Below are 60,948 nucleotides of genomic sequence, written 5' to 3' on the forward strand. Positions count from 1 at the left end.
TTTCCCTTTACAGAAACCATGTTGACTATTGCTCAAGAGTTTATGTTTTTCTATGTGTCTGACAATTTTATTCTTTACTATTGTTTCAACTAATTTGCCCGGTACCGACGTTAGACTTACCGGTCTGTAATTGCCGGGATCACCCCTAGAGCCCTTTTTAAATATTGGCGTTACATTAGCTAACTTCCAGTCATTGGGTACCGAAGCAGAGTTAAAGGACAGGTTACAAACCTTAGTTAATAGTTCCGCAACTTCACATTTGAGTTCTTTCAGAACTCTTGGGTGAATGCCATCTGGTCCCGGTGACTTGTTAATGTTGAGTTTATCAATTAATTCCAAAACCTCCTCTAGTGATACTTCAATCTGTGACAGTTCCTCAGATATGTCACCTACAAAAGCCAGCTCAGGTTTGGGAATCTCCCTAACATCCTCAGCCGTGAAGACTGAAGCAAAGAATCCATTTAGTTTCTCCGCAATGACTTTATCATCTTTAAGCGCTCCTTTTGAATTTTCATCGTCAAGGGGCCCTACTGGTTGTTTAACAGGCTTCCTGCTTCTGATGTACTTAAAAACATTTTGTTATTACCTTTGGAGTTTTTGGCTAGCCGTTCTTCAAACTCCTCTTTGGCTTTTCTTATTACACTCTTGCACTTAAGTTGGCAGTGTTTGTGCTCCTTTCTATTTGCCTCACTAGGATTTGACTTCCACTTTTTAAAGGAAGTCTTTTTATCTCTCACTGCTTCTTTTACATGGTTGTTAAGCCACGGTGGCTCTTTTTTAATTCTTTTACTGTTTTTCTTAATTTGGGGTATACATTGAAGTTGGGCCTCTATTATGGTGTCTTTAAAAAGGGCCCATGCAGCTTGCAGGGATTTCACTTTAGTCACTGTACCTTTTAACTTTTGTCTAACTAACCCCCTCATTTTTGTATAGTTCCCCCTTTTGAAATTAAATGCCACAGTGTTGGGCAGTTGAGATGTTCTTCCCACCACAGGGATGTTGAATGCTATTGTATTATGGTCACTATTTCCAAGCGGTCCTGCTATAGTTGCCTCTTGGACCAGCTCCTGCACTCCGCTCAGGATTAAATCTAGAGTCGCCTCTCCCCTTGTGGGTTCCCGTACCAGCTGCTCCATGAAGCAGTCATTTAAAGTATCGAGAAATTTTATCTCTGCATTTCGTCCTGAAGTGAAATGTTCCCAGTCAATATGGGGATAATTGAAATCCCCCACTATTATTGGGTTCTTAATTTTGATAGCCTCTCTAATTTCCCTTAGCATTTCATCATCACTATTACTGTCCTGGTCTGGTGGTCGATAATAGATCCCTACTGTTATATTTTTACTAGAGCATGAAATTTCTATCCATAGAGACTCTATGGAACCTGTGGATTCGCTTAAGATTTTTACTTCATTTGAATCTACACTTTCTTTAACATATAGTGCCACCCCTCCCCCTGCACGGCCTGTTCTGTCCTTCCGATATATTTTGTACCCCGGAATGATTGTGTCCCATTGATTGCTCTCAGTCCACCAGGTTTCTGTGATGCCTATTATATCTATATCCTCCTTTATCACAAGGCACTCTAGTTCACCCATCTTATTATTTAGACTTCTGGCATTTGTGTACAAGCACTTTAAAAACTTGTCCCTGTTTATTAGCCTGCCTTTTTCTGATGTGCCAGATTCTTTTTTATGTGACTGTTTATCATCTGATCCGGCCCTTACATTATACTTCTCATTCCTCTGCTCCTGACTATAACCTGGAGATTCTCTATCATCAGACTCTCCCCTAAGAGAAGTCTGTGTCCGATCCACACGCTCCTCTGCAGCAGTCGGCTTTCTCCCATCTCCTAGTTTAAAAACTGCTCTACAACCTTTTTAATGTTTAGTGCCATCAGTCTGGTTCCACTTTGGTTTAGGTGGAGCCCATCTCTCCTGTATAGGCTCCTCCCATCCCAGAAGTTTCCCCAGTTCCTAATGAAAGTGAACCCCTCCTCTCTACACCATCGTCTCATCCACGCATTGAGACTCTGAAGCTCTGCCTGCCTACCTGGCCCTGCGCGTGGAACTGGGAGCATTTCTGAAAATGCCACCATAGAGGTCCTGGATTTCAGTCTCTTCCCTAGCAGCCTAAATTTGGCTTCCAGGACATCTCTCCTACCCTTCCCTATGTCATTGGTACCTACATGTACCACGACCACCGGCTCCTCGCCAGCACTACACATAAGTCTATCTAGATGCCTCGAGAGATCCGCAACCTTCGCACCAGGCAGGCAAGTCACCATACGGTTCTCCCGGTCATCACAGACCGGTTGTTGGATCAACCTTTAATACAGCTTGGGCTCAAAAAGCCCTTTAGTTTCTGGAACCCCATTAACCGAACTCTCAGAAGCTGCTAAGGCTGGGGAAGGAGCTGGTATCACAAAGGAACCAGCTTGGGTCATCAGCAGGAATTAAACCCAGGACCTGTCTGCTGAAAACACACATCTTGGCTGCTGCAGCTAAGGGGGTAACTCCATTAGCTAGTCATTGTAGCAGGCTGTTATCAACTTATGGGAACCAGCCACTAGACCAGGACAAACTTGCTCTCTCCTTGTTCTGAGTCACAACATCATCATCAAGAGGTCGGCACATACAGGCCCCCTCACAGGCATGGCGTAGGCCCGTTGCCTTCCAAGAGGTTTAACAATGGAGCAAAAGTTGAGTTTTCTGCTAAAGGAACAAGGGTTTTGTTCCAGCCCTGATGCACTCCTGGGCGTGAGCCAGGGGACACAAAGCTCCTCTCAATGAGGGGGAGCAGAGGGTAAAATCTGCATGGTGAGGCAGGGGAGACACATTCTTGCTCTCCTATTGAGGAAGGAAGCTGAAAGAGACAGGTCTAGTGGGTCGGGTGTGAGACTGGGACTCTAGTCCCAGCTCTGTTACTGCTGGGTCTCCTTGGGCAATTCCCTGCCTCAGTTTTCTCTCGTCCGTTTAGACTGGAAGCTCTTTATGGCCGTGTGGGTGCAGCGCTCTGGGTGCTGCCTTTATGCAAATAATGACGGAGGGGAAGGGGCGTAGCGGGAAATAGCAAAACGCTGTCACGGGAAAGAGAGAGAAGGGGAGCCTGAGAAAGAGCTGCTGGAACTCGGCCCAAGGGAAGGATCCGTGAGCGCTCTGGACTCTCCCCGCTGACTGACTTGTTTGCTGATGTCCAGGGAAGATTTTAGCCACAAGGATTTCTGTGAAATGCAGAAGCGTTATGAATAAATATTGGGGAGAGCTTAGCTTTCTTCTATAGAGCTGCCCCTATTTTGTCAAGAAAGGTTGCCACCCATCTGTCCTAAGGGGTGGTGACTGATAGGCCACTGCCAGGGCTGGCTCTAGACAGCCGCAAAGCAAGCATGTGCTTGGGGCAGCACATTTGCAGGGGCGGCAGGGATCCAGCCTGGGAGCTGAGAACCAATCGGAGGCCCTGGGAGCTCTAGTTCTTTAGTTAGTACCCTGCCTATAGAGCCAGCCCTGGAGCAGGGAAAGAACTACATTTCCCAGGTTTCCCTTGGCCGCTATCAAGAGGAAAGGGAGGGGGAGGGAGTGAGGTAGCTGAGACCTTCTGCTGCAGCTTGCTGTGAATGGAGAGGTCACTGCTAGAGCGGGGTGGCACTGTGAACAGTAGGGATACCATATTTTAACATTGAAAAAAGAGATGGGGGTAGCCCTGCCCCTTATCCACTCCCTCCCACTGCATTGGGAGGGAAATCCCGGACCTTTTGAGAGTTTTACAAATTCCTCCCAGACGGCTATTTAAAACCCCAAAAACCGGACATGTCCGTGAAAATACCCCTAGAATGGGGAACAAGTATGCCCAAGGAGTAGAAGGCTTTGGCCCAGAGCCGGGGCGGCAAGGGGTGCAGGTGAGGCGGAGGAGAGCCCAGGGCTGAGGCCACAAGGGGGTGCGGGTGGGAGCCCAGGGCTGGGGGTGGGGGCAGCCAAAAATTTTGTTGCTTGGAGCGGCAAAAAACCTAGAGCCGGCCCTGCCCTAGGCAGGAGTGAGTTGATATGAAAATCTGATATGAAAGCTCTAACGTCTGCTCCTCTCTTCCCAGAGCTCCAAGTCACCAGCATTAACTCCAGCGCTGAGTTCAAGGGAATCAACGAGATGTGCAGAAATTTCTCTCTGCAGGTATGTTTGACCCCATCATTCATTTGTTGGGGATTTTGCTCTGTTTTTTTTTACCACCAATATGGAAATTCCCAGACCCAAACCTTTGCTTTTGGAATTACGGTGACCCCTGTAAACCCCATCCAAGATCAGGGCAATTCTGTGTTTGTTCCTTTCATCCCTGGGACTCGATCCTCCTCATCCTTCTCGGCTGGTCCCATCTACATGCGATCAGCTATTCAAGTCCTTCTCCATTCCAGTTTGTCTTGAAGCAGTTCCTCAGAAACTCCATAGCTCATCACATCCTTTTGCATGACAGTCACCCATCTAGTCTGGAGTCTCCCAATCCTCTTATCTTCTGCAGCTAAGTTTAGCACCTTGTTTCCTGTTTGTTTTCTGACCTTTTCACACACCCACACCATCTGAGCCTGGTTCCCTCAGCTTTTCTATCATTCATCCTACTTTCACTCTTCCCCAGTTCGCTCATTTCGAACATGGTCCGTCCTTGTAACTCCAAGCATCCATCTTAACATTTTCACTTCCTCTGTCTTCAAGAATAGCTCCTGGCTCTTCCTCAGTCCCGGCTTTCAGAGTCATACAAAAGTGCAGGCCTGACCAATGTCCTCTAGATCTTACTTTTCTGCTTGACAGGCGTTCGCCTATCGCAGAACACTCCTTCCAGGGGCGGCTCCAGGCCCCAGCATGCCAAGCGCGTGCTTGGGGCAGCAGGCCACTGGGGGCGCTCTGCCGGTCGCCGCGAGGGCGGCAGGCAGGCTGCCTTCGGTGGCGTGCCTGCGGAGGGTCCGCTGGTCTCGTGGCTTCAGCAGACCGAAGCCGCGGGACCAGCGGACCTTCCGCAGGCAAGCCGCTGAAGGCAGCCTGCCTGCCGTGCTTGGGGCGGCAAAATGCCTAGAGCCGCCCCTGACTCCCTCCCTTCTCTCCCTTTACTCCAGGCCTTTCCCAGTCTGCTTATAAGTTTTTTTGTTGAGTTCATCTTTTTCTTGTACTATCATAGAATTGTAGGAACGGAAGGTACCTCGAGAGGCCACCTCGTCCAGTCCCCTGCACTCATGGCAGGGCTAAGTATTATCTAGACCAAAGGTGGGCAAACTACGGTGACCGACCTGCCCAGCCCTTGAGCTCCTGGCTGGGGAGGCTCACCCCCAGCCCCTCCCCTGCTGTGCCCCCTTCCCTGCAGTGGCGCTGCCGCGCGGGTAGCACAGTTTGCGCCCGCTCACCTCTCAGGCTTTCCAATAAACCTGTCCTGCCGCTCTGAGTGGCATGGTAAGGGGGTATGGTGATGGGGGGATGGATAAGGTGCAGGGGGGGCAGTCAGGGGATGGGGGCAGTTGGATGGGGCAGAGGTTTGGGGAGATCCTGGGAGGGACGACAGGGAGAAGGGGGAGTGGGATAGGGGGTGGGGTCCTGGAGGGGCAGTTAGGGATGGGGGTCCCAGGAGGGGGCAGTCAGGGGACAAGGAGTGGGGGGGTTGGATAGGGGGTGGGGTCCCGGGGGTGGTGATCAAGGAGCAGGGGGGGTTGGATGAGTCAGGGGTTCTGAGGAGGGCAGTCAGGGGGCAGGAAGTGGGAGGGGGCAGGGACCAGGCTGTTTGGGGAGGCACAGCCTTCCCTACCTGGCCCTCCATACTGTTTTGCAACCTCGAAGTGGCCCTCGGGCCAAAAACTTTGCCTACCCCTGATCTAGACCATCCCTGACAGGTGTTTGTCCAACCTGCTCTTAAAAATCTCCAATGATGGAGATTCCACAACCTCCCTAGGCAATTTATTCCAGTTCTTCACTATCCTGACAGGAAGCTTTTCCTAATGTCCAATTTAAACTGCCCTTGCTGCATCTTAAGCCCATTGCTTCTTGTCCTATCGTCAGAGGTTAAGGAGAACAATTCTTCTCCCTCCTCCTTGTAACAACCCTTTATCTATTTGAAAACTGTATCATGCCCCTTCTCAATTTTCTGTTTTCCAGACTAAACAAACCCAATTTTTTTCAATCTTCCCTCACAGGTCATGTTTTCTTGACCGTTAATCATTGTTTTCACTCTTCTCTGGACTTTCTCCAACTTGTCCACATCCTTCCTGAAATGTGGCGCTAGAACTGGACACAGTACTCCAGTTGAGGCCTAATCAGAGCGTAGTAGAGCGGAAGAATTACTTCCTGTGTCTTGCTTACAACATTCCTGCTAATACATCCCAGAATAAGATTCGCTTTTTTTGCAACAGCTTTACACTGTTGACTCATATTTAGCTTGTGGTCCACTATGACCCATAGATCCCTTTCCACAGTGCTCCTTCCTAGGCAGTCAGTTCCCATTTGGTATGTGGGCAACTGATTGTTCTTTCCTAAATGGAGAACTTGGCGTTTGTCCTTGTTGAATTTCATATTATTTACTTCAGACCATTTCTCTAGTTTGTCCAGATCATTTTGAACTTTAATCCTATTCTCCAAAGCACTTGCAACCCCTCCCGGCTTGGTATCATCCACAAACTTATAAGTGTTCTCTGTATGCCATGATCTAAATCATTGATGAAGATATTGAACAGAACCAGACCCCACTCGATATTCCTTTCCAGCTTGACTGTGAACCACTGATAACTACTCGCTTGGAACGGTTTTCCAACTAGTTATGCACCTACCTTAGAGTGGCTCCATATAGGTTGTATTTCCTTAGTTTGTTTATGAGGTCACGTGAGACAGTGTCAAAAGCCTCACTAAAGTCAAGATATACCACATCTACTGCTTCCCCCCATCCCAGGCTTGTTACTCTGCCAAAGAAAGCTGTCAGGTTGATTTGACAGGATTTGTTCTTGACAATCCATGCTGACTGTTACTTATCACTTTATCATCTTCTAGGTGTTTGCAAATCGATATCAAACCTTCTAAAACTTCTGTAGCTTTGCTAGTGGCTGGTCCCCAGACTTACACCCCCATTGTCTTCCTGCAGGAGAGCATTGAATCTACAGATCATGTACTGTGATTTCTTCTGCTGATTTTCATGCCATTTCTTCCTATATGCACCTTCATGTCTCTCTGCATCTTCCTTCACTTCCTCTTTCCTCTCCCCCATGAGCACGACATCATCTGCAAAAGGCAGGTGCCAGGGGGCCACTCTCTGGCCGCTTTCTGTCAATGCACCCAGCACCCATGTGAACAAAAAGGGGCTTAGTCCCAAGCCTTGATATATTCCAGCTATTACTAGAAACTGTTCCCTTTCTTCACATGAACCTCTCGCTGTGGCAACAGCACCATTGTATATGTCCTGATATAAAAGGTTTATTCACTCAATGAGGGGTGTCGGGATCAGGCCCCTGCATAAGGCAAATACCAATGTTGGTCGCCCTTCAGCGCCTGCAGAACTCACCCTCTGCCCTGGGTCTCTCTGCAGGGAAAGCGGAGCAGCAGAAGCAGCAGTTTTTGCTCTTTCTTTAATTCAACCTTAGAAATTTTGATGTCCACGTTTGGAGATGGGAGTACGGCGTTATCACTGGAGGTGAGAGGCTCCGTCCCTGGAATGTGCCCTGCAGGCTAGTGCCCCTGTGTGTGCCCCAGAGCCCTGCGTGCTGCTGTGCCAGGTTAGGAGTCTCACTGGGTTGCGGGGGAGGGAGACATGTAGATACTCTTCAGAAAAGATCTGTGCCCTCCACTGCTGTGGGGAGGGGCGGGGGGGGGGCAGTGCACTCTCTAGTGGTGTTTGTCTGTGTCTGCGGGCACATGCGCTCTAGTGGTGTGAGGGCACGTTTGTGTTTGTCCACCCACGTGCGCCCTCTAGTGTTCAGAACTGTTGTTGTTCATCAGAGGTGCTATACTGCTAACAGTTAATGGGGATTCTCCCTCAGCTCATCAGTCAGTGACCTGAGTTTTTCAGGCAGCAGGATCTGGGCTCTATCCCTGCCCTGCCAGACATTTACAAGCAGCTGCCGGATGCAGCATAGAGACAGCCTAGGAAGCCGTGAGCTTGTGACAATGTTGTTCCCTGGCATCTGTAATGGAGGGATGGGGGAGCAGGAGTGAAGAAGGAAGGACAAAGGGTTCTAGCCCCAGTTGGCTTCAGGTCCCAGTGGGGTCCCGAGCCAGCCTCAGTGGACCCCCTTTGTAAAGGGCTCCCCCTCTGAGAGCACTGCAGCCCCCTGAACTGGGAGAGGCTGGGATGCCCAATGCCCCCTGGGAAGTACACATGGGACGTGGCACCTGAACCCCCGGACTCCTCTCTCCCAGGGCTTTTCCTTTCCTGTCCCCAGAACGTGACTCTCCGTTTCAACGCCCTCCTGAACAGCACCTCCCTCTGGGACAGTGGAGACAAGTGGGAGGTGGGGTCGGCCGTGACGGTCCTGCTGCAGAGCGTGGAACTGGCCGCGCTGGCCACTGCGCTCCGGTCTCCGGAGAGGACAACACAGAACGTGACGACAGAGTCTCTGGGTGAGGGGGGACGTGTGGCTCTCAGCGCCACCTGCTGGCTGCCGTGAGATACGGGGTTACACACTGTGCCCCAAATCCACTGGAAGTTAGAGCCTATATACCATTGTGATGTGAGCCTGTGTTCAGTACAGACACAGAACAGCACGGCCCCTGCACCAGGAAATATAACCCAGCCCCGCCAGTGCCCCCAGGAGCAACAGCAAAGCCTGAGAGGGGTTTAAATGTAATATTTGGCATTTCACCACTAGGGGCTGCCACGCTGAGCCAGGCGCCTCCCCCCACCCCCACTACTCCCCAGAGAGCAGCATTCCCAGGAAGACGGAGCCGGAATGGGGGGAGGAGATACGGGGGGTGTTCAGTGTTACTTGGGGGGGCTCCAAACTTGCCCCTCCCACAGTGTGGAAGAGCCAAGTGGAGTGGGAGGGGGGTGGATCTGGCCCAGAATGGACAGATTCCCAGGGAAGTGGTTTCACAGCGAGGGGCTCTGTCAATCCTCAGCCCCACCCCCCACAGCTATCCAGACGCAGCTCATCACAGGGAACTGCAGCCAGCACAGCGAGGTCTTCACGCTGAGAGCTCACGAGGAGACGATGGACGTGCACTGTGCTACAGTCACCGGGGCAGCCACACAAGGTACCATCCTGGGGATGGAGACACCCAGGGCCCAAACCACGGCACAGAGCTGTTCCCGGGCACCGAACCCCAGTCTGGGCTCCCCCGTTCCTCCCTCCCTCCCCATGGATCCCCAGGCCGGGCCCTGGCCTCTGTCTCTAGCCTGGAGTGCTCCTTGGTGGCTGAGCCAGTGGTTCTTAGGCTGTGGCCATGGAGCTGACACCTTCGTTCCTGCCTGTCATAGAATCATAGAATCATTGAATCATAGAATTCAAGATCAGAAGGGACCATTATGATCATCTAGTCTGACCTCCTGCAAGATGCAGGCCACATAAGCCGATCCACCCACTCCTTAAGCAAGCGACCCCTGCCCCATGCTTCGGAGGAAGGCGAAAAACCTCCAGGGCCACTGCCAATATACCCTGGAGGAAAATTCCTTCCCGACCCCAAATATGGCGATCAGCTGAACCCCGAGCATGCGGGCAAGACTCTCCAGCCATACCCTCTGGAAAAAGGCTAACAATATCCTATCATTGACCCATTGTACTAATTACCAGTGTATCACTTAATTGACCTATTGACTAAGCCCGTTATCCCACAGCTTGAGCTCCCAGCAGTGAGGAGTTGGGGGCACAGGGGGGAGACGGCTCATGAGAGGGTCTCTGGTATGAAGTGGGCCCAGGGAATGGAAAGGGCAGGGATGCCCTAGTCTAGCTAGACCCCCAAATGGAGATGTGGGGGACCAGGGTATCATGTACCCTCAGCTGCCATATTCAGGGCCCTGAATCCTCCAGCACCAGGGGAACCTCATCCCTGGCCAGCTCCTCTCCTGGTCCCACTGAGAAAAACTGAATCTTCATCTCTGCATCCTGCAGCTGGACGTTTCCTGCTGGACACGTTCCTGACAGCTCCAAGGGAGGAGATAGCACAGTCCAGTTCCATTCCTAGGATCCTGGCTTCCATTCCCAGATCTGCCACAGACTCACTGTGACCCCTGGGCACCCGGCCGGCTCATTCTTTGCCATTGTGTCCCCAGCTCCCTAACGAGGGATTTTCTCCTCTCCCAGCAGGTTTGGGGGCTGCTGCTTTCATTTCCTACTCCACCCTGAACTCCATCATCAGTGCGAGACGTCTCAGCGAGGGAAATCTACCGGCTGGTGGGAAGCTGGAGAAGAGTCACCTCAACTCGGAGACGGAAGCCCCGTTCACCTCTCCAGACCCGCAAACTTCACCCTGCGCCACAGACAGGTGCGTGGAGGGAGATCCCCTCGCTTTGCTCCATATCTGGGGCTCCAGAAGGGTATATAGAAGGCACCATCCCCTGCCGGGCATTTGGACCATGCTGCCTTTCTGGCTCCCGATGGTCCTGAGAAGAGGAGGCCAGTGGTTTCCCCAGGAATTGAAATTGGGGGGGGGGGTGTTCAAATTTACAGGGGGGTGTCAGGACCAATGAGATATATAAAAGAGATATGAATAAAGTAAATGTTTTGTTAGGATTATGCAAATTTAACATAAGAATAATGCAAGTTATACCAAAACACATAACAGATCTAGATTTCTAAAAAAAATACATTTAAAAAAAAAGTATTTAATTTAAATTGACTTTTGAAAAGTAAGCCATCATGGGGTAAGAGGAAAGTCCCCTCATGGATCAGTAACTGGTTAAAAGATGGGAAACAAAGGGTAGGAATAAATTATCAGTTTTCAGAATGGAGAGAGATAAATAGTGGTATCCTTGAGGGGTCAGTACTGGGACCAGTCCTATTCAACATATTCATCTGGAAAAATGGGTAAACAGTGAGGTGGCAAAATTTGCAGATGATACAAAACTATTCAAGATAGTTGAATCCCAGGCAGACTGCGAAGAGCTACAAAGGGATCTCACAAAACTGGGTGACTGGGCAACAAAATGGCAAATTAAATTCAATGTTGATAAATGCAAAGTAATGCACATTGGAAAACAATCTCAACTGTATATACAAAATGATGGCATCTGAATTAGCTGTTAACACTCAAGGAAGAGATCTTGGAGTCATTGTGGATAGATCTCTGAAAACATCCACTCCATGTGCAGCAACAGTCACAAAAGCAAACAATGTTGGGAATCATTAAGAAAGGGATAGATAATAAGACAGAAAATATCATATTGCCTCTATATAAATCCATGGTACGTGTACACCTTGAATAGTGTGTGTAGATCTGGTCACCCATCCTAAAAATATATATATTGGAATTGGAAAAGGTACAGAGATGGGCAACTAAAATGATGAGGGGTATGAAACAGGAGGAGAGATTAAAGTGACTGGGAATTTTCAGCTTCGAAAAGAGATGATTAATGGGGATATGATAGAGGTCTACAAAATCTTGACTGGTGCGAAGAAAGTGAATAAGGAAATTTTATTTAATCCTTCACATAACACAAGAACTAGCAGTCACCCAATGAAATTAATAGGCAGCAGATTTAAAAAAAACAAAAGGAAGTGTTTCTTCACACAATATAAAGTCAACCCAGGGAACTCTTTGCCAGGGGATGCTGTAAAGACCAAAACTATAACAGGATTTTAAAAAGAACCAGATAAATTCCTGGAGACCAGGTCCATCTGTGGCTATTAGCCAGGATGAGAGGGATGCAACGCCATGCTCTGAGTGTCCCTAGCCTGTTTGCCAGAGGCTGGGAATGGGCAACAGGGGATGGATCACTTGATGATTCCCTGTTCTGTTCATTTCCTCTGAAGCACCTGGCCTTAACCACTGTTGTAAGACAGGGTACTGGGCTATATGGACCATGGTTCTGACCCAGTATGACCATTCTTATGTAAAAATTAATTATAATAAAAATGTTTAGTACAGAAACTCCCCAACATAATGACCTCCCAAAATAGCAACAATATGAGATAACAACCTTGGCAAATACTGCATTTTAAAAATCTTGGCCTACTGGGAAACATATTTATATAAGTTTCCATTCCCAGTCACACATCTAGCATTCTGGAGCCAAGTCACTAAAATATAGTCCAACAAACAAATGTTTATTTAACATGCCCCTCACTTTTCCCTCCACCGCACCCCACTCACCGGTGTTGTCCTTGATCAGTGGAGACTCAGAATTCAGAGGTGCTTTCACGTGAGTTCACCTCCCAGGTGGGGGACAAAAAGGCACAGTTTGCTCTGGCCATGGCTGTTTGTTGTGCCACCGTTCACTCCACTGCTCTGTTGCCAATGGCCCTGCACAGTCACCTTCTGCTGTCACCTACCACTGTGACCTCTGCAAGTTGGTCTCTTGAGGTTCCACCAGCTCTCAGTGATTTCAGCTGAGCTCTCAGTGCGGGAACCTTGCTGCTAGTGCAGTCTGGGCCGTCTCTTACACAAAAACACTGTCCCCACAGGAACACTGTCCCCACAACAGGACTAAGCACTTAGACCTGATTGTCAGTGATTTCGGCTGCAGTGGTCACTTAACAGAACAAAAGACTATCTATGGAGCCTAATCAGCTCTGTCTTTAAACAGTGGAGAGGGACAGGTCCCCACCCTCTCTCTTGATGCCTTCAAATCATCACAGGCTAAGTACAGTTCTACTGCCCTTTACTCATACAATAAGAACAACATTTCATCCCCCCTTCCCCCCACATTCAAGTGGTTTGTAACCCAACCCCAGCCAAAATCTATCACTTGGACAACACAGCTCTGTTTGCTGGATACCTAGGTAGATTAGGTGTGAATGTAAATATAATCTGGCCCTGAAGCCTTAGCCCCCAGCTCATCACTAGCTGTCAGGGAGAACTCATTTAGACTTCGCTTACAAATCATCATTTGAAATTATTAGGTTGGCCAACATCACCGAAATGAATGCACTGACATCATAAAAAACAGCTGTATAAGGAAGCTAGTCTATGTTCATACTTTTCAAATCTATTATACTTTTTCAGATACACATATTTATCATACACTGTATAAGCTTTTAAAGTGTGTATTAATGTTTCAGTTTAAATTCAGATTTCCAAACAATCACTAAATTGGTATGTAACTAGCTCACAAAACTGGGGGGTGGGTGGGAAAATTCAGGGGGGGTGTAGGGAAATCACTGGAGGAGGCCTCCTTATTCCTGACACCTTGGGGCTGTGTTACTGGAGGAGGTTACTGGGGGTCGCACCACGACACAGGGCTGTGCAAAGTGCTCTAGGGTAACAGCTCCGCCTAGCTCATCCCTGAGCTGGGATAACTGGAAAGCCGCTTTCTATAGATAGTGGGGTTCAGGGAATCAGCATGAAACTCTTTGTTACGGTAATGAAGTGGTTAGGGTGCCTATGTGTATGTGTGCACACAGCACTGCCCTCTGCTGGATGCTGTCAGAACTGCTCAGCCCTGTGCCACATTCCTTATTGTGCTAACGGCTAGGAAGGATTTATTATCCTTTCACTCCAATAGCAGGGCCTGGGCTTTTGCAGCAGCAGGATCTGTGTTCTCTCTCCGCTGTCACCAGGATGGCCCCAGTGGGCACTGGGGGTTGCGTGGGGAGAGCCGTGGAGCTGTAGCTCACCTCGGGTTTGCTATAGACATGTGATAGCAGAACCGACATTCTGTGGTCCCGTGAGGATGAGGATGATTCTGTTGTGTTTCCAGGCCAAAAAAGAGGAGGAAGAGGCTCTCTGCGTCTACTGGAAAGTGGTGGCCGAGAGCGGCAGCTGGTCTCCGGACGGCTGCACCGCCGTGCACACGAACAGCACTCACACCACCTGCAGCTGTGACCATCTCTCCAGCTTCGCCGTCCTAATGGCTCCCACCGCAGTGACGGTATCTCACCGTGAGACTCGGATCGCAGGGCAGGACCCTGAGCTCTGCCCTCAGCCGTGGGCAAAGCTCTCCCTGGAGCGACTGGAGGCTTTGCTGGGGAAAAGGCTGAGTCGGAGCCGAGGGGGCTGGGCTGGGGTCCCTGGTGATTCTCCCTTTGCTGTGTTACAGGAGAGTTCCCCACTGACCATCATCACCTACGTGGGACTGACCCTCTCCCTGCTGTGCCTCTTCCTGGCCATCCTCACCTTCCTCCTGTGCCGCTCCATCCACAACGTCAGCACCTCCCTCCACCTGCAGCTCTGCCTCTGCCTCTTCCTGGCTGACCTGCTCTTCCTCACCACGGTGACCCGCCCCGGCAGTCAGGTACGGCCTGATTCTCCTCTGCCCTGTTCCTCCACGCGTAGGGCTGGGGTGTGTGGCTTTGAACCCCTTGTGCTCCCTGGATTCTGGGCTGTGCAGGACACAGGAGGGATTCCTGGGGGGATGTTTCCATCCCATTAAGCCCCTTCACACTGGGCACAGTGCTCTGAGTGTCCCCAACCCCTGGAGTTCAGCCAGTTCTATCCCTATGTCACAGTCTCCCTGTGCCTCAATTCCTCTCCTACGTGACTTGCCCATGGTCACCCAGGGACTCTGTGGCAGGGCTGGGAACAGAACCTGGATCCCCTGAGCCCTGCTCCCCTGCTCTAACCACTAATCTCTACTCCCTTCCTGCATCAGCAATGTGCACCCGCAGGACCCTCCATAGACCGAGGAACCTGCCGTCTCTGGGTCACGGAGCGCTGTACCTGGAGAGCTGTGCTAGCAGGAATCCCGGTGTGACCCCCCGGCAGGTCTCCCCATACTCAGCATTTCCCTTCCCCACCGCAGTGTCCCTGGGCTCTCTGTCTCCCCCAGGTGGCGTGTGCTGTCATTGCTGGCCTCCTACACTACCTCTTCCTGGCCTGCTTCAGCTGGATGTTCCTGGAGGGGCTGCACCTCTTCCTCACCGTCAGGAACCTGCAGGTCGTGAATTACACCAGCGCCAGCCGGTTCAAGGAGAGATTCATGTACCCGTTCGGCTTCGGATTCCCAGCCCTGGTGGTGGCTATTTCTGCAGCGGTGAATCCTGACAGCTACGGAACTTCCACACAGTACGTGCAGCGCCCATCCCTAAGTAGGGTGACCAGACATCCCGATATTTGGGTGGTTGTCCCCCATTTCAACTGATCTTTGATCAGGATGCAATTTGTCCTGATATTTTGCTCCGCCGGCAGCACTCGGCTTTTTTTTTTGGTCCACCGGTGGACCCTCCTCCCCCACATGTCCCAATATTTTCTTCATCTCGTCTGGTCACCCTGTCCCTAAGGGGAGCTGGGATGTGGCTTCCATGTGCTTGTGCGGCTCACCCCAGGTCTGACTTGAACCTAGATTTCCCGGCTCGCCCTGCCTGGGAGCTGAATGTCCCCCTGGGACCCTTCCCATCCCCAGGGACACGAAGCTGCCCCAGCGCTGTAGTTGAGTTGCCCCCTGTCAGACTCCTCACCCCACCGATGATGCGGAAGAACAAGCCAGAAAGATCCCAGCTTGACTCCCAGCTCCCAGGCTGGGTTTGTGGGGCTGGTGGGTAGGAAACAAATGCACCTTCTTCCTGTGTGCAAACCCCTGAGCATCCCCTCTCTAAAGTGAGCGACTCCACTAAAACAGGGTGTGGCGTGTTCTAGACACCCCAGGCGAGATCCTCAGCTGGTGTAAATAAGGGCAGCTCCACTTCCTTCAGTGCAGCTAGGCCAATGTCCCTCCGCTGCATGTCTGGCCCTCCATCAATACTGCGCCCATCCACCAGAAAGGGTCATGTGAGGAGGTGGAAGAGGAAGTGGTGGCTGAAAGCAGGAGATGCTGAGGTACATGGGAAGGGCTGTTTGCCTGGTGCCCGCAAGAGAGTCGGCCATGTCACAGGCAGGCTGAGATCCATCTCGCTTTTGAGACCCAGCTGCCCTGTGACACCCCCTCTCTGCCCCGGGGCTGAAAAAGGGCAGTAATCCCATTAAACTCACCTTCTTCTTCCTCCCTCCCTGTAGCTGCTGGCTCAGCCTGGACAGAGGCTTTCGTTGGAGCTTCCTGGGTCCAGTCTGTGCCATAATCCTGGTGGGTACCTCACAGAACCACAGGGCCCCATTCTCCTTGCACCTCTGCAACCCCATTAATTTCAGTGCAGCAGGGAGGGAAATGTGGCCCATAAAACACAAGGAAAGACCCAGTTAGGTCCCACCTGGCTCATCTGCTGTGGTCAGTCCCGGGATGAGTCCCTGTGCTGTGTCCCCAGGCCCACAGCCGTTACTCGGGCCCAGCTCCCAGGGACGTCAGCAGGAGTTTTGCCAAGTGAAGACAGAAGAGTTTAGTCTAGTCGAGTTAATGACCCAAGGAACGAGGAAGGGAGAGGGCTGCACTCTGCAGTGGTTTTTGTATGGGGGAAACAAATGTCCCTACATATTCCTCCCTACCCCTGGGGAAGTTGGGGAGGAGGGGCAGGGGGATTTGTTACAGCCTGGAAGTGGCAGGAAGTAGTCTAGAGGCAGGATCTGGAATCTCTGAGCCAGATCCTGCTCTCAGTTACACCAGTGTAAACCCAAAATAACTCCTGACTGCACTGGAGAGGCTCCATATTGAACTCTGAGCAGCATCTGGCCTCTCTGATCCCATTAATCCATCTCAGCCTTGGCTGTGCTGTCAGCTCCACGCATGGGGAGGGACCGAGAGCTGCCAGGGGATATTACAGAGGAGGGGATAATTCCCACCGAAAATGAGCAGTCCCCGGTTCTGCAGTGTTCGGCTCGGTCCCCTGGGATCGTTTTCTGCCTCAGCTGAAGTCACCGGCCCCAGATGGGATGTTTTATGGGAAATATTTCCCACTCTTCCCACAGATAAATATAACGTTCTTTGCCCTGACCCTGTGGATCCTGAGAAACAGACTCTCCTCCCTCAATGCAGATGTGTCCACCCTCAGAGACCACAGGTGAGAGGGCAACAAAATAACAATCCTGGAGGGTCAGATGTCTTGGTTTGGAGGGTCCTTGGCACCGGTGTGAGGGATTGCAGGAGGGGAACAGCATATCTAGGATCCATGGGAACGAATTCCCAGTGTGTTTGCATTGACAGTAACCCTGTCCCACACAGGGAAGCAGGGGCCAGTAGCTCCACCCCACTCTGCCCGGATCCTCCTGACCCAATTGCTCTCCATAGGGTTATTGTAACGGGATCTCTCCATCTGCCTTTATCCAGGTTACTGACCTTTAAAGCCATCACCCAGCTCTTCATTCTGGGCTGCACATGGAGCCTGGGTCTCCTCCAAGTTGGCCCAGGAGCCACGGTCATGGCGTATTTATTCACCATCGTCAACACCCTGCAGGGAGCCCTCATCTTCCTGGTGCACTGTCTCCTCAATCGCCAGGTAACGCCCACGGCCCATCAGTGCCCACCCAGCACCTTCACCGGTCTCGCGGTGGCCATGTCTGATCTTCTCAGCGTTAGTTACATAGTGCAGTGACCGTGTCCCTCACTCTCCAGGTGAGAGAGGAGTACAGGAGATGGATCAAGGGATTCCGAATGTTCAGCACGAAATCTCAGACATACGATCTGTCCATGTCTGCTGTCCCCACCACCAGCACCAAGACGGTAAGAGGTCCTCTGCTCTGCTCCAATACCAGCCTGTGACACAGTCATCTCTAGCTGGGTCTCATCACTGCTGGAAAGGTGCTTTGCCCCCTGAGTGATGCAGGATTGGTTATGAGCCAGCTGGGAACGTCACTGCAAGTGTCAGTGAGAGTCGGTCACTATCGAGGGGTATCCTAGATGTCTTAGGCACCAGAACAGAATGTCCTGTCCTGGCACCTCTGCGTTCCCTTCCCTTGGCTCTCCTGGGAGCTCCAGGGGTCACTCACTGTGGACTAGGCAGGCATTGGCTCTTGCAGTGTCATGATCTGAATAGATCAGATTGTCCCCTGGGACTGAAACCTTGTCAGTGCAGATGGATCATCCCCAATGGGCAGTCAGCACCGTGAAGAATTTCCCTTGGCTCCATTATCCCGATGGGTCAGGATCCAGGGGCTTTGTGTGTCGCCTCCCAGAGACAACCCACCAGTTCACACATTACACTCTCAGTGGCCTTGGAACCTACTGTAATTTTTCTGCTTTTCTTGCCAGGAGTAACCCTTCTGCCAGGCAGAGTCGGCAGCAACCACGGCCGGGGTCAATACCTAGGAGTTCCAATACAAAACCGAACCGGCTGGAGCCCCCTGTGACGTTGTGCTCCATGTGCTTTATGGAAATATGCTCATGAATATGACATAACTGGAATATGCTTTATGCTAAATACCCCTTGTATGGTGTCTTTAGACAGCTTGTAATCTGCTAAGTGTGTTCATCCTATTTGTTTACATGAATTGTTTGGGTGAGTGGGAGCTCTGAGGTTCCCTGCTCCCCACGGCAGCTGAGCAGTTGTGGGGAATTCCACCGCCTGCAGCAGCAGGGAGCTCCAGTTCCCTGCCACCTGCGGCAAGTGGGAGGTCTAGGGTCCCCCACTGCCCCCGGGGATAGGGCTGCTGCAGGGCCTTCTCACCTCCCACAGCGACTGAGAGCTCCGGGGGGTCCCCCTCTTCCTGCCGGGGCTGGGCAACTGCAGGGGGTCCCCGACTACCAGCCGCAGGGCAGCCGGGGATGCTTGGTGGTGGAGACGGCCTTCCCCGTCCACACCGCCGCGCCACATGCAACCCCCTTCCACCGCGTCAAGATGATCGGCATTGCGGCTGAGCCCCTCGGGGAGGAGACAGGCATGGGCAGTGGGGCCTCTTCAGGTAGGGTCCAGCGGAGGCGTCTGGGGGGTGCCCCATGGCCTTCCTCCCCCATCAGACTAGGAAGCTCCCCGCCCCCTGGCCAGTTCTGGGGTGGGGATTATTGGGGGGGCAACGCTAATTGGAGGGGAAAGGCCTCATGTCCGTGACCTCCGGGACATAATCGTAGCTTTAGCCATGAGCAAACTCCTACCCCAGAATATACTGAGCAGTGTCTTTCCTGGGCGTGGGAAGCCCTGTTAGAACCACCCCCAGCAGCTGGAATATTCCACAGAAAAATCAGGTGTAACCCCATTGAATTCAGTAGAGTTACTCCTGCCCTGCACCCGGGTAACTGAGAGCAGTAGCTGGCCCATCTCAGCACCACACTGGTGTCCCGCAGCTCTGACTCGTCTCTCAAAGCCCTGGGAAGTGGCCAGTCTCCAATCTCAAGGGTGGATTCTCAGGGGAAGGATTAACCAACGTCCTGGTGAGGAACCCAAAGGGAGATCGTCCCTAGGACATCACAAGGCCTGGAGGTTGAGGAGATACCAAGAACCTTTCACCTCCAGAGCAGCAGCTGACCCCTTGTTGAGGAGAGAGGCCAGACCAGCCTGTGTTGGACCTGCACCCTAAGACTACCTACCTCTTCTGTCGCTCATCTCCTCAGAAGGTCTCAGTGTCCTTTACAAAGGAGGCCATTATCCGTATCCCCATGTTACCTAAGGTTCCTGGGAAACAAGTGGGGGTGATAGATGGAACACATATCCCTATCTTGGCACCAGACCACCTTGCCAAAGAGAACATAAACCGAAAGGGATACTTCTCAATGGTGTTGCAGGTGCTGGTGGATCACAAGGGCCATTTCACCAACATCAGTGTAGAATGGTCAGGAAATGTACATGATGCCGGCAGCTTTAGGAACTCCAGTCTCTTCAGAAAGCCGCAAGAAGGAACTTTCTTTCCAGAGTGCAAAATAACCATTGTTGACGTTGAAATGCCAATGGTTATCCTTGGAGACCCAGCCTATGCCTTGCTCCCGTGGTTCATGAAGCTGTACACAGGCAGCCTGGACAGCTGTAAGGAGCAGTTTAACCATAGGCTGAGCAAGTGCAGAATGGTGGTGGAATGTGCCTTTGGATGTTTAAAAGCCCGCTGGTGTAGTTTGCTAACTAATTTAGATCTCAGTGAAAGCACTATTCCCATTGTTGTTGCTGCTTGCTGTGTGCTCCATAATATCTGTGAAACAAAGGGAGAAAAGTTTCCGGTGGGGTGAGGGGTGGAGGCAGATTGCCTGGCAGCCAACTCTGAGCAGCCAGACACCAGGGCAATAAGAAGAGCATATCGAGGTGCACTGTGTCTCCGTGAGGCTTTGAAAACTAGTTTCATCCATGAGCCACAGTGATGTGAAACTTATGTGTGTTGTTCCTTACCAAGCTGCCACCTTCATTGCATGTCCCCCGCCCCATAAACTACACCCCCGCTGACCACAGTGTGCTGAGCGAATAAAGAGCCTTTTCTCCTCAAGCCATTAACTTGTATTAGTCTCACAAACACTGATGAGAGTCAGCAAAGAAAAGTAAAGATAAAATGGTGCTAAGGGGCTGATAACACTGTGAGGTGGGGGAGAAACAAGGACGGGTTGCTTACAATTTGTACCACAATAACAATCAAAGCTGTGGTAATGGGGCCTTCTGTTCCTTGTCCCCTCCCCTGGAGTTGAGTACAAGGGATACCGGAGCTTCCCCTCTCCTCCCGCCCCCATCCTAGGAAGTCTGGGAGAGAAGGATGTGGGACTTGGCAACAAGGGCAGCAGGTTCAGCATAGGGTGCAGCGGGACTCTAGTGTCCAGCTGCCTTTCTTCAACCTCAACCAGACGCCTCAACATGTCTGTTTGCTCCCTCATAATCCGAACCATCTCGTCCTGCGTGTCATGCTCCCGTTCCCTGCATACTCTCCTAGCCTCACGGTCACTGTGCATGTTCTCCTGACACTGCAATCCTCCATGCACTGAGCTCGGGCTTGTCACTCTCGGAGCCAGGCATTAACTCATTGAACATGTCCTCCCGAGCCTTTTTTCCACCTTCTAATCTGGAAAAGTCACTGTCCCGGTGTGGAGGATGAACCCATGGACAAGGTTTCAGCTGCAAAGAATGCAAAGCACAAGGGTAGCGTTGACAGTGCAGACATTGTTTAAGGTGCAAGGTTAAATCTTTTCATAAAAGAAACACCCCTCAATGCACTTCCCCACACGCTACTGTGACGGTACCTCCCATAAGGCTTTACGGGAATATGACATAACTGGAATATGTTTTGTGCTGCCTGTGCCATGTAACGTATCTCTGTAAAGGTTATGGTCTGCTATAACTGTTCATCCTATTTCTACACATATATCATTTTCTACTTGAGGTTAAGAATATTGGCGGTATACTTGCTTAGTTTCTAAGTAAGCTTTGTGAGGCATTTGGTCAGTTTCTTTAGGAAGGAATTCGCAAGGTTAAGTACCTGATCAGGAAGCACTTGGGGAATAATGCATTTTGGAAGTCTCCAATGCACATAAGAAGTCTTCCTGGAGGCATACAAGACACCATGTGGACAATGGCTTCTGCCTGTAAAGACTGTGAGTCATGCATGGACATGTGACTTGCCCAGGTGACTCCAGAACTCCATCTCAGAGCTGGATTTGCATAGGAGTGAGGAGGGGGATCTCCACCCACAAGGGAAAGTCCATTTAAACCCAAGAGAGACCCCTCCATTGGGTCTTCAGCTGGCTAAAGAAGGAGCCTCTCCACCCCCAGGATACTCGAAGGAAACTGGAACACAGGACAGTAACTACAGGGGGTGTGAGTGATTGCTGGACCCAGGCTAAAAGGAGATTAGTCTGTAAAAGGGAGCATTCTGGAACTGGTGAGGATCTTATCTGTATTCGGTTTGATTAGACATAGATTTGCACATTTTATTTTATTTTGCTTGGTGACTTACTTTGTTCTGTCTGATACTACTTGGAACCACTTAAATCCTACTTTCTGTATTTAATAAAATCACTTTTTACTTATTAATTAACTCAGAGTGTGTATTAATACCTGGGAGAGCAAACAGCTGTGCATATCTCTCTATCAGTGCTATAGAGGGCGAACAATTTATGAGTTTACCCTGCATAAGCTTTATACAGGGTGTCATGGACTCACAGATCATGCCCAGTTGTGGCCCCGTGCGATCCGTGGGGGGGTGCCCCTTTCAGTGCAACAGCCCTTCTCGGGGGTCCACTCTCTCTCGGGGTCAGGCCCCTCCACCTCCTGGAGCCGCACCTCTCTGAGCCTTAGCACGTCTGTCTCTCGCCGTGGGCCCCCTCAGGGAGTCCACACGCTCTGGACCCCCCAGGCCTCCTCACCCCCGAAGGGGTTGATGCAACCCTGTTCTCTAGACCGGAGTGACTCTCGGCCAGCATAAAACAGGAGGGTTTATTGAGAGTTGAACACAGCAAGGAAACTCTCAGGGCCTCAGGCCTGGCCTCCCTCAGCACAGCATATCCCAGTCCCCCTGCATCCATGTGGGCTCTGCCTGCTCCCCCTCTCCAGCCCAGAGCGCCCCCCCCCGCTTCCCAGCTGGGCCTCCAATATCCCTGGCCCGAAGCCCCGCCTCTGTCCATCCGCCATTGTCCATTGTCTTCTCTCCAGGTAAACAGGATCATAAACAGGAAGGCCTGGGTCTCCTCTCCTCTCAGCCCTCCTCTGGCTGGAACCAGCTGGTTAGATCACCGGGGTCCTCTCTTCGCAGCCCATTGTTCTCCCACTGGCCAGAACCGGCTGTGTCTCCTGAGCCGGGTCTCCGGGTCACCAGTTACTGGGGTCTCCATCCTCCAGGCCATCGGCTGGGGTCCCAATTTCCCTCTCCGGTCCTCTGTAACAACAAACTCCCTCTCCCCTCACCTCCAGTAGCACCCGGGGACACCGAGTCCCACTCCCTCTGCATGAAAACACAGAAAACCCCAAGAAAACCCCCCACTTTGTCACACAAGGTAAAACAGTTTTATTGGGTTTAGACCCCATTGGGAGTTGGGCATCTGAATGCTAAAGACAAGCACACTTCTGTGAGTTACTTTCAGGTAAACCTGCAGCTTTGGGGCAGGTAATTCAGACCCTGGATCTGTGTTGGAGCAGACGGGAGTGTCTGGCTCACAGGGTGCTGGAGTCCTGAGCTGGCAGGGAAAGCAGGAGCAGAAGTAGTCTCGGCACATCAGGTGGCAGCTCCCAGGGGGGTTCTGTGATCCAACCCGTCACAGTCATAAAAGAAACAGCCCCCAATGCACTTCCCCACAAGCCACAACATAAGCAGAACTGCTGGCTACTGCAAAAGTCGCACTGCTGCTGCACCCATGGTGAGTGAGCTGTGTGCCGCAATGACGCCAGAAGAGTTAACACTGGAGCGGCGTGGGAAAGTGTCCCACCATGGTGGACAAAATAAGGCATCTCTTCCCAGAAACCTCCTGCACAGGATTGCAGAGAACCTCCGGGAGAGCTTCCTAGAAATGTCCATGGAGGATTCCCAGTCCATCCCCAGGCACATAAAAAGTCTTTTTCAGAGATCACCCTCTGCGTACTGTGGACTGGCCGCCACTAACTACTATCCCAATGTTTTAATTCAGATTAAACATTAAAAATAATAATAGCATTCAACCCCTACAGTTTGGGGCACAACTCCATTCCTGGCAGTTCATAATATGAGGCCAGACCCTCAGTTGGTGTAAATGGGTGTGTGGACGCCTTTGGACCGATGCCGATTTGCACCAGTTGGGGAGCTGGGAATATCTGTAGTTCTACACTGGTAACTTGTGTTTGTGAATCTAACCCTTAAGGGCGCCTGCTCAGAACAGCTTTGCCGGCGCTCATTCAGGCAGGGACAGCTGAGTTTACGCTTGTCTTCAGGAAGGCACTCGAACGAGGAAGCTTTGGAGAATGAAGTCTTGGTTGGCAGGACAATATAGTGGGGCCCCGACTAATGACCTCAGCACACGTCATCATAGACTCCGCTGGCCAATGGCAACCAGGAGAGCAAAGAAATGTCTTTAGCCAGAGGGAATGTGTTGTTCTAAAGCAGCCAGAGGAGGAAATAAGGCAGGTGAACCACACCCCACTGGTCACCACAATCCACCCAGGACAGAGCAAACCACCATGAAAGGGGAATTCACTGAGCCGAAACGGACTTTACGTGGGTGTCACAGGGTCCGCACAGGTTTCCGCCTTCTCGCCCTGTGCTGAGGCTGGTAAAATAAGAGTCCTCACGCCTGCTCCTGGGGTTTCACCCTTGTGCTTTATGTTACAGGGCCACCGTGAGTCCCCTTTATCCCCCGACACTTATCCCCTTTCCACCCTGTTCCAGGGTCTCTTGGCCCTTGAGGCTCCCGTCCTGTGGTGAGGAGACAGAGCTGTCGCCTCCTGTCCCCTCCCTGGTTAGCCTCCTGACTGAGTCTATTGCGGTGAGCCAGCCCTTGTTAGGTCCCGCAGCTGGGCTTCCTGCTGGCTGCTTTGAGCCTCTGCCCGAAGGGAGGGCTCAGCCAGCATTTTAGCAGGGCAGTCAAGGGGTTTCACCCCTGCCCTGCCACAATGGGCAAACCCACATGTGTGTGCAGTGTTTTTCCTCAGGGGAAGGTTGATCTATTTGGAAGAAGCACGTTTGTGACACTGATTGGACCAGAGCTGTTCCTCTAGGAGGGGCCACAAGAAAAGGGGACCTGGCAAGACCCACACATGAGAGTGATTATAGGAGGAGGAGCTTGAGTGTATTTCTTTGCCTCTCTTCACCTTGATCTTATGGACACCTGGATGGGAGGACTGGAGAGCCCCAGGTCCTGAGGACTCTCCCTTGAAGACGCTGCCATATGGGACCATTGCCAAGGACCATCTGTCGGGAATCAGGGCCTGCAGCAGACCCAGTCTCCAGGTAACTTAACGAGTGCAGCTGGCCTGTACCAAGCTGCCTGATTGGTGGGAAGGGTCAGCAGAGAGGCTCTTAAGCCCAGCAGTGGCAGTTCAGTAGCTGCTCAAACCTTTTGCCCACAGCTATGGTAGCTCCAGCCTTGGTGCAGCCCTGTTCCTGCCTTGTTTCTCTCCAGGTAACCTGGTTCTGACCCTCAGCTCCAATTCCTCATCTCCAACTTCGGCTCCGACCCCAATTCTGACCCTGGGTTCCGACTCCTGGCTCCTGCCCCTGGCTCTGACCCTTGGTGCTGGTATTTGTCCCCTGGCTCTGACCTGCGGCTCCGGTTCTTGGCTACTAGGTCCTGCTCTGACCACTAGACCTGACCACTCACATCCCGCTCTCTGACATCGTCAAGCACGGATAGTCATTAGCCGCCTCTTCCATCTTCTTCCTGTGTTAACCCTGTTACTACGGCACCACCTGGAACAGAACTGATGTTCTGTCTGCGTCTCCAAGACGACAGCTGCAGCCAAGAGCTACAATCACAGCTGAGACTTGGACAGCACCATCTCACTCATGGGGAGCCGCACTGTGAGCAGGATGAAGATCTGTTCTTCTGTTTGTTTCTGTTAAGAAGAGCTACTGCTCAGAAAGTGACTAAGGTCTTGGCTACACTTGCGAGTTACAGCACAATAAAGGAGCCCCGGGCACCCCAGCTCACTCCGTGTCCACACTGGCAAGGCACATAGAGCACTCTGACTCCGCTGCTAGAGCGCACCTGGTTCTCCACCTCGGCGAGTGGAATAACATTTGCTGCTCCCCCGCTGGAGCACCCTGGGGCCAGTGTGAATGGGGTGTTGCATTACTGTGCTCTGATCGGCCTCCGGAAACGTCCCATAATCCCCTTAAGTCAAGTGGCCACTCTTGTCATTGTTTTTGAATCGCTGCAGGAATGCGGAAATGCCCTTTCAAAGCTCCCTTTCTGACAGCCGGCTGCTTATCTGCCCCAAGACAAAGCAACCAGTATGGTGGAATGCTGTGTGAGAGAGAGAGGCGGGAGGGAAAGGGGGGTCTGCTGCTGTCTGAACTTACAAGAACCAAAACCCCACTCTCTCTCCCCTCACATACACACAACACACTCCCGGTCACACTCACCCCACCCCCACTTGAAAAGCACATTGCAGTCACTTGCATGCTGGGATAGCTGCCCATAATGCACTGCTCCCAATGTCACTGCAAGTGCTTCAGATGTGGCCATGCCAGTGCGCAAGCAGCTGTTAGTGTGGACAGACTGTGGCGCTTTCCCTACTGCGCTCTCCAAAGGCGGGTTTAACTCCCAGCGCTCTGCATCTGCTCGGGCATTACAGCTGCACCACCTTAGATGACTACTTACAGCAAGACTCAGTAACACCCCCAGGCCACTGGCATCTCTGACCATTATGTCAGCAACCAGCCTCTCAATATGGGCACCTCTTCAGTTTTATTGACTGCAGGATTAAAAAGGTTAGTTGTGACCAGATCCTTCACACTAGTTAATTTTAACAAGAGGGAAGGAAACTGGCCAGAACAGGAAAATAACAGATAAGTTAACAGATAAAGACTCTTTAGATAAGTTAGATCTATGCAGCTCAGCAGGGTACACCCTAGAGTGCTTAAGAAACTAGCTGAAGTAATCTCTGAACCATTGTCAATGATCTTCCAGAACTCACGGAGGGTGGGTGAGGTTCATAACAAGGGCAAACTTCAAAAAAGGGTACAAAGGAGCTCTCAGGGAAGTACAAACCAGAGAACCCAACTTCAATACCCAGAAAGATACTGGAACAAATGATTAAACTGCCAATTTATTAAAACCTAGAGGATAATAAGTGATAAGAACAAGTCCTGACAAACATATTTTCCTTCTTTGATTGGGGACCCAGTCTAGTGGATGCAGGGAAGAGGTGGACGTGATGTATCTTGAATTTAGTCAGTCTTTTGACACAGTCCTACGTGACATTTTCCTACTCAAGCTAAGGAAATATGGACTAGATGAAACTACCAGAAAGAGGGTGCAAAGCTAGTTGGAAGTCGTTACTCGCAGGGGAGGGATGGGGACTCATTGGCTTGGCAGCAGAACTGCAGAAAAGGGTGTGAGGTTTCTGGTGAACCACAAATGGAAAGTGAGTCTACAGTGTGATGCTGTTGAAAAAGGGAAAATGCCATTCTGGGATGTATTGACAGGAGTGGGGTGGGTCAGAGATGGGAGGTGACTGTTCTCCTCTATGCGGGGTGGGAGAGCCGTGTCCAGGTTTGGGTGCTGCGCTTCAGGAAGGATGAGGACAAATTGTGCAGAGTCCAGAGGAGAGCAACAGAAATGATCAGAGATTTAGAAAACATGACCTGTGAGGAAAGGTAGAAAGAACTGGGCATGTTTTGTCCAGAGACAAGATGGCTGAGTGGGGACATGATAACAATCTGCAAATATGCAAAAGGTCGTTATAAAGAGGAGTGTGATGAATTGGTGCCCATGTCCACCAAGGGTAGGACAAGAGGGAATTGGCTTAGTGAGCAGCAAGGGAGATTTAGGTTAGATATTTATAAAAATGTTCTAACTCTAAGGATGGTTCAGCACAGGAACAGGTTACTAGGGAGATTGTGGAATCCCTGTTTTGGGGGGATTTTAAGAACAGGCTGGACAAACATCTGCCAGGGATGGTCTTGGTGCACTTGGTCCTGCCTCAGCACATGGGGAAGGATTGTTTGACCTCCTGGGGTCCCTTCAACTCCACATTCCAATGATCGTGTGAAGTGATGCTAGGTCCTCTGCACTGTGGTTAATTTCGCCCATAGGTACTCAGCAAGGTAAATGCTTATGGGGCTGGGAGAAGTGGTAGGGCGGAAGGAAGGAGAGCAGGGCATGCTGGGAAGACGGTGCTTTCCTGTGTGCAGTGCTGTGGGTTGATACGATATAATGCAACAGGACATGAGTCAACTTGGCTTCTTGTCTAATTTCCCCAAGATAAGGAAGCTGCAAAGCTCAAAATCCTCAGAATTCGACCTGCCCTGATAGCGTCTGAGCCACCATGGGAACCCGAGGTGACGTGTATCCATTGGGTGAGTGGAATAAAGTCCATGGGCTGAACTCAGGTGGGGTTAGGAGAGTGCAGATGGGCCCACAGGTCTCTCTGCACTGAGGCTGGAAGGTGAATATTCCAGCTGAAGAAGACATAGTCACACTAGCTCTCATCTAGCTAGAAATAGAAGTGTCGCTATAGGGATGGGAGGGGCTGGCCAGCCTGAGGGTGTATCTGTGGTCTTGGACGGGATCGTAGTCGGGGCAGGGAGCCTTTCCTGTTACTTGCCCAAGCGCGGCCACGCTTAAATTTTTGACATGCCAGCTGGGTCAGAGCAAGCCCTGGTCTGTCTCCCTGAGCTAGAATTTACACCTAGGCATACGCTACATTGGTGTAATGTGCAATTTCCTCTGCTCCCTCCAGTGCTCATGTTGCACCAACTGAGACTCACTCCAGACTCCAGACTCCTAGCCTTAGATTTACTGGGCTAGATTCCTGGGGCTGGCTGAGATGGGCTCATCTGAGATGGGCTCACTATGAGACCAGAGCGTGGAGGGGTCCCAGATGGCTTTTCACCACGTTCACAGCTACTGAATCCCAGGGGATAACTGCAGATCAGTCTGGTCCCTGGAAGCAGAGCAGCCCAAAGCCTTCCCAGATTCATCCCCAATTGTTCGTAGCCCCAAGGGACCATTCCAGCAGCTGGCAATAGCCAGAGTAGAGGAGTGCGTTGGCCACACCACTCACCTCTGGGAATACCCACTGTGCCTGGGGGCTGTACCATAGAGGGGTGGGATAGCACAGTGGTTTGAGCATTGGTCTGCTAAACCCAGAGTTGGGAGTTCAATCCCTTGAGGGGACCACTTAGGGATCTGGGGCAAAAATTGGTCTTCCTAGTGAAGGCAGGGGGCTGGACTCCATGACCTTTCAAGGTCCCTTCCAGTTCTAGGAGATTGGTATATCTCCTCTTATTATTTATTTATTTAGCCAGTACACAAGGGACATTTCCAGGTAGCTGGGTGAGGCAGCTTTCTATAGGGGCACAAAGCCGGAGTTCCAAAATATTACTACAGTAATAATAGTTCTTAATGAGAGAATTGACTTAATTGGATTTACAGCAGAATCACAGTGGGGTAAATAAGCAAAATTTGGTCCATAGACAGGGGCCAGGAGACATCTCTCTCTCTCTCTCTCTCTCTCTTGCTTATTTCTGTCTATAACATCTTTAAAACACCTATTTAGTTTTTATTTCTCTCAAGTATTTCTCCTCCTCTTGCTGGGAATGGGTGACAGGGGATGGGTCACTTGTTGATTCCTTGTTCTGTTCATTCCCTCTGGAGCACCTGGCACTGGCCACTGTCGGCAGACAGGATACTGGGCTGGATGGTCCTTTGGTCTGACCCAGTAGGGCCGTTCTTATGTTCTTATGTCTTTCACTTAAAGGAGCATTTGCCTGGCTTTAGATGCCTTCAGGGCTAGAAGCAAACCTAGGACTCCTGGGTTCTATCCCAGCAGTGGGAGGGGAGGGGAGTGGGGTCTAGTGGCTAGAGCAGGGGAGGCTGGGGGCCCGGACTCCTGGGTTCTATCCTCACAGCTGGGGGGAGGGGTGTTGGTTGTTGGTTGTGAGTTGTTGTCTAAGTGGCTGGCTGTACAAAGGGCTGGATCCTGTTGGGTGTTCAGTGCCCTGTCCCTCTGTGCGTCCTACGTCCCGGGAGAGGGCGGGGGGAGGTGCCACGCCTGTGACGCCAGCAGAGGAGCCTCGTTTTCAGAAATATTTCTGTCCATGTGGTGCCAAGTGATTAATAAAATGGAGCATTCCTTGCTCTGCTTGGCCCTGCCAGTTCAGCCACCCTCTGGGGAAGGAGGGAGGGAGAGGGAGACATCAGTGCTGCCCTGGGTCTGTGCCCACCCACCTTCCCAGAGCTTTGGGGGGTCTGATTTTCAATCCAGATTTAGGCTCCTGAAATGAGAAGCCTGACTTACAAAGGGGCTGCGATTTGTAGGCAGGCAGCACCATCTAGTCGACAGACTGTCGGGGTGGGAGTCAGAACAAATGGATTCTTTCCACTGATTTGGCAAGTTGCATCCCTGCTCCATGCCTCAGTTTCCCCTCTTGCCTTTTGTCAATTGAGACTGGTAGCCCTTTGGGGCAGGGGCTGTCTCTCGCTGTGGGTCTGTGCAGCCCCTGGCACAATAGGGACTCAATTTTGGTCAGGGCTGATAGTTGCTACTGTAATTCACTTAATAACAAGCATTCCCAGATCCTGCAGAATCTGGGCATAACCAGCCAGGCAGGCCAGCTATTTTAGGAGCCTTGATGTGGATTTAGATGCCAGATTTTAGGTGCCCAAGTTTGGCACGTGGGTCCCCAGCTGGAGGCTGGATCCTGCACTACATGTTCCAACTCAGCTCCCGTTGGAGGCAGGCGCTGTCCTGCTGGTGCGATGGGTTCAGGATTGGATCCAGGGTAGTTTGAGCTCCTGTATCTGCTGTTATCTTTGATGCCTCCTGAGATCTGTGTGGCACAGCCCAGCTGGCAGCAGCTCTGTGGCACAGGTGCCCGAGTGGTTCAGGGGCTACACTGGCATGGGGAAAATCCAGCTTCAGTTCTCAGCTCTGGTACTGAATCGCTCTGTGCCTCAGTTTCCACAGCAGTAAAATGGGGCAAATGGTCCTTCACTTGCCTTGTCTGTTTGGGACATTGGCTCTCAATGCCAAGGCTTGTAGGTGCCAAACTTGGTACAATGGGGCCTTGGTGCCACAGCAGTATGGCTAATAAATACCAGCTGTGGCTTGTGTCTGTGACAGTAGGATTGGTGCCAGCCATTTGTTTGATCAGTGGCTTTGTTATTTGCATTTCACTTCCTGGTTTCATAAAGCGGGTGGAAGGAGAGGAAGATAATGTGGAGCAAAGAGCCAATGGGGCTGGGAGCCAGGACTCCTGGGTTCTCTTCCCAGCTGCCATTTGCTCTGAGACAGTGGGTGAGTTGTCGCTCAGTGCCTCAGTTTCCCCAGCTGTAAAATGGGGCTGGTGGCAGCTCTTTCTCAGCAGTGGGGCCGTGCGGGCTATGAATGCCCATGAGGCGCTTTAGGGCTGGATGGGGCCGAAGTGCCGCCAACGCGCCGTCAGGGAGGGGCCGGCAGCACTCGTGTCTGGGTGTCGGCCTTGGCCTGGCAGCATCTCTCCCCATCGCCCCTTGGCTGGCAGGGCTGTAACGCGAGAACTGACAGAGTGAATGTGTCTAGTCTCACCAACGTCCTGAGCTACGGGCCTGGGTGGGAACTGAGCTGCCGGGATCTGTCGGCAGATTCCTCCTTGGCCTGTCTCCTCTTTGCCAGGGGCCGTTGTTCTGTTACAGTGGGGATCAGGCCCCTCTTGTGAGATGTGGGGGCTGGGCAGAAATGCAGATACAGTATCATAGGGGGGGCAGTTCTCCGGATCCCCGCAGGGTTATTCAGTAGCAGCGAGATGCTGAGGTGACAGCGATTCCTGGAAACTACCCAGGGCAGAGGAAAGCACAGTGGGGCCAGAGCCCGGATGGTGTGAATTGGCCTCCTTCCATTGAGCTGAATCGAGCTAGGCCGGTTTACACCCACTGGGATTGATTCCAAGAAAAATGTCTGCTTTGAGAGGTGTTGGGTGGGGGAGATCCAGCACTCTGGGTGTCCTCGCACACCCAGGCACTAGCACCGGGTCCCTCACAGCAGCTGCCGCAGGGCCAGGCTCCCTAGTGGGACAGGCTCTGTGCTCAGCACTTGTAGCTGGGATGACCTCAGCGAGCCTTGTTAGCAACTGGGCCCACTGCCGCCCCTAACGGCTCAGGGCTTTCGACACCGCTTGAGTCCTGCCCTTCAGAGAAGTGGGGGGAAGTAGCCAGGAGATGTGGCCTTGTGAACTACTGCCCCCTCCCTTCTCCCCCTACACCCCCCACCCCTCTGCTTCAGCCCTGGGTGTTGGGTCTCTAGGTGCAGCCCGTCTATGGCCTTTCTACTGAGACTGGGTCAGGTCACTTCCTCTCGTGCATTAGGTGTATTATGGTAGCAGCTACAGACCCCGACTGAGATGCAGGGCCCCATGCGCCAGGTGCTGCACAAACTGGGGCAGTCGGCCTCACACTACATAAGATGCTCCTTAACACCCCTGCATCCCCACCCCACGGCCCATCCCCAGGCTGGGAGGTAAAACTCTGCAAATAAACTGTTGAACTCTGGGGCTGCACTGACCAGGGACAGAGACTTTTGGGGTGTTGGACGTTTGGGACTTTGGGTGGTTTTTTGGGTTGCTGGACTTAAGACCCCGAGGGGAAAAGGACACTGCCAGACTCACTTGGGGGTGGGTCTTTTGCTCATGGTTCGTGTTATGAATCCTGTTTTGGGGTTTCCCCAACATGATGCCGCATTGTTTCCCTCCTTTATTGAAAGGCTTTTGCTACACTCAGACTCCGTGCTTGTGAGAGGGGAAGTATTGCCTCCTAGAGGCGCCCGGGGGGTATGAAATTGTCCCCGGTCACTGGGTGGGGGCTCGAGCCGGTTTTGTGTTGCGTTATTGAAACGGAACCGCTAGATACTGACCCCGGCCCTTGTTGCTGCCAACGCAGCCGGGCAGAAGGGTTACATGTAAAACTAGGCAAATATCTAGATGTGTTGATGTAACCTCGAAAGACCTGTGCATCCCCCCGGGGGTACATGTAACCCTGGCTGAGAACCACTGCTCTGTATGACACGGGAGGTGACTGTCCCGCCCTGCTCGGCACTGGGGAGGCCTCAGCTGGAGTCCCGTGTCCAGTTCTGGGCGCTGGTGCTTTCGGGAAGATGTGGACACGTTGGAGAGAGGCCAAAGGGGAGCCACAAACATGAGCAGAGGTTTAGCAAACCAGACCAGTGCGGAAAGGTTCAAACATGGGGCATGTTTAGTCTTGAGAAACGATGACTGAGGGTGACCTGAGAGCAGCCCCCATATACGCTGAGGGCTGTTACAAAGAGGCTGGAGATGTTCATGGAAGGGCCTTCCTGCCTGTACGTTTGCCGTGGTGGTGCAGCCCTGTCGGCCCTCGGATTTCAGAGACGGGGGAGGGGCGGGGGGGAGGTAATTTCTTTTCTTGGACAAACTTCTGTTGGGGGAAGAGCGGCGGCTGTGGAGACCCCAGCCCTGGGGGGGTTAAGAACGGGTTGGACAAACCCCTACAGGGATGGGCTAGGGATGAGCTGGTCCTGCCTCAGCACAGGGGCAGCCCAGCCCTGCATGTCTGATTGCAGGAGAGCGGAGGTGCTGCTGGGGCCTGCGGGCCCCTGGGGCCGGGGCTGCTCGGCCAGGGGTGGGAACGCCCTGGGGCCCTTTGCAGACGGCTCCCAGCTGGTCCCAGCCAGCAGCTCCTGGGTTGGAATTTGAACAGCAGCCGGTCCGGGCTCCTGCCTGCAACCAGGGATTGGGGTTCATGGGCCCACAGAAAGCCTAGAGAGAGACTGACCAGCCATGGCCGCCGGCCACCAGCCCCCTGCACTGGGGGGACTTGGCTGGCGCTTCCGGCCCCATCTGGGAAGCGGCGCCCACTGCCGGGACCCCGTGTGCGTCAGGGGAAGGGGGACACCCCGGGGGCAGCAGATTCCAGAGGAAACCACAGCTGAGTCTGCCTGAGAAACGAAGCCCAGACTGTGCGGAGCTAAATCAACCCAGCTGTGCAGGCTGCCTCTGGGGAGCTGCAGGACAGGAAATGGGGGGGCTTAGCCCCCAACCCCAGCAAGGCTCTGTCATCTTAACCCCTTGTGGCACCAGGAGGCACCGTTCTCCTGAGGCCAGAGCCTCTGGTGATTGTTTCTTAGGCCTGGTCTACACTAGGAGTTTATGTTGAATTTAGCAGCGTTAATTCGACTTAACCGTGCAACCATCCACACCAGGAAGCTAATTAGTTCGACCTAGAGGGCTCTTTAGTTCGAATTCGGTACTCCACCCCGACGAGGGGAGTAGCGCTAAATTCGACATGGCTATGTTGAGTTAGCCTATGTGTGGACGGAAATCGACCTTAGTAGCTCCAGGAGCTATCCCACAGTGCACCACTCTGTTGACGCTCTGGACAGCAGTCTGAGCTCAGATGTTCTGACCAGCCATACAGGAAAAGCCCCGGGAAAATTTGAATTCCTTTTCCTGTCTGGCCAGTTTGAATCTCAGTTCCTGGTTGGACATCAGGGCGAGCTCAGCAGCACTGGCAGCAATGCAGAGCTCTCCAGCAGAGGGGGTCCATGCAATCTCAGAGTAGAAAGAGGGCCCCAGCATGGACTGACCGGGAAGTCTTGGATCTGATCGCTGTGTGGGGCGATCAGTCTGTGCTTTCGGAGCTGCGCTCCAAAAAACAGAATGCAAAGACCTACGAGAAGGTCTCCAAAGCCATGGCACTTAGAGGATACAGCCGGGATACAATGCAGTGCCGCGTGAAAATCAAGGACCTGAGACAAGGCTACCAAAAAATCAAAGCGGCAAACGGACGCTCCGGAGCCCAGCCCCAGACATGCCGCTTCTACGAGGCACTGCATGCCATTCTCGGTGGGTCTGCCACCACTGCCCCACCAGTGACCGTGGACTCTGACGATGGGATAGTGTCGACGGGCAGTTTCTCGGTGATGTTCGCGGACGGGGAAGATGAGGAAGGGTTTGTGGAGGACGAGGCAGGCGACAGCGCTTACAATACTGCTTTCCCCGACAGCCAGGATCTCTTCATCACCCTCACAGAGATCCCCTACCAACCCTCCCCGGCCGTTAACGCGGACTCTGAATCAGGGGAAGGATCAGTCGGTAAGTGCTATAAACATGTAAACATTTATTTTTTTAAAAACAGGAATAAAAACTATATGAAAAGAAGGTCAATGCATATGGGGATAGAACAGAAATCCTGTTGGGAGAGTTCCACGAAGCTCTCGTAGAGGTACTCGAAAAGCCTCCATAGGAGGTTCCTGGGGAGAGGTGCCTTATTGGGTGCTCCGTGGAAGCACACTCTTCTGCGCCAGGCTATCCTCAGGTACTCTGGAAGCATTGCCTCCACAAGCATGGCAGCATAGGGCCCTGGTTTGTGCTGGGTTTCACGCATCATGCGCTCTCTGTCTCTCTTAGTGACCCGCCTCAGGGTGATCTCGCTCGGCGACTGCTGCATCTAATTAGGGGAATTAGTGTAATGTTACTATTGGGAATGCTTCACTTTTCCTTTGCATAACAATAAGCGTCGTTTAACAGCCACGTGGTGGAGGCTGCAGAGGGGAAGCATACAGGGATCTGCATACAGGGATCTTTCCCGGGGACAGTCGCGAGGGGGTGGAACAGGGTCAGAGTTTATGCTTTCCGGATTGCCTGCAGCAGGAGGGCACTGCTATACATTAACTTTTAAGCAGCCTAAAGTCTATGGCTTACCATGCCTGGCTGCTACACAGATTCTGCTGTCCTGCCCCGCTTGTCTGATCTCCAGTGCAAGACCCCAGGCAATGAAAGCGAAGGCCGAAAATTCGAACTTGTCCTGAGAGTGCATGAGATAGGTGCCGTGTATGATCTTGTTCACAGAGACAGACTAGACTGTGTTCATTGTTTGCAAACATGTATCTTTGCAAGGAAATCACTTCCTTTTTCCCATCACACAGCTGCGGCTGTTTCCCGACCTGCCCCGGCATCCCCCTCACAGAGGCTGGCGCAGATTAGGCGGCGAAAGAAAAAGACTCGGGACGAGATGTTCGCTGAACTGATGGCCTGCTCCCGAGCCGAGGCGGCCCAGCAGAGCCAGTGGAGGGAGACCCTCTCTCAGTACCAGCGCTCACACAGCGAACGGGAGGACAGGTGGCGGCAGGAAGACCAGCAGGCGACTCAAACGCTGCTTGGCCTAATGAGGGAGCAAACGGACACGCTCCGGCACCTTGTGGATGTTCTGCAGGACCGCAGGCAGGAGGAGAGAGCCCCCCTGCACTGTATCTGCAACCGCCCTCCCCCGCCACAAAGTCCTGTCCCCCCCTCACCCAAAATAACAAGAAGGAGGGGTGCTAGGGGCCGTGAAAACTGTCACTCCACCCCAGCAGAGCGCTCATGTACCAAACAGCTCTCATTCCCTAAATTTTGAGAAGTGCTTCCCTTCCTGGCTCACCCAATCCCAAATCCCAGTTTCATCCCCCAACTGTGTAGTTGAGTATTGAAAATAGTTTGCTGTTAATTACTGTTTCCGTCATGTTTCTTTGCAGAAGACTTTGTGTGAAGGGGGGGGAGGGGTTTGTTAATTGCATAGGACAGCCACCATTACCAGGGTACAGACATGGGGGCAGGATCAACAGCAGGTCACACACAGAGTGCAGTCACTAGGCACCCGGGTCACCCGGGGCACCCAGGTCACTCTGGGAGGTGTCTGCTGCCCCAGGTCAGTCTGGGAGGTGTATGCTGCCCCAGGGTCCTAGCGCCTGCCATCCACAAATGCCATCCTTACCATGCCCTTCCACCCTAGCCATGAGCCTCTCCGATGCCCTGAGCCCCAGCCAGATCCCTCATCCCCCTACACCTACTCACCCTTCCCACACACTCCTCACCCCTTCCTACGCCCCCACCCCCAGCCCAGAGCCTGCATCCAAACTCCGTCCCAAAGCCTGCACCCCTCACCCCTTCCTGCAAACCCACCCCTTCCTGCACACCACCTGTAACCGTCCTCCCCCAAGAGACCGCTCTAGGAGCAGGAGCCTGTCATTCATCGAGTGTAGAAGCGGTCTGTACATCACTGCACACCGTACCCACCACAGTCTGCATCCCTGTTTGAACCCTTGAACGCGAATTCATTAGTAAAGAAAACTTTGTTAATTAACAATGTTCCATTAACTTTATTTTTAAACGTGTGTTGGAAGGGGGGAAACCTGGTGAACGGGGTATGTAACCGCAGAAAAAAGTCAACAGTAACTGAAACAGGGGCAGGTTCAGCTTCTCTGTAAAGAAACTGGACAGTCATAGGTTACCCTGCTCTCTGAGGAACCTAGCTTTCAAAGCCTCCCGGATGCACAGCGCTTCCCGCTGGGCTCTTCTAATCGCACGGGTGTCTAGCTGAGCGTAATCAGCAGCCAAGCAATTTGCCTCAACCTCCCATCCCGCCATAAAGGTCTCCTCCTTGCTCTCACAGAGATTGTGGAGCACACAGCAAGCTGCAATAACAATGGGGATATTGGTTTTGCTGAGATCCGAGCGAGTCAGTAAGCTCCTCCATCTCCCCTTTAGACGTCCAAAAGCACACTCCACCACCATTCTGCACTTGCTCAGCCGGTAGTTGAAGAGTTCTTTGTCACTGTCCAGGGCGCCTGTATAGGCTTCATGAGCCAGGGCATTAGTGGGTAGGCTGGGTCCCCGAGGATCACTGTAGGCATCTGCACATCCCCAACAGTTATTTTGTGGTCCCGGAAGAAACTACCGTCCTGCAGGCATCTAAACAGACCAGAGTTCCTAAGAACACGCGCATCATGAACCTTGCCTGGCCACCCGACGTAGATGTTGGTAAAACGTCCCTTATGGTCCACCAGTGCTTGCAGCACCATTGAAAAGTAGCCCTTTCGGTTAATATACTGGCTGGCCTGGTGGGCTGGTTCCAGGATAGGGATGTGAGTTCCATCTATAGCCCCACCGTAGTTTGGGAATCCCATCGCAGCGAAGCCATCTATGACGACCTGGACGTTTCCCAGGGTCACTACCTTTGAGAGCAGTTGCTCAATGATTGCGTGGGCTACTTGCATCACAGCAACCCCCACGGTAGATTTGCCCACACCAAAGTGGTTTGCTACTGACCGGTAGCTGTCTGGCGTTGCAAGTTTCCAGAGGGCTATGGCCACTCGCTTCTGCACACTCAGGGCTGCTCGCATCCGGATGTCCTGGCGCTTCAGGGCAGGGGACAGCAAGTCACAGAGTTCAAGGAAAGTGCCCTTACGCATCCTGAAGTTTCGCAGCCACTGTGATTCATCCCAGACCTGCAGCACTATGCGGTCCCACCAGTCCGTGCTTGTTTCCCGGGCCCAGAATCGCCGTTCCACAGCATGAACTTGACCCATTGCCACCATGATCTCCACGGCGCGGGATCCCGTGCTTTCTGAGAGGTCTGTGCCACTCTGACACTTCATGTCCTCACCGTGCTGCCGGAGCCTCCTCGCCCGATTTCTCAGCAGCTGACTGTGGAAGAGGTGGACGATAAGGTGCGAGGAGTTGACAATGGCCATAAGTGCAGCGATGATCGCAGCGGACTCCATGCTCGCAGTGCTGTGGCATCCACGCTGTAACTGACCAGAGAAGTGCGCGAACAGATTTCCCGCCGGCGCTTTCAGGGAGGGAGGGCGGGAGTGACGGTTGCATGACGACAGTTACCCAAAACCACCCTCGACACATTTTTCCCCCAGCAGGCATTGGGGGCTCTACCCAGCATTCCAATGGGAAGCGGGGACTGCGGGAACTGTGGGATAGCTGCCCAGAATGCACCGCTTCCAATGTCGACGCTTGCCCCGTTAGTGTGGACTCACAAAGTCGAATTAGTGTCCTTAGTGTGGATACACAAATTCGACTTCATAAGGTCGAATCCACAAATTCGACCTAAGTTAAATCAGTGTAGACATTCCCTTAGAGTCCAGCTCTGGCACAGAGCAGAGCAGCCCAGCGGGGTGGGCTAAGGGGGGAGCGCCTTCGGCATGCAGACGAGTAGGCTGTTATCCTGCAGTGGGGCGATGTGATGGGCACTCAGTAAACAGATGGGGGGGTCAGTCACCCCTGGGCGAGCCTGGTGCATTGTGACAAGGGTGTGCGAGGGAAATCCTGCCCTCGGTGCCCCCTGCATGACCCTGCTCCGCCCCCCCATGGTCCTCTCCGTGCCCCTAATGGCCACGTTGACCTTCCCAGGTCTGGGCAGGTGCAGCCAACTGAGCTGGGCTAACGATTCAGTCTGAGGATACTGGATCCGGATGAGAGTTCGGCTCGTCCGCCGGTAGCCGGGCTGGCTGTGCCGGGTTGGGGTGTGTTCGTGCCAGTGCTGAGAGCGTTGTGTGCCCGTCACTCCAGTCAGTGGATCTGCCTGACACACGTGTGTGTGTGTGTGTGTGTGTGTGTGTGTGTGTGTGTGTTGTGATAAACTCAGGACAGACAGTTGCAAGAGGGGGGTAGGAGTCAGTCCCAGAGGGTTAAAAAGCCCTCCTCCTTATCAACTGAGAGACAACTACAGGTCAATCAGGTTCAGCTGAGAAAGGGTTACCAAGGTAGCAAATTAGAATCAGCTGAGGGGGAGCTACCTGAAGGTAATTAGGACCAGGTGATTTCAACTTGGGGCTGCCTGAGACCTTTTTAAACCCCTTCCTGGGAGGAAGGAGGGGGGGAAGCTGAGAGAGAAGGAGCCTGGCTGCCAGGAGTGTTGGAGCAGCAAGCCTCCCCAGGAGGAGCGGCAGTACGCTCTCCCACAAGGCAGGAAAAAGACTTACTGTAAATAAGGCTGGTGGGAAGACAGGGACCAGACTTCCCCTGAGTCCTAAGGGGGACTGCAATTGCCCAAGCCTTTCTCCCCAGGGCTAAAAACAGCAGAGGCTGGGGAGACTGAGAAGGTACTTTGCCACAGTGTGATTTTTCCACAGTCCATTCCTAGAGCAGCTCCCCACCCTCGTCAGCCCAGCCCCTGCACCCTTGGGATGTGCTCCTGCCCCAGAGTTTGGGCCCAGGCTGATGCCAGCCCGGATCCCTCCCTCCCGCCAGCAGCTGGGCTCTGCGGTGGCTCTGGTCCAGCGCCCCAGGGCGAGTGCACGTCTGTCCGGCGTGGGGGAGGGCAGAGACGGAGACTGTCTGCACTTTGTCTGGGGCCGCGGCTGCGGGAGTTGGGCCCTTTCCATTGCATCAGGGGGAGAATCACCCGATTGTCCCGGGATCATTTCTCAGCGCCAGCCTCGGTTCCTCCAGCGCCCGGGAGATGGGGGTGGCTCTGATTCCACCCCCCAGACTGACCTCAGGGGCGGGACGTCCTCGGGACTGGGATGGTACCAATGAGGCTGTGTCGGGGGCGGGGGGGGTCTCTGACAGTCCGTGCAGGTTGGGGGAGGGCACATCCCTCCCTTACACCGTTTCACAGCAGGGTTACTCCAAATTTATACCCCCACATGGGATATGGGAACTAAGAGCTTCTGTTCAGGTGCTGGTAACTGGGCCTGGTTTACAATGGGGTGACTCTGGGGGCAGTGAGAGGAGACTCTGCCCCCCAATCCCCCAGGCTGATGGTGCCAAACTTTCCATGCTCAGATCCCCCGCCCTAAACAGCCAGGAGTGTCTCTGCTGTGGCTGGCCTAGCGAAGGGCCAACTGGTACTGGGGGTTGCAGAGGGCAGCCCAGGGGTAGGCCAAGGCAGCAGGTCCAAACCCCTTTGCCTGTGATGAGTAGGCTGATACTGCAGTCTGCCCCAGAGTGTGGGGCTAGACAATGACTGGCAGTAGCCAATACTGAGGCAAGGTGGGGATAGAGGGTGGGGGTTCCCCGAGAAGGGGAGACCCAGAGAGAAAGGGGTTACTGCCAGGGGCAGCACCCCATGTGAAAGGGCACCGGGTCCAGGGAGGGACACAGGGGCCAGAGGACAGGAGGATCACCAGCCTGCAGAGGGCACTCCAGTGCTGGAAAAGAGCTAATTCCCGGAGTCACCAGCAGGAGGCGCCGCGGGGGTGAGTCCGACCCGTCTACACGTGGTGGAGAATGCGGGGATAGCGGTCCGCCCCTGATACAAGGGGCCAGGGCAAGGACTATGGACTATTGCCTGAACTTTGAGACTTGACAGACTGAAGAAAAGATGGACTATTATTGGAGAGCCTGTGTGGCCCGGCTCGCCGAGCAGCAAGCGGGGTTGCTTCAATTGCTGTGGGGGCGGGCACATGGACGTCAACGAGGGCCAGGTACCTTGGGCTGGAGGCCAGTGCCGGGGCCTAAAAACTGTTTCGCCTGCGGGCGACGGGGACACTTGAGAAGGGTGTGCCCCTACTGGGTTGGGGCAGAGAGGCCTCACCCAGACAAGACTCGAGTGCCCCCTGTGAACTTAACAGGGGGGCTCCAAACTTGTGGGGCTTGTGGGGAGCAGGGATACCTAAAGAGGGAGTGCCCTCATAGAGCTCCCAAGGCCCGGGCCAGCCCGGAGGAAAGGGCTAGGGCCCAAACTACCAGGACTGGGGCCGTGGCAGGGGGACGGCGCCGAGGGTGCTTCCACTGCCACACCGAGGGACACATAAAGAGGCATTGCCCCCTGAAACAGAAAGGGGGAGTGCCTGAGATAAAGGCTTGGTCTGAGACCAGCCCCAGAGAAGGGGTGGTGAAGACCGAGGCCCCTAAAGACAAAGAGGCTGGGGGAGAGAGGCCCCACCTAAATCAGGGAATGCACATAAGGGCCGGGAGGGCCGAGGTGGGAACCCAAACAGAAGTGGGGACCCACGTAGGACTAGGGAGGTCTATGGTGGGAACCCAGACAATGGAGGAAACAAGCAGGCTGCTCCAAGTGCTGGAGAACCTGCGAGCAGAAAGAGATTCTCTGTGGGCCCAGCTGAGGAGAAAGCTGGGCCGGTAGAGCACCCCCCCTCCCCCCGGTGGAGGGGTTCTTGAGGTGGGGGGTGTGTAGCAGGGTGGACCCTGCGCCTGCTGTGAGGGGTTTAAAAGTGGCCTGGCAGGGCTTGAGAGCGGCTGCTCTCAAGGCTGGGCTGATTGAGGGAGTGGCTGCAGGTGAGGCCACGCCCCAAACTGAGCCACAGCTGGCCCCTATAAAAGGCCAGGGAAGCCAGAAGTACAGAGAGTCTTCCTCTGCCTGAAGAGGAGGAAGGGCCTGGCTGCAGGGGCTATAGGCAAGGTACCTAGGGTGAAGCAGGGCTGGGGAAAGGCTGAGGAGCTGGGGCGCTCCAGCCTAGAAAGCCCCAGGCTGCGGCCTAGCGAAGGGCCAACTAGTACTGGGGGTTGCAGAGGGCAGCCCAGGGGTAGGCCAAGGCAGCAGGTCCAAACCCCTTTGCCTGTGATGAGTAGGCTGATACTGCAGTCTGCCCCAGAGTGTGGGGCTAGACAATGACTGGCAGTAGCCATATACTGAGGCAAGGTGGGGATAAAGGGTGGGGGTTCCCTGAGAAGGGGAGACCCAGAGAGAAAGGGGTTACTGCCAGGGGCAGCACCCCATGTGAAAGGGCACCGGGTCCAGGGAGGGACACGGGGGGCCAGAGGACAGGAGGATCACCAGCCTGCTGAGGGCACTCCAGCGCTGGAAAAGAGCTAATTCCCGGAGTCACCAGCAGGAGGCGCCGTGGGGGTGAGTCTGACCCATCTACAGGGGCCATGTGGGACCCAGAGAGCAGGGGGTCCAGTTTGGGGGTTCAGGTGCGAATCTGGGGTCAAGGGGGGCAGGTTGGATGCAGGGGTTGAGGGGGTTCAGGTGGGAACCCAGGGGTTGGGGGAGTTTGGCTCTCTCGAGTGCCTGCGTCAGCTCTTGGCCGAGGTTGTTCCATGATTCACGGCTTCCCGGCGCGGTGGGAGGGGACGGCGCTCACTGGTAGTGGTCACCGCCCGGCCGTTGCCGTCTGAGGGGGCAGCCTGGGGGGGCGCGATACCCCGGCTCCTGCCGGCTACACGGGACCCCAGGGGCAGCAGCAGCAGCAAGCCCTGGGTAAAGTGCTGGAGTGTTATTATTGCAGTCCTGGGCTGACCCAGCAGGGGGCGCTGTGGGGAGCAGGGCAGAAGCGCCAGCTGTGGGGGGAGCCCCTAGTTGCTCCAGTTCCAGCCTCTGCCAGCAGGGGGCGCTGTGGGGAGCAGGGCGGGAGAAAATACTGATTCCCTGCTAAGAGGGTTGCACTGAGGCTGGTGGCAGGGGGTTGCTTGGGGGATTCTGGCCATGTCCCAGGGGGGTAGAGGGGGCAGGGCCCCACGATTACTCCTCTCTGGGCAGAGTCACGGCAGCTCGTCGCCGGCGGGAAGGTTTGAAGGATTCTCCCTCCATTCCGGCCTGGCTGGTGTTTGAGCAGCAGGGAGGGTCCTGGGGGCTCCTTGTCCCTGCATCTGATGCTGCAGCAGGCTGCCGGTGTGTGTGAACGTACGTGTCTGTACCTCTGTGCCCATGCATGAGTGTGCAGCACACGTGTGTGCCTGTGCGTGGGTGTGGGCACACCAGTATGTACATCGGTACTTGTTCACAGGTGTGAGCGCACATCTGCATGTTTGTGTGCATGCCACAGTGTGTGTGCATGTGAGCACTAGTGTGTGTGGTGCATGTGCCTGGCGTGCGGGGAAATTATCCTGCTCAGGCAGTATGGGGACTCGGGGGACAGTTGAGGGACCAGTCCCAGGACAGCATGGACACTGGGGCTGGGGCCTTCATGGGGCCTGTGGCGCCCCCTAGTGGCTGAGGCTGTGCAGTGACGCTCTGTGGACCCAGGTTTGATGGGGGCCGGGGAAGGTGTTGGGGGGGCTGGACTGGCCTTGGGGATCAGGTCCCCTGTGCTCCAGTCTAGCCCACGATGGTGAAGACTAAAAATTGCTGACAGGCATCGTATGAAATGAGTTTGGCCCTGCTTCCAAGCTGGGCATCAGGACTCCTGGGTTCCGAACCAGCTCTGGGATGGGGGAGTGGGGTCTAGAGGTTAGATTGGAGGCTAAGACCCAGGACTTCTGGGTTCTATCCCCAGCTCGGAGGGGGAGTAGTGACTAGTGGTTAGAGCTGGGGTAGGCATCAGGACTCCTGGGTTCTATTCCTAGCTCTGCCCCTGCACCAATGGCCCATCTCAGAAGAAAGGCCTCTAAGGGGCAAACCCCTTTGCCCCGGGTCGGGTGCGGGGTGTCCCAGCAAGCCTGGGGCTGCCTGGGAACAGGCCCTGCTGCTGCCCCTGTTATAAAGAGCCCGAATAGCCAACACGTCCCCTCTCAGGGCAGGACGCCGGCTCGTGTTTTAACGGGGAGGGGACGTCACCCTCAGGGCTGACTGCCCTGGGACGCGGCAGCTTCTCCATCACGTGGAGTCGCACAGACAGGCTGTCCCCTCTCCAGCTCTGCGCTAGCTCCATCCCCAGCTACGGGCTGGATGCAGGAACCCCTGGGTCATTCTGTGGCCCGTGCAGTGCGAGAGGCCGGATCAGCCTGCTCCCGTCCTGGCCTTAGACTCTCTGAATTAATGGCTTGGCCTTCGCTCCCAGGGGAACTGTGATGCTGTCACCTCCCCAGGTCCCTCGTCCTCCATGGAGTCTCCCCGGGGGAGATCATCCGGAGCTGAATTTCAAAGCCGCAACCCCTTTCTAGCTCCCGTCCTAGGAAAGCACAATGGGGTTCCCCAGCCCACTGGGCTTCCCCTTTGCACAGCACCTCGGGCACTCAGCCCCGGGTCCTTTAGCATCTGGTTCTTCGCACCCGCGTGTGGTTAATGACTCAGAGCAACAGGCTCTAAATAAACATCAGCAGGAGGGGGCGGATCTGGGGCGACACCTGAGTGAAAAGCAGATGAACAAAAGCCTGTGTTGTGCCCCATCCCCCGCTCGGTGCTTCCTTTCCAAGTGGGTTTGTCCATTGCATGGACGCACTGGGTGACCTTGGGTAAGTTGTTACCCCTCACTGTGCCTCAGTTTCCCCATCCTCCCTGACAATGGGGGCTCCTGGTCTTTGTTGCTCATACACACAATAAAAGACCCAGTTGCCCTGGCCGAAAGCCCAGTTCCCAACTGGAACCAGTTAAAAAAATATGACCAGGGATCCCAGCTGGGGCTGATTTCCCAGCACACCAGGTTTCTGCATTTTTAATTCCACCATCGGCAGGGCCCTGACTGGCCATTGGCCCGGGATTGGCAGGACTGGGGTGGCTGGGGGTGTGTGCAGCTGAGTGGCGGTTACCATCTGCCCATGGGGCCTCACCCTGTCTCTGCCTTCCAGGGCTCTGCATCGCCCTGTGCCTGTGGGGCACTGTGGCCCAGAATCATGGCGTACAAGGTAAGGCCGACTCCTCCTGGCTAACCTTCCCCAGCGCTCCCGGCTGCCCGGGCTCCGGCCTCCACCCCCTCCGGCCCCTTTCCCTTGTGGGAGGAGAGCAGAGTCAGGGGTCTGGGCGTGGGAGTCTTGGGGTGGGTTTACAGAGCACGGTGGGTGCGTGCAGGGGAGAGGAGAAGGCCCCTGTGTAGCCCTCCCCTTCCCTTCCCAGCCCCGTGGCCAGCAGAGAATAGACCCTGGGGCCCAGGGCTCTACGCTGGGGGCTGGAGTGAGGGGCAGGTCCCCTTTGTAGCCAAGGGCCAGGTTATTAACCAGCCCGAATCAAAGCCCCTGATGGCGCAGATGCTAGAAGTGGCATTTGTAGGTGCCCTCCCCCTCTAAAATCAGGCTGAACTGAAACCTGGGACTCACGTGCCCAGCTGGGCAGCGTTTGGGATCTGGACTCTGCACCCCGAGCCCAGCTCTGCTGCAAATCCCAAGCCCTGCAGCCGGCTGAGCTGCGCTGGGATCCTTCCCCTCATGCTGGTCAGAGGGATGGATCCCAGCGGAGCCCAAACACGGGGCAGCTAAAGGAACCAGGAGCCCCCGTAGGCAGGTCACAATCTGGGTCATGGGAGGCAGCTCAGGATCCAAACTGGCCTCATACCCGATTCCGCTCTCAGTCAATCCAGAGCAGAGCCGGGCAGGAATTTCCCAAGGAACCATTTTCAGAGGAATGTTTGGTTTTACCCGGGAAAAAACTGCTTGCGGGGGGGCGGGCGGGGAGGAGAATAATTTTCAAAACCAAAATTCCCATTTTCCGGTTTGAAACGAGGTTTCGATTTGAAATTGATACTAATGAGAGTAACGACGACAGCAATAAAAAGGAGAAAAATTGGGTGAGATCGAAATGTTTCACTTGAAGCGACGCCCGGCTCTGGCGGCTCTGCCTGTCTGTGCCTGAGGCAGGTCTGCCCGGGGGCGGCGGCAAGTGGGGCAATTTGCCCCAGGCCCCCACGAGAATACAGTATTCTATAGTATTGCAATTTTTTTTCATGGAAGGGGCCCCCAAAATTGCATTGCCCTAGGCCCCCTGAATCCTCTGGGCCGCCCTGGCCTGGGGCACCCCGGGGAGCCAAGGCCTCCTGTGCAGCCAAGGGCAGCTTGTGGCCAGGCGGTGGATGACGTCGGAGCTGTTTGCCAGACGCCCAGGGATGAAAATCAGCGAATGGGGCGTGTGAAAGGAGTCGATCCCCCTGTGTGTGTGGGGGGGGGAGGAGCCGCTCTGCACTGGCTGACCCTGCCCAGCTGTTCCCACCCCTGCAGGTACCACTGGGGACTGCAACAGCCATATGCTGTGCCCAGCAAAGGCCAAGTGTGTGAACAGCACCCACTGCACCTGCCTAGATGGATACCTGCCAAGGGGGAATCGCTTCTTCACCGACCCAACGGAGCCCTGTGACGGTAACGGGGCTCCCACGTTGTCCTGGGGGGGCTGGGACAGAGCAGGGCATTAAGGGCCGGAGCAGCCAACTCCACTGACTGCAGGGCCTGCTGGGGGTGCTCAGCCCGGCTGGGGGATGAGGGGGGAAGCAGCTCGGGTGAGGACCCCTCCTGGGGATCGAACCGGGGCCTCCAGAGTGAGCAGCAGGAGCCAGGAGTGTTGGGCTCTGTGAATGGGCACAGGGTGGGGGGGCCCATCACACTGACCCATCTGAATCCCAGCCTGGGCCCTAATCAGCCCCTGGCTGTGCAGGGGCAGAGGGGCCCCACGGGAGCAGAATGGGGCAGCCCTGGCTAAACTCCCCCCCCCCCCCTCGTGCCACGCAGGGATACAAGGAGGGAGGGGGCAGAGGACAGGCAGCTTGTCATACACACCCCACAGTACACAGGGAGCCTGTAGTCCCAGGGGGAGTCTCCCATCACCCAGCTCAGTGCGGGGGTTGGGGGCTGATACGGGGAACGTCTCCCTGCCAGGACTGTACAGAGCGTCCCCTCTTGCATTACAGATATTAACGAGTGTCTGGGCCCGAGCAAGCCAGACTGTGGCCTCAACGCAAACTGCAACAACGTGCCTGGGAGTTACTACTGCACCTGCACCGATGGCTACGAGCCCAGCTCTGGGAAAGCCAAGTTCACGCACGCGAGTGAGAACAGCTGCCAGGGTGAGCTCTCCCCTGCCCCCACCTGCTGAGACCCCCCCACACACACACAAATGCTCGTTCCAGGCCTGGTGCTGCACCGGGGCTGCTGCCAGCTTTGGCAGTGGCCCCAGGGCCTCAGCGAGGCTGTGATGAGACGTGACCCTCGCCTGCTCCCCCAGAGTATGGGGCTGGGCTCACCCCATGCCCGGCGCTTGGATGGGGAATAAACAGACCCACGGAGCAAACTCCTTGTGCTGCAGAGATGCGCTGGGGAGGGGAGGGGACCCTCGCTGGCCCCAGCACGCAGCATCTGGGCTGCTCGTGTCCCCCTGAGCTGGGAAGGGGCCTCGTGTCTGGGCCATGGAAATAGCACCGTGCGCTCTGCCCCCTATGGGCCCTGGGGAGGAGAGAATAGCCACAGCACAGTGTGCTCCAGCCCCACCCCCGATCCTCCCCCATAGGTGCTGGGGGGCAGGGAATAGCTGCAGTGCTGGGCCCCAGCCTCAGCCCTACATCAGGGGCTAGGAGCAGGGTGGGGGCAGGACCACGACAGCAGCTCCCCACCAGCTGGGGTGGCCCCTTTTGCAGGGTGGGGGATTCTCCAGTGGCCGTTCCGCTGCCAGAGCAGCCTAGTGCTGCTTGAGTGTCGCTGAGAATCAGGCCTGTGATTGTTAAGCTGATAGAGCCCCGGTCACCTGGGTCCCATCACCCAGCTCAGTGTGGGGTCTGGAGGGTGATACAGGGAACGTCTCCCTGGCAGGACTGTACAGAGCGTCCCCTCTTGTGCTGCAGATATTGACAAGTGTCGGGGGCCGAACCTGGCAGACTGCGGACCCCACGCAAACTGCACCAACGTGGCTGGGAGTTACTACTGCAGCTGCATCGATGGCTACGAGCCCAGCTCTGGGAAAGCCAAGTTCATAAACACGAGTGAGAACAGCTGCCGGGGTGAGCTCTCCCCTGCCCCCAACGCACCCTGCTCAGTCCCCTGCCCCCCATAGACACACCCCTGAGCTCATTCCAGGCCTGGTGCTGCACCAGAGGCTGCTGCCAGCTGCAGCAAAGGCACCCGATCCACTCACCAGGGCTGTGATCAGCCATGACCCTCCACTGCTGCCCCAGCGTGCCTCGGTGTTTGGATTGGGACTAAACCCCTAGGTTTGCAGGGAGGTTCTGGGGAGGTAGGTGGGGCCCTCGCTCTCCCCAGCACACAGAATCCAGGCTGCTAGTGCCCCTGGGCCTGGGAGGGGGCCTCGTGGATGGTCCACGTACAGCACAGTGTGCTCTGCTCCCTATGGGCCTGGGGAGCAGGGAATAGCCCCAGCGCAGGGCACCCCAGTCACGCCCCCAATCTGCCCCCTCCCTCAGGGCTGGGAGCAGTGCCTTTTCCAGCCCCACACTGACAGGGAGCCCCCTGGCTGGGAGGGTGTTTCCTAGGGGGCCATTATGCCCCCTTAGGCAGCCAGGGCGGCCTGACCGGAGAAGGGGCCGGGGCATTCCAGGCCCTTGTTTGCGACGTTCAGCCGGTAGTTACAGCTTGTGTCAAGTCCCACCCGGCCATTCCCATGGAAACTGCCCGTTACACCCCCATTTGGGGGGCGCAGAGCACCGGGCCCGTAGCACTGGGAGAACTCAGGAGCCCATTGGTTCAAATGCTTCCCCTGGCAGAGACCTCGCCCAGCCGTTCCTGCGCCAGCCCCAGGCCGCGTGGGATCACCCCAGCCAGTGCCCTGGGGCGGGTCTAGGCACAAGAAGAAATCAGCGCCGCAGGGATCTCAGCCAGCGTCCCGGGGATTGTGCGGGGATAGCTGGTATCGGGAGCCGTGTGGAGAATCCCTAGGGCTTGGCCCCGGGGGGATTGATGGCGATCCCTGTTCTCTTTGGAAGCGCACTGATTATTCCAGTCCAGAGTGTCCGGACGGGGAGCGATTCCACAGGAGCTGTTACCCTCAATTTCCCCATGGACTTAAGCCCCTAGAGACACCCAATCTCAGAGCTCCCTGCAACTCGGAGCGAGTTTGGAAGCCGCGGGACACCCGTGTGCCCGAGGGAGGGGAGAGCTCTGGCCGCACCACCGACAACCCAGCGCGTGGCCCCCCTTCTCCAGCAGCCAGAGCGTTGGAACTGGGGAAAGCGCTTTGGAGCAGCGGCTGTGCTGTGGCTGGATGTGTGTACAGCACCTGGCACCACGGGGCCCCGGCTGCAGCGCTACCCGCTATAAACATCCCAATGGAACCAGGACGGGATGGATAAGGACAATGGAAGCTCCATTCCCATCCCGCATGGGCTCTGGGAAGCCTTCAGGGGCGGAACCCGATTGTACGTCGTTTCCAGAATAAAGCAGGTTCTGGAAACACGGAGCTGCCTTGGTGCTGTCAGGAGAACCCGTGAGTGTCGCAGGGTCGAGGGGCGGAGGAGGCAGCAGTTGGCAGGATGCAGCTGGTAGGTTCTGACAGGTTCAGTCTGTCCCGGGAGCAGCTCAGCCTCTGAAGAGGCAAAACCGGGCACCAGCCAGGCTGAGACACAAGTAACGTTGGCACTTGCACAGTACAGATGGGATCAGAGCTGGGGCCCATCTAGCCTGGTATCCCGGCTCCAACGGGCCAAAGCCAGATGCTGCAGAGGACAGTGGAAGAGCCCTGCACTGGCAGCCGGGGGATAATCTGCCCTCACGTCCTGGTCTCTAATACTCAGCTGGGCTGAAGCCCCACAGCAGGAGGTTTTCTCTCTCTTCCCAAACGTTTGTGCCCTTTAACTATGATCCCTCTGGCTGTTCTCATCATCCATAGGAATGTCCAGTCGCTCCTGGAATCTTGCTAAATTCTTGGCCTCGGGGACTCCTGTGGAGGGGAGTTCCACAGGCTAATCGCACATTGCACGAAACAGCCTTTCCTTGGCTCAGTTCCGAATTTCCCCTCTTCTCACTTCCCTGACTGGCCCTGGCTCTTGTGTTATGAGGTGGGGAGAACAGAAGCTCCCCATCTCCCTTCTCTATCCCCGCCAGGCATTTATAGACTCTTAACACGTCCCCTCTTACGTTCACTCTAAAGTGACGGTCCCAGTCTGTTCAATCTCTCTCCACAGAGGGTTTTTCCAGCCGCTGATCATTCTCATTGCCTGTCTCTGAACCCCTCTGGTTCTGCATGCTCTGTGTGCAAGGGGGTGCCCAGGGCAGCTCGTGGGTTGCAGAGGAGGTCACCCCATTGACTGATATCCAGGCATTAGACCAGCCCTCATGTTAGTCTCTATCCCCTTCCTCCAAAGCAGCTCCCCATTTGTCCCCTCCAGGGGCGGACGGCTCATTCAGACATTGCCGTCTTCACTGATATCACGGCACTGGGCATCGCCAGATCAGCTTGGTAGCTTTAGCAAGCAGCAGGCGCGTGTCCCGGCAGGACTGCATTTCCCTTCCCAGCTGGAGTGGCTCATTCCGGACAATAGCCACTTGCTCCCGTTCGCTGACCCAGTCACTGAACTCCTGGCTCTAACCAGCCCTGTCTGCCCAGAGCATGGTGCATGTCGGATGCCTGGATTATCCCCCAGCAGCATCACCCCAGTTCTCAAGGTCCAGCTCCTAGATCAGCCTGACCCAGCGCTTTCTCTCCCCTTGCAGACATTGACGAGTGCCAGTGAAACACCACAATCTGTGAGCCCCACGGGAACTGCATCAACATGCCAGGGAGTTACATGTGTAAATGCAGTTGGGGATTTGGGAAGAGTCAAAAGGATACATCTAAGATCTGCCCAGGTACAATGGGAGCTGGAAACAGTTGTGGCAAAGGCATGATGCTTCTGGCTTGTCTGGAGTGTTGCTTACATGTGGCGTTGCCTTAAAGTCCCACCTCCTGGAGTCATGTGATTCTGCTTTTGGCTAAAATCAAATGGATTTTTTTTTAAATCTTGTCATTTTTAAACCAATCTTGACTTTTTTGCAGCCTGGCTCATGGTTTGGGGTTTTATTGATTGCTTGGCGTTGGTGATGCTGTTAATGCACCGTCACTGAGCTGACCCGGGATCTCTGACACTAACCCGCATGCCTGGATGGGGAAGCTAACCAGGTTGGCCTGAGGTCTCACTCTTTCTCTGCGCCACACTCAGGCACAGTGTCTGTTCTGACTCTTACAAATTGGAAACTGATCCTGGGGCCTGAAGGTCGCCATGTCTCTTGCCATGGTGCTTAATTCCACCGAAGCACGAGCATAGGGGATGTCATTAGAAGCTGCAAAATCCCCCCAAACCTGCAGCTGCCGTCAGAGCTCAAGATGCTCTTTCGTAACAGAGCTTTGAGGTGGGGGCAGGTCAGGTCTTTGCAAAGCAAACTGGGCTGAGACAGAGCCAAGGACTCTGTGTTGGATCAACCTTTAATACAGCTTGGGCTCAGAAAGCCCCTTAGTTTCTGGAACCCCATTAACTGAACCCTCAGCCGCTGCTAAGGCTGGGGAAGGAGCTGGTATCATGAAGAAACAAGCCTGGGTCATTAGCATGAATCAAACCCAGGACCTGTCTGCTGAAAGCACAGATCTCAGCTGTTGGTGCTAAGGGAGTAACTCCATTAGCCAGTCATTGTAGCAGGCTGTTATCTACTTATGGGAACCAGCCACTAGACCAGGACTCTCTCCTTGTTCCGCGGCTCAGTGGCCTTCCCTAGAGCCTGGCACATACAAGGCCCCTCACAGGCATGGCATTGGCCCGTTGCCTTCCAAGAGGTTTAACAATGGAGCAAAAGTTGAGTTTCCTGCCAAAGGAACAAGGGATTTTTTCCAGCCCTGATGCACTCCCGGCCGTGAGCCAGGGGACACAAAGCTCCTCTCAGTGAGGGGGAGCAGAGGGTAAAATCTGCATGGTGAGGCAGGGGAGACACATTCTTGGCCTTCTCTGGAGGAAGTAAGCTGAAAGAGACAGGTGTAGTGGGTCGGGTGTGAGACTCAGGAGACTTGGGTTCTAGTCCTAGGTTTGTAACTGCTGGGTGTCCTTGGGCAATTCCCTGCCTCAGTTTTTTCTCCCACCTCTTGTCTATTTAGACTAGAAGCTCTTTATGGCCGTGTGTGTGCAGCGCTCTGGGTGCTGCCTTTATGCAAATAACGACCGAGGGGAAGCAGCGTAGCGGGAAATAGCAAAACGCTGCCACAGGAAAGAGAGAGACGGGGAGTCTGAGAAAGAGCTGCTGGAACACGGCCCAAGGGAAGGATCTGTGAGCGCCAGGGCCGCCTCTAGGTGTTTTGCAGCCCCAAGCAAAAAAATCTTTGACTGCCCCCCACCCCAGCCCTGGGCTCCCCCCTGAACCCCCTTGCTGCCCCAGCCTGGGCTCTCCCTCTCCCCACCCGCAGCCCCTGCCGCCCCAGTGCTGGGCTCCCCCCGTACCCCTTGTACCAGTGCCCTCCCCCCACCCGCAGCCCCTGCCGCCCCAGCCTTGGGCTCTCCCCCCCACCTGCACTCTCCTTCCGCCCCAGCCCTGGGTCACTGGTGACTCGCTCCCAGGGCGGGTCATTCAGCAGGAATTTTGGATGTGCACATAACACAGTCAGGATTGGTTCCCATATGGTTACAGAACTGCAGTAAAGTGGAACAATTTTCAGCTTGTGTGATTGGAGGATATCTGGATGCCTATTATAAGACTGTCCTACATAAATGAGGAAAAGTTGAGGTGCCTTTATTATTCTTTTGTTCCACTCTGTTTCTATGGGGAATTTGCCAGTGCAATATCACTGTCTTCCTTTTAAACAAATAAAACTTAAAAAAAAAAAAAAAAGGCAATGGCTGTTGAAAATAGCAATTCCAGTCCTAAAAACCACTGGGAAGCAAATCTTGCTCAATTTTATCCTACTTTTTCTACAGCAAGGGTATGTCTACACTACAGGATTATTCTGATTTTACAGAAACCGGTTTTTGGAAACAGATTGTATAAAGTCGAGTGCACGTGGCCACACTAAGCCCATTAATTCGGTGGTGTGTGTCCATGTACTGAGGCTAGCGTTGATTTCCGGAGCATTGCACTGTGGGTAGCTATCCCATAGCTATCCCATAGTTCCCGCAGTCTCCCCCACCAATTGGAATTCTGGGTTGAGATCACAATGCATGATGGAGCAAAAACAGTGTCACGGGTGATTCTGGGTAAATGTCGTCAGTCAATCCTCCCTCTGTGAAAGCAACGGCAGACAATCATTTCAGGCCCTTTTCCCTGGATTGCCCTGGCAGACGCCATGACACGGCTACCATGAAGAAACAACACTGACTTTATTGCCTCTGCAAGCAGAGATAAAACGTTGGGGAGCACAGCCTCCAGCTCCTATGATATTTCAGGCAGGACTGAATCTCCATTAGACAAAGCTTAAAGAAGGGAATGACCGGGAGTCATTCCCACTTTTGCCCAGGCGCCCCCGGCCAACCTCACCAAGGCCAGCCAGGAGCACTCACGGGATGATGACAGATACCAGTCATATTGTGCCATCGGGAAGGGAAGGGAAAGGGATGCTTCTGTGTAGCTCTGCAGCACCGTGTCTGCCAGCAGCATCCAGTAGACATACGGTGACATTGAAAAACGGTGAGAAACTATTTTTTTCCCTTTTCTTTCACAGAGGGCAGGGGGGGATGGACTGACGACATATACCCTGAACCACCCGTGACAATGTTTTTTACCCTTCAGGCATGGGGAGCTCAGCCGAGAATGCAAATGATTTTCAGATAATGCGGGAACTGTGGGATAGCTAGAGTCCTCAGTCCCCCTTCCCTCCCTCCATGAGCATCCATTTGATTTTTGGCTTTCCGTTACGCTTGTCTCAGCTCCTTAAATTTCACGCAGCACTGTGTTGAGTCCCTATTGTGGCCTCTGTCTATCATAGCCTTGGAGATTTTTTCAAATACTTTGGCATTTCGTCTTTTGGAACGGAGTTCTGATAGCATAGATTCATCTCCCCATACAGAGATCAGCTTCAGTATCTCCCGTACGGTCTATGCTGGAGCTCTTTTTTGATTCTGGAACTGCATGGTCATCTGTGCTGATTGGTGCTCCACGCTGGGCAAACAGGAAATGAAATTCAAACGTTTGCAGGGCTTTTCCTGTCTACCTGGCCAGTGCATCCGAGTTCAGATTGCTGTCCAGAGCGGTCACAATGGTGCACTGTGGGATAGCGCCCAGAGGCCAATACCATTGAATTGTGGCCACACTAACCCTAATCCAAAATGGCAATACAGATTTCAGCACTACTCCCCTCGTCGGGAAGGAGTACACATATTAATATTAAGAGCCCTTTATATCGATATAAAGGGCTTTGTTGTGTGGACGGGCACAGGGTTAATGCAATTTAACACTGCTAAATTCAGTATAAACTCGTAGTGTAGACCAGGCCCAAGTTACAGTGGGTCACTATATTTGATTTGGGAGAAATGAAGTAACAGCTGCCCGAACTGAGCTTGAGCACGATTGGATTTTGAGGGTGTTCAAATCTGGAAGGCAGGTGCTAGATTCCCTTTCTGAATATTAGCTAATCTGGAAAGGAAAAGTCAATTTCTGCTTCCATGGCTCAGAAGTGGAAATCCTCCTATGTGCCTGGTACTGTATCTAAAGCTGCCCAGGTCTGGTAGAGCCTCCCCTCCCCTCCCTTACTTTTCATTTTACATTCTAGTGGGATCCACGTACCTTCCTTGCTAGGCTTCAGATAGAGGGGGGCACTGTCCATTTAGTCCACCCAATTCCTTCTTTGGGGGCTGCAAGGTGAGGTCACACCAGTATCCCTAATCCAGTCTGGGGAAGTCTTCTGAAGGGGACATCTGGGGCAAAGGCTTCTACTCCTTGGGCACACTTGTTCCCCATTCACAGCTCTGGAATCACAGCAAGCTGCAGCATTGCTAAGCTACCTCACTCCCTCCCCCTCCCTTTCCTGTTGATAGCTGCCAAGGGATTGCTGGGAAATGTAGTTCTTTCTCTGCTCCAGAACTGGCTCTATAGGCAGGGAGCTAGGCAAGGAACTACAACTCCGAGGGTCCCATGGGTTCTCCGCTTCTGCCGCATTGCAAGATGGGAAGTGAGTAAAAATAAATAAATAAAAGGATGGCTTGAATGCTGCCTCATGCAAATGTGCCACCCCAAGTACCTGCTTGTTTTGCTGGTGCCTAGAGCCGGCCCTGGTAAGCGCTCAGAAGTGTAGCGAGCGCCCTCTGTACCCTCCGACCAGAGGGGGCCCCACAAGGAAGGGGGCCCCTAAAAGTAGCAAAAAAAATGTAAGGTATAACTAGGTAAGTGACATTTATTGACGCTATTGCACAATCCATGTCGGTTTTACTGACAAAACCGTGAAGTCATTATGATACATCATAATGCTATTGGCTACATCAGTTGTCTGTTGGTCAGTTTTGAATTTTAGTTGGACCCATTCAAAGAATGTGTATTTGCGTTCATAATGGTGCTCGGCGGATAAATGTTATTAATTTAGTTGTTTAGTTTTTTATCGTTTCCAACGCTGAAGCGTGCTTTGTGATGTCTAAGAGAACGTATAAGAGCGGAGCTAGTAAACGAAAGGCAGCAAAAGATGCCAAGAAGGAACTTGAGAAAATTCCAAAGTTGTCAACGTATTTTGCGCTGCAATCCAACGTACAGGTACAGGCACATGAAACGGACAGCGCTAGCAGTGACGAATTGTATACAGAAGTATCCAGAAGTGCTTCAAGTGAGGTCGAAGGTGAAGCCAGTTGTTCTACCAAACAAACTGTGACAGATATTCCAGCTGCTGCCGGGAAAGAAGTATCTGAATCTGAACCACTGACTGATGATCCAGGAGATTGGCTGTCTATAATATCGGACAGGCAAGTGTGTGACATTGTTGCACGTGGCCCACCGCAGCAGATGAAAGTTACGAATTTCCATTTAACGAGGAAAGACGGAGGTTCACAAGTACTCATTTCTATCGAACCATGGCAAATGGCAAGAAAATAAGACGTTCATGGTTAATGTACTCAGTTCAGAAAGATGCCATTTTTTGTTTTTGTTGTAAATTATTTGGCACTGGCGACATACCACTATGTCGTGGAACATCTGCTTGGAAAGCACTGTCAAAAAGACTTCAGCAGCATGAAACAGGCAAAGGTCAAGACTGTATGGTGAAATGGTTTGACCTTCGGTCAGGCATAGTAAACCGTATATCTATTGACCAACTCGAATTGCAGGCTTTTCTGAAAGAAAGAGATTTCTGGAGAAATGTTGTCAAACGCATGGTTGATGTCGTTATTTTCTTGTCCAAAAGAAACTTGGCATTTCGAGGAAGTAATGAAAAGCTCGGCGATCCTTCGAATGGCAACTTTTTGGGACTGTTTGAATTGCTTGCAAAGTATGATACTGTCCTCAGCGAACTTTTACAGAGGATTAAGAAGGCAGAGACACATGTTCAGTACCTCAGTCCACAGATCCAAAATGAGCTGATTCAACTTGTTGCCAGTAACATTCAAGAGTCCAACATAGCGCAGCTTAAAAAAGCAAAATATTATTCAGTTATTTTGGGGGACTGTACTCCCGACGTGTCACATGAAGAACAGATGTCTGTGGTGTTACGCTTTGTTGAATGCAATGGTGAAGATGGTGTCAATATTCGTGAAACGTTTGTTGGTTTTCTTAATGTTCATGATACAACTGGCGAGGGCTTATTGGAAGCGTTTCTTGAAAAGGCAAACAACTTAGGAATAGACATTGCTGACATGAGAGGCCAAGCTTATGATAACGGCGCAAATATGAGAGGAAAGAATAAAGGAGTTCAAGCCCGCATGCTAGAAATAAATGACCATGCCTTGTATGTACCATGTGGAGCTCACACTTGGAATCTTGTGATCTCAGACACGGCAAAGTCATCTAAATATGCCGTTGACTTTTTCGGTCTGGTTAACAGAATATACGTTATCTTTTTTTCTTCACCTTCACGTTGGGATATACTTCAAGAACATATGCCAATATCTGTTATAGGGTTATCGGACACTCATTGGGAGTTGAGAATTGATGCTGTGAAGCCATTGCGTTATCACCTTGAAGAATTGTGCAATGCTTTGTCATCTTTGCGAGAATATGCGCTCGAAAAAAAAGATGGCAATACAGCAACAGAAGCCGGTGCGCTTTTAGAGCATGTTACTACGTGGCCTTTTGTTCTGACTGTGTACACGTGGTACGATATACTATTTCACGTCAATAAAACCAGCAAATTAATTCAGTCACCAGATGTGTCAATTGACGTACTGCAGGCAGAAGTCGGTGCTACAATGAAGTTTTTGGAAGCCTGTCGAAATACAGGATATAACTCTGTAGTCACAAATGCACGTGAAATAGCAGAGCATATGGGTATTGAGCAGGTGTTTCCAGAAACCAGGGTGCGACGTAAGAAGAGAATGTTTGATTACGAATGTGCTAATGATTCGAGTAGTCTTTCTGCCGAAGAAAAATTCAAATCGCAGTTCTTTCTTGTTCTCACTGATCAGGCCATATCTTCTGTTTCGTCGTGATTTGACCAACTCGTGGTGTGGTATAAGTTGTTTGGATTTCTGTACAACGCTAACAGCCTGAAGCAGTGTCACAGAGAAAATGAACTGGAGAATCACAGCAAAAATTTTGAAAGAAAAATGGGAGACATTGATGCCAACGAACTCATAATGGTATTGAATTGTTTTATTTATGTCATCGAGAAAGAGAGAGGACTTGTCATGGCAAACAATTTTTTAACGTACATATACAAGAACAGCCTTCAGGAGATATATCCGAATCTTTGCATTTGCATCAGAATTCTTCTGACCACACCCATTGCTGTCGCCGGTGCTGAAAAGAGCTTCAGCAGAATGAAACTGATCAAGAATATCCTGCGCTCAACCATGACAGATGACAGGCTTTCTGCGCTTGCAGTTATCTCAATCGAAAACAAGATTGCCAGATCTCTGGACTATGACACATTGATTAACCAATTTGCGGAGAACAAGGCTCGAAAGAAGCGCCTTGCGTAAATACGGAATACATGTACATTGTAGGCCTATGTATACATAATATGAACCCTGTATATTGTATAAAATAAATACCGCATTCCAGTTTCTGCATTGTAAGGGGCCCCGGACATATGTCTGGAGGGGGCCACGTTCTTTGTTGCTTCGGCCCTGTAAGCGCTCTTGAATCTCACTGCTGATTGACATGTTTGCTGATGTCCAGCCACAAGGATTTCTGTGAGAAGTAAAAGCGTTATGGATAAATATCGGGGAGAGCTTAGCAGCCGGAATGAGTGTCTCTGCACGTACAAGCCAGGTCCCTAGGTAGAAAACCCCACTCCCTGAACGGGGTGAGTGACCCCGCTGCACCATGGAGCCCTGACATCCTCTGTGTATCCCCTCTTGCTCGGCAGCTGGCGCTACCCGCGTTGGCAGCCTGGCTGGTGCCCGGCCCTCCAGTGTTTGGCTAGATCACGTCAAGGCTCTCTGTGCCCGGGCAGGGCGGAGCCCGACTGTCAGATCAGACTCTCCACAGTGGTGAAAGGCCCCAGGAGGCAGCAAAGGCAGTAAAATCCCCTCCATTTGGGGCCGGATTGGTGAGCCGCTGGGTGGCGACTCTGGCTGGGGCTATGCTGGGGGTCAGGCTTCGGCTTCCACAGGCCGGTTCTGCAGCGAGTGTTGAGCTGGCGTCATCTGTTTGTGGGCTCGATGGATTCGCCCCGTGGGGCCCTAGGCCTGGGGGTCACAGCAGGGTCCGGGAATGGATGCTGTCAGGCCGCTGCTCACTGCGCAGTGTTAGGAATAGGGGGATCCCCTGGATCCAGCTGGCTTCCAAACAGCCCGTTTACCAGCCATGCAGGGCCTGGCCACATGTCAGGGGTCTGCGGGCTTCTGCCATAGACCGCCGTGAGCACCACCAGAGAGCAAAGAAACTGGATTAAAGGGACATCACCCAATTCCCCTGCATTCCCCTGGGTACAGCCCACCCACCCTTCTCCTAGTGCTCCAGGGGAGGGGCGGGGCTGGGTGTATCCTGAATGGGGAGGGTACCCATCGGGCTGGGGTCTGTAATGCTGAGCAGGGCGCCCCCTTCTGGCGACTAGCTCCAGTTCAGTGCCCCCTTTCTTCTCTTCCATTTGTTAATGATCTGGAGGATGGTGTGGACTGCACCCTCAGCAAGTTTGCAGATGACACTAAACTGGAAGGAGTGGTAGATAGGATACAGAGGGACCTAGACAAATTAGAGGATTGGGCCAAAAGAAATCTGACGAGGTTCAACAAAGACAAGTGCAGAGTCCTGTACTTAGGATGGAAGAATCCCATGTACTGCTACAGACTAGAGACCGAGTGACTAGGGAGCAGTTCTGCAGAAAAGGACCTAGGGGTTACAGTGGACGAGAAGCTGGATATGAGTCAACAGTTTGCCCTTGTTGCCAAGAAGGCCAATGGCATTTTGAGCTGTATAAGTAGGGGTATTGCCAGCAGATCCAGGGGTATTGCCAGCAGATCCAGGGATGTGATCATTCCCCTCTATTCGACATTGGTGAGGCCTCATCTGGAGTTTTGAGTCCAGCGTTGAGCCCCACAATATAAGAAGGATGTGAAAAAATTGGAAAGAGTCCAATGGAGGGTATATATAATTAGGGGGCTGGAGTACATGACTTATGAGGAGACGATGAGGGAACTAGGATTATTTAGACTGCAGAAGAGAAGGAAGAGGGGGGGATTTGATAGCTGCTTTCAACTACCTGAAAGGGGGTTCCAAACAGGATGGATCTAGACTGTTCTCAGTGATGGCAGATTTCAGAACAAGAAGCAATGGTCTCAAGTTGCAGTGGGGGAGGTCTAGGCTGGAAATTAGGAAACACTATTTCACTAGGAGGGTGGTGTAGCACTGGAATGGGTTACCTAGGGAGGTGGTGGAATCTCCATCCTTAGAGGTTTTTAAGGTCAGGCTTGACAAAGGCCTGGCTGGGATGATTTAGTTGTGAATTGGTCCTGCTTTGAGCAGGGGGTTGGACTAGATACCTCCTGAGGTCCCTTCCAACCCTGATATTCTATGATTGCAGCTCCCGGAGTCACGGCTGCCCCGTGTCTCAGCCGTCCGGCCAGGTCACGCTGTGATCCCCATTCTGGGGGAGCCTTTCAAAGTCAGACCCCTCTCTCCTATGCCTGCTAGCGAAACCCTTCCTCCGGGGCTCCTAGCCCCCTCTTGGGGCTTCCTAGCCCCCCTCACCTCAGGCCCCCACCACTGGGCCCTGCCCTTGGGCTGTAGAGAAGCCCCACCTGTCCCCTCCCAGGCGAGCTTCCTTCTAGCCAGCGCCCTGCACGCAGCCTGAGTCACTTCCCCTTTGCAGCTTAACTGGCTGATCGGCCCCCCCTTAACCCCGCTCTGTCAGGGCTGGTGTAGGGAGGGGATCGCAGGATCCTGGTCTGGAAAAGGTTGGGCCCCCTTAACCTGGGGGGGGAGGGGTTGTGCTGCCAGGATTGGGGCCCTGCACATAGCAGGGAAGAAAGGAGAATAGAATGGGGGGCGGGGTAGATGGAGCAGACAGACTGACCGAAAGACCACGCCCCCTGCAATGGGTGGGTGGTGCCTCCATGGTCCTTCGCCCCCATGTGCCCCCAGCCGTGCTGTGTGTGACCCCCTCCCCCGCTTTCCCCTCTCAGACATCGACGAGTGCAACAAGACCCCAGATATCTGTGGCCCCAAGGCCACGTGTATCAACACCATCGGGAGCTACTGGTGTGAGTGCCGGGCCGGCTACGTCCCCTCCAACAGGAACACGACCCTGTGCCAAGGTGGGTCCTGCCGCGGGGGGCATGGAGGGGACAGCTGGGGGGTCTGGGCAGGGTCTGGGATTACACAGGCAGAGGTCCTGCCCGAGGGGGCAGCGAGCTGGGAACTGGTCTGGGACAGTGCAACTGTCCCCCTGCCCCCCATGGACGGGGTCCCTCTGGGTCTCAGCCCTGGCCGGGGAGGGCTCAGCCTCCAAGCCCTCCCCTCCCCCAGCCCAGCCTGTCCGTCCACTGGGGTTTTTCCCGTTGTCTCAGAGCCACAGGCACCAGCGAGCCCAGGTCTGGCTCTGGGAGCGGAGCAGGGGCCAGGCCGGGGAGGGGTGAGCAGGGCAGCCAGGGGCCGGGCGTCTCCCCCCCAGCAGTGCCTGTATTCCTGCTGCACGGCTGGATTCTC

The 60,948-nt window shown here is 53.6% G+C and overlaps 1 protein-coding gene and 1 pseudogene across 1 annotated transcript; both read left to right on the top strand.

Moving 5' to 3' along the window:
- Positions 1 to 4,053: 4,053 nt before the first annotated feature.
- On the top strand, positions 4,054 to 24,116 carry LOC123353811 (annotated as a pseudogene).
- Positions 24,117 to 27,740: 3,624 nt separating this feature from the next.
- Positions 27,741 to 60,557, top strand: LOC123353460 (adhesion G protein-coupled receptor E5-like). Its single transcript, XM_044994561.1, has 7 exons — positions 27,741 to 27,795; positions 44,635 to 44,691; positions 45,994 to 46,131; positions 46,677 to 46,832; positions 47,604 to 47,759; positions 50,425 to 50,559; positions 60,426 to 60,557. Exons 1-6 carry the CDS (start codon positions 27,765 to 27,767, stop codon positions 50,442 to 50,444), a joined length of 558 nt encoding a protein of 185 aa, XP_044850496.1. The 5' UTR covers positions 27,741 to 27,764; the 3' UTR covers positions 50,445 to 50,559; positions 60,426 to 60,557.
- The last annotated feature ends 391 nt before the right edge of the window (positions 60,558 to 60,948 follow it).

The sequence above is a fragment of the Mauremys mutica genome, chromosome 20 (assembly GCF_020497125.1).
Source record: "Mauremys mutica isolate MM-2020 ecotype Southern chromosome 20, ASM2049712v1, whole genome shotgun sequence".
In the NCBI taxonomy this organism is placed as follows: Eukaryota; Metazoa; Chordata; order Testudines; family Geoemydidae; genus Mauremys; species Mauremys mutica.

Bases quoted from the DNA above. Each gene is read 5' to 3' on its own strand.
- LOC123353460 (XM_044994561.1), top strand. From the start codon at position 27,765: ATGGGAACCCGAGGTGACGTGTATCCATTGG. The intron at 27,796-44,634 runs GTGAGTGGAATA...TCTGCCTTCCAG, and splicing joins AGGTGACGTGTATCCATTGG to GGCTCTGCATCGCCCTGTGC. The intron at 46,833-47,603 runs GTGAGCTCTCCC...CTTGTGCTGCAG, and splicing joins GAGTGAGAACAGCTGCCAGG to ATATTGACAAGTGTCGGGGG.